At 37.0% G+C, this 72,089-nt stretch overlaps 2 protein-coding genes across 5 annotated transcripts; one reads left to right on the forward strand and one right to left on the reverse strand.

Annotated features, from left to right (window-relative positions):
• Nucleotides 1-8,142: 8,142 nt before the first annotated feature.
• Nucleotides 8,143-56,167, reverse strand: LOC131034245 (uncharacterized). Of its 4 annotated transcripts, none has more exons than XR_009103758.2 (7): nucleotides 55,768-56,167; nucleotides 55,169-55,297; nucleotides 46,405-46,569; nucleotides 16,325-16,630; nucleotides 16,027-16,218; nucleotides 15,695-15,751; nucleotides 8,143-8,409 (listed from the first exon to the last, which is right to left on the reverse strand). XR_009103758.2 is itself a non-coding variant. In XM_057965665.2 (5 exons), exons 1-5 carry the CDS (start codon nucleotides 56,026-56,028, stop codon nucleotides 16,078-16,080), a joined length of 1,002 nt encoding a protein of 333 aa, XP_057821648.2. In that variant the 5' UTR covers nucleotides 56,029-56,167; the 3' UTR covers nucleotides 15,769-16,077. The 4 variants fall into 4 exon arrangements, 1 of the variants encoding a protein (XP_057821648.2); XR_009103759.2 differs by having other exon boundaries at nucleotides 15,660-15,751; XR_009103757.2 differs by lacking the exon at nucleotides 15,695-15,751.
• On the forward strand, nucleotides 50,569-51,527 carry LOC131874595 (uncharacterized). The gene is made up of 2 exons (XM_059218163.1): nucleotides 50,569-50,772; nucleotides 50,864-51,527. The coding sequence occupies exons 1-2, from the start codon at nucleotides 50,608-50,610 to the stop codon at nucleotides 51,242-51,244; spliced, it is 546 nt and encodes a 181-aa protein (XP_059074146.1). The 5' UTR covers nucleotides 50,569-50,607; the 3' UTR covers nucleotides 51,245-51,527.
• Nucleotides 56,168-72,089: the final 15,922 nt, after the last annotated feature.

Raw genomic sequence — 72,089 nt, forward strand, 5'->3', positions numbered from 1 at the left:
CATCCTCTCCCAAGCCGTCCATGTCATGAGTACCTTGAGGGACATGTTGATCTTTGACAAAAGAGGCCTAGAGATGTTGAGGGGCCTTGTCCATGATTGTTAAGAACCATGTGCCCTTGGCAGATGCGCCCCCTGTGGACAATCAATATGATGCCTTCAGTTCCCAGGTTGGTGTTGGCATTCCAAGGTTGAGCACACACATGGTGGACTCCACCATACCTAGTGTTAGTGTTTCAATCACTCCCTTGGGCTACATAGACATGACTAGTAGTTTGACCTCTACCTCTGTCGTTGCTCAGATTTCGATGATCAACGCTGGCACTACATCTACAGGTATCTCGATTTCTCTTGGAGGATCTGGTGGAGGTAGTGGTGAACCTCCAGCCCTCCACCTCCTAATATTGTTTTGAACATCATCCTGAAAACATGGGTCAGTTGTAGTTGCAACACACTAACCTAGGTTCCGCTTCCAGTCAGTCATCCTTGCCTACGTACTATAGGAAGAGTCCCCTAGACATTACCATCCTGAATACTATCCTTTTGACTACCGCCAAGTCTCCAAAGTTCAATAGATTCAATGGTGATGGGTACCCAAATGTGCATATAGATTCCTTCATGACTATGTGTAGTGATTACCATAGTCTGGATTTCGTTTTGCTGAAGTTGTTCTCGTGTTCCCTTAAGGGGATAGCGTTAGAATGGTATAGCTCCTTACCTGACAATTCTATTTGTACCTTTGATTAGCTTATGAACCTTTTCCTCAAACAGTTTCAAGGTAACATTGATAGAAGGGTCACCATTGCTGACCTTGTTCATTGTAAGCAAAAGCCCAATGACAAGGTCATGGATTTCATTTCGAGGTATCAAGCTATCTCCACTAAGACCACCTTTGCCCTACCAAATAGTGATATGTAGAGGATGTTTATCGACAATCTGCAACCGACATTGAGGGAGAAGTTGTCGCTTAACCACTATCAAAATTTCGCAAACATGTGCTCTGCTTTCACTGACTACCAACACACTGTGTCCCAGTTCGTAGATACCTCTTCGAACCCTCACGGTGGGTCCTTTGCAAGCACGTCCACAGATAGGTCCCAGAAGAATAAAGTCATCGCTAATGTTGTGGCTATTCCTCCGATGACTGCTCAACCAACCCCACAATAAAATAGAGTCTTTACCAAGTTGAATGACTCCTACTTGAGCATAATGCAATGATTGTGCATAATGTAGTGGTTGTTGAAAGACAACCTCATTACCCTTCCGAAGATTAGACCACTATCTGATAGTTGACCTTACCGTCATTGGTTCGATGGGTCAAAATTTTGCCACTATCTGTTGACTTTTCTATTTGTCCTTGATGACAAGGCTCTTCGGTGGTAGTATGTGGGCTTTATTTGCCACATCATGTCAATCATTATTTCAGCCTATTTCACACTTTAACTCAATGATAGATCATGGTTGAGTTTGACTTGAGTCAGTTTACTTTTAACTCACGTGGCTGGCATTATGAGTTCATCTTGGATGTCAAAAGGAAATCTATTATGATTTGGGATATTCCGGACTTCAAAGAAAGCTCAGTTTATTTTGTTGATACTTTCTTTTCACTACCAAAGCCCTTGTTGTTTTGCCACTTTCAGCTGAACTTGCTTGGTGATTTAGAATTGGGAGAATGCTTTGATGGTTATGTGTTTCTACTATTTCTTGCTCCCGTCTTTGCTCTGGAAATTTATGGGTTTCTTGTCAAGGATAAAGACTTCTTCAGTTAGATCTCTACACATGCTCACTACTGGTAATCTTATCGTTGTCTCTAATCATAGGTATGCACATAGTAATTTCTTTTTGAGGAGAAATGATAAGTGTCGAAAGGAAATATGAAGCAAGTTTTTTAATGGTTCAGTTGCATATAACTATTTGTCCTTTCCTCATTTTCCGGCACTGTAGAAGCATAGTAACTGTTTTTTTGTTTAAACGATTTGACAAAAGGTTAAGGGTTTCATTTTTACAGATTCAAAGGTAGTTATTGGAATCATATTGCATATTCTTGTTAACCCTTTACGGGTTTGTTACTATGATTATATCAAGTGTTTTTGTAGGATGATTCGAGAATTTTTTAGAGATTTATCAAAGCAGTTATAAAGATTGTTTTAGTTGGTTACCCTATACGAGGGTTACTTTAGAAGATTTTATTATTCACCCTCCGGTTTTTAATCAAGGTTTTTCAGTGATATTGTGGGTACATATCAAGCATTTGTATTCTTATGAAAGGGTTCTTTTTGGATAGGATTTAATGAGAAGTTGATATTAAAATTAAACCCTACACGGGTTGTGGTCTGATCAATAAACTCAAAATTAGTTTTTTTAAAGAGCAGTGGTTAACTGTCCGGTTCAGTTAATGCTTTGGATACATTTATGTGTATGTATCAATTTCTAAAGAAGGGGATATAAATATGTAAATGTAGGTGAAGTTGAAGTGTGTGTTTTTTAGTGGAAAGAAAGAAAATCTGTATTATTTATTTTGAGATCTCTATTGTTGGCAGACTTACTGGATATCATATTTTTTGCTTTGTAATAAAGGTTCATGATAAAATAGTTGCAGAACAGATTGCAAATATATCATTATGAATCCACTCAAAAACCGTTGAAGAGGATAGGGGTTGAAGCTCCTTGCAGTAGGGCTGCTAAATTGGATGTATTGGTTGGTGTTTAAGATTAATAAAAGGATTGGAGTGTTTTTTTCCCTATGATGAAATCTAGTTGGATTTCGAGGGTTTTCACTCAGCACAAAAACTGTGTTATGGTGTTGGTTTCTTAGTTATGTTTAGTACTCTGATACACCTATTCCATTTTCTCTTATGTTCTTTTCACAGTCACATGTTGGTGCAAGTTTTTCAAATGGACTCTTAGTTTTCAGTTTTTGTGGCCATCTTAGTTTTGTTCTTATGAATTTAAAGATTTAGTGTACTCTGATTCACCCCCTCCCCCTCTCAGAGTACTCGTTACTTCCAACACTATCATCATGTGCCTGGCCACGAAACTGAGCGAAGTTATTGTCTTAGACATGTTGTCCAAGACCACATCGACAATGGAGAAATCAAAGTGGATGAGTGAAAACACAAATCAAACAATTCTGCTGACAAAACCAACAACAACTTGCAGATTTACACTAATCCATTCCCTCTGCATTCAACAAATTTCATCTTTGCACCTGAACCTTCTTCAAATGATGGTTTGTATGTGAACATGGTCACCATCACTCCCATTAGCTCACCCCCGACCCAGAAGGGGAAGGTATCTGATTTGTCATTGTCATTTACCCCTCTGGATGCCTCGTATTGCAGAGAGCTTTCTCCCCTTTACGTCCTCGCCAAGCTGAATGGTCAAACTGTCATAGGTGTGATGGTTGACCAAACGTGCAGAGTTGATGTCATCACAAAGGAGACTCTCTTTGTAAAAGGTTGGCATAGGCTGGTTTATGATGAGTGTTGCGTCACCTTGAGGATGCATGATGGGTTTTTCATTCTCCCCTTGGGCAATATCACCTTGACGGTCCTCGTAGGTCCTAAGGCGGCGTCCTCTGTTTTCGTGATCATCCTCGAGTTAGACCTCTTTCAGGCTAAGCTCATGATTCCTTGGTTGATTGCCATGGAGGTGGTCCCCCATGTAATTCATAAATGTCTCAAGTTACCCCATGAGGGCACAATGCATGTCATCTAGGACACTGGCTACCGAACCCTGATTGCCTATGGGGATTTTTTGTTAGATCATTTCTAGCCCGCTCCGGTTGGGCCCACGCTTCCCCGCGGTGACCTCTTATATCATGCCTATGATCAATAAAAGACGGGGGAGTTGACCCCTAAACTTGCGCAGCCTAGTGTTTCATTGCAACCTCCTGCATCAACTACTGCTCCATCGATTCCGGTCTTGGGGCGAGTAGTGCCTCATGTCCCCTCATCATCAGGGGCTGAGGCTAAGCTCGCTCCCTCAAATAGACCTCCACATCCGCCTAGGAACGCACATCCTCTAGTACTGTCTGATGTTCCTGCGACTGTGCCTAGCGCAGCCAAGGGAAAGACACCCATGTTGTTGAAGTCTGCGGCCCGCCCTTGCTTCGAACTCCCAATCATGGTTGACATCCCTCAACCATCTTGCTATGAGAAAGGGAAGTTCTCTTCTTGTGTTCTATTGTCTCTGCTTGCTCCTTCGTCACAACCCATGCCGACACCCTCCATTCCCCCAACTGCTCCTTGAGCGAAGCGAGGTAAGGCGCCCATTGCTGTGAATGTGGTGCCTGTCCAGGATGCACCTCTTGTTTCATCGGTTGGGCGTTCTCCCATCCCTGACACAGTTTCGGAGGCGTCTCCTATGGAGCATGATGCTCTTGAGTCCTCTTAGGCTTTGGTTGGTGGTCCCCACTTCCGTTGGAACTAATGTGTGCGTGAGCATAAACGCTTTCGACAAGCCCAAGCTCAAGAGCATGATGCTGCCTTGTAGTCTGTTGGTGTGTTTTCAACCCCCAATGTTGTCGTCTCGGTTCCTATCTCTTCGATTGCTCCTGTCTCTGCATTTGCTTCAGTTTCACTCCCTGCCGCTTCGGGGACTTTCGATGAACTCCCCCCTAAGCAGGTGCAGGTCTTCATTGCTCCTTCTTTGGAGCCTCCTCTTATCATGTCTTTGTCAGACATGCCTCCTTTGTCTCGGCCTCTTGACATGTTGCACACACATGTGGTGTCTAGCACAGCTCTGTCTGCTCCACCTGTTCTGCCTCTGCTTCAGCATCCGAGATTTCCCAGGGTCCTTCAGCCTGCTATGGTTGATAGGAGACTTGACACTCTTGTCCCGTATAAACACAAGTTTGAGCAGGACCCTATCCCAGAGTTTCAACGCCACAAATCGTTGCAGGTATGTTCTTCGTCCCTTCCTCTGCTTGTTTTAGTGCCTGCTGGTTTGCCTGTTTCTATTTGTGTGATCAAGAAGGCCCCGCCTTCTCCTGAGTTTGTCACTGCCCCTCTTCCAGAGGTAGGCAATCCTGTCTTTGTCTCATCTTCTCCAAGCGAGTCACTTGCTTCCCCCACATAAGCTTGCATGTTCGAGTCGTTGGAGGATATTCTGGCCTTGTCTTCGATCTTTACGCTATCGTTGACCCTCACCTCCTATGAGCTTGTGGACACCGATGTTGATGCAGCCTCGTCCCTCACTCTCGCTGTGGGTGAGACACCTGGTGCCGCTCTAGTTGTTGTCCCTCTTCAAGCTCTTTTACCTTCTCCCTATGACCTAGATTGGGAAGACGATGATCTCCTATGGGATGACCTTTACCTTTTTATGTCTTTATCTTCATTTGCTTTCATGTACACGTGATTGTGTTCCCCTGTGCTTGCTTTATCTGTTTGTTCCCTCCCGCGGGACCGAAGTCACTCCGTAGGTGCTTGGATACGAGAGGTTGACTATCTTTATCCATTGTTCTCTCCTACAGAACCCGAGTTACTCTATAGGTGCTTGGATACAGGGGATTTTTTGTCGTACACATTCCTCTATTTGTCCATCTACTTTTCCTATCTGTCATAGCTTGCTTTCTGACATTCTAGAACAATGCAAAGCATTGGGGGCATCCTTTTGCCTTCTTCCATGTTGACCCAAATTTTTATTTTATCTTTGTCTTCATGTGCTCTTCTTTTGATTCGAGACCTTTGGCGCTTTGATGATACACCCATCTCGCAGTGATACTATATATCCTTTGACATTGCTATGGGTTTTGATGCCAAATTATCGGATCCCCCTATCCTCTTACATTGCACCTTTTGATGTTGTGGTTTGTTTCTGTTACGTTATCTACTTATTTACCTTACCATCCATCAGGTTAGTCTATAGCTAGCGTGTTTGCGATGTACCAAGTATCAATATCCATTCTAAATCTTAGCATCATCTCGCTAGGGGCAACCTCATTTGATCAACAAAAAATTGCCTCCCTATCACTACATTCTTTGCTTTCATCCCTTTCTCTGCTTTAGCTTCTCATCCCTTGGCGGAGACATGCTTGCTAAAGTGGGGCAAAATGTAGTGTCGAAAATCTCACCCCTTTGCGATAAACGTGACAAATGGCGCCTTCTCCATGTCGTTGGAGGCCGAACTCTGCCATCTTGTCCTTTCGTCCATTTAGACCATCCTTGGCAGCTTTGGCCAAAGTATTACCAACTCCATCAACATGTCACCTTCGGGGACATAGGTGCGACATAGAGACGTCCGGGTGGCGCGCTAGCGTCTCGCGAATTTGACAGTTTGCAGGTGGCCGTTTAAGCGTTATGCCTATGCCCAAAAGGAATTGTAACACCTCTGCATGCACCCGTTGATGTCAAAATTCCTTCTCAGGCCTTTATCTTTCATGTTAGAGGCATTTGAGGGGATTCTTTTTGGCATTTTGGCATTCCTTCTTGAAGGTTGAGCTCTTGGAGATTATTTTGGAGAAAACCACCATTGTTGTAGCACTTCAAGCACTTCACACCAGCACTCCAATGATTGTTCGTGAAAGGGGAGTCTACTCAAACCTCTCTTTTTGCACTTTCCAATCTTGTATTGCATTGCATTATCTATTATCTTTATCATTTCTCTTTTCCCGTGGCTTCTTGGGTTGTCCGTGGAGGTGGAAACACTAAAACGGGGGTCCAACTTAGGCAGACTCCAAAACACAACACCAACATTTTCCTCTCTTGTATGTGTGTAGGAATATCATCGCGAGGAGGACATCAAGTTGTGGGAGGCTTGAAATCGTGAACTCATTGTAACGTTTCCTTTATTATCTGTGCACTCTCCTATTTTGATTCGTAATCTATATTTATTAATAGTTCAGTACCCTTTTGTTGTTGTAACATTTTCTGTTAGTACATCCTAGACTCTATCGACGTTCTGCGCTCTGTCTGTACAGGATGATAGCGCGCCACGCTGGTGTCCCCGCTCTACGCGCTTGTCCCAAGGACAGAGGCTTTGCAGAGTTGTCCAAAGACACCTCTCGGGCGTTTGACACTTCTTGCATAATTTTGTTATCCCCTGGCTCATCTTAGTGCTAGTTCAAGGAGGTAATGAAGGGTTAGTTTTTCCTTGAGGATTCATCATCCTTGAGATGACAAATTTTCTCCCTTACAAGTTAGTTTCATAGCATGAAATGTTGTTTGCTAAATTGTTCACTAGATGCACTGGCACCACCAAATTGATGCTTTTTGCAACATTTGACAGTTGAAGAACACTTCAAGTTGAAAAGAACCATTAGACAAATTTATAAAGAACTTGACTATCCAAATATGGGAACAAACTATTCATTCATACATGTTATAGGCTTTTTGCACTTTTCCATCAATGTTTGGATTTTTTAAAAAAATCTCTTGTATCTAAAGATTCCTCATCCAAATGATGCATCCTAGATATTTTTAGAGATGTGTATGTTGAATCCTTCTTTAAATCAACCTATCCCCCCAACCCTCGTGTTGGTGTAATAGATTTGATATCATGACACTCACTCTTTATGGAATTGGTTTTTTAAAACCCTAACACTACACTAACACTATTGGTAACATTTGATTGCTTGCCATTATGAGGAAATGTTTTTAGAGTTGGAAAGACATTCTATAGTATTTTGTTAATAAATTATTTATATAACTGTAGGAATACATGATTCATGTACACATGTGTTCTTTTATTCACCATCCTATCAAAGTTTAATATGTTTTTCATATTATGTATGTTGAAAAACCTTATCTAACCAAAACATTCAAAAGATCTAATAGGCATAGGTGCAAGAATGAAACATACTTTATTGTTTGACTACCCAAACTAACATTTAGGTGCAAATAGTTTTTTCCCACATTATTTGATGCAAAGTTGATCTCTCAATGCCCTGACATTCCTTTAACATAAATAAATATTGAATAAGTACACAATAATTTAACATAAATTAAAATGAAATAATAAATATATATTTCATACCATTGCCATTATCTTTCTTTCTAATTAATTCACACTAATTAGGGCATTCATCGAGAAATAACTCATTTGATGGACAAATGGTCATATGTTATTCTAAGACAATCTTATATCTAACTAAAACTAGCATAATGATAATGAATATTATCGTGTTCTAGGGTAGGAAACACCATATGATCTTTCTACTAAAAAAAATCTTATAAGGAATCAATCTATAACATGTTATTGTTCATCTCAACCATTCTAAAGTGATTATACATACAGTTTTTAAGTTTCGAAGTAGGAATATGTACACAACAAATAAATTATATTGTATATCAATGTAATACAAACATAGGTCCACTTGACACTATGTCACTAGTAAGTTTCAACGTCTCATGTACCCTCAAAAAGTGGCATCTTGGCGCCACAATGCTTAGTAGTTGATGGATGCAACGTTCACTACAATAACAAGTAAAACCACAAATTTGTTTAATTAGTTCAATTGTAATTGAATGAGTTAGAACTTTGAAATTAACATCTAAATCACTATAATCAACTATAAGATCTTTAAGCTGTAAATTAAAATAAAATTCAATTCAATTACTTCAACTTTTTTATGTTGTTCTAAGAATCATTTTGCAAATGATGGTCTCTTTGGATGATTACGAGTTCTAGCAAAGCATGATGGTAGAGACACCAAATTGCTCACTTTTGGATAGGCTATAATAGTAAAATAAGATCGATATAAATTAATATATACTTATTGACAAGAAAGGAAATACATACAATAAAAAGAGGTTCGATATGTAAATAAACAATCTAGACTTCTAAACAAAAACTCATCTAGTATAGAAAACACATATACCACCAATGAAACATCGTGTATTAATTGAGGACTCATCATGGATGAACTGACTAAGATTTCTTGTATGAAAAATAACAAGAATGTAATATTGTATACATACATTAATCATAATAACTTTGAAATCAACATTTCAATCACTATAATCAACTATAAGTTCTCTAATCTATCCATTCAAGTAAAATTCAATATAATTACATTGACTCTTTGTTGAGGTTTACAAAGTCATTACATGAATAATGGTCCCTTGGGCAAATCAGGATATGAATAATGGTCCCTTGGGAAAATCAGGATATTAAGTCACACTGGAAAAAGTGCCGCCTCATTTACATTTTGAATAGGATATAAAAGTAAAATAACATCAAGATATAAAATAATATATAATTACTCACAAAAAATGAAATGTGTGCAAATAAAAAAGGTTAGACATGTGAAAAAATAATATACCATCAAGTCTAGGCCAAATTGAATGACAAGAAGAAATCATGATGAACTTCAATAAGATCCTTTGCCATCAACTCTTATCCCACTTAGATACATTAGTACTAATATATTTTTTTATATTATTTCAAATGGAATACACCATGAAATAACTTTAAATTTACCTAAAAGAAAGAATCGTTTTGCTTCTCTTCTACTAGATAGCCTTTAATGTGCCAACTTATGTTCTACTTATGTTCTTGTCTCCGTTGCCTTAACTTGTGTTCTAGATTGTGCTACCTCATTTCATCAAGGTGACATATGAGGGACATCATATTTAGATGTGTTCAAGGTTGACACTAGTCTCTACAAGAGGACCTAAGCACGATTAAACATAGTGCAACAATTAGGCACACACAAAAATGTGTGGACAAGAAGGGTCCAATAATATCAATCAATCCATTATAAAAAAAATATCTTGCAATTGTGCTATTTGATAAGTTTGCATAATCTAATGACAAGTTAAAAAGTGTATAGAAAAGAGGTTTTGATTTGTTGCATTTGCAACAATGCTTGGGTGTTGAATTGAAGACCATCTTGAGGTATTCCTTAACCCACTCCTTGAAAATATCTCAAATCAAAATAGTTCACATGGTAACCTAAAATTATTGGGAGGTTTATCAAAAGCCATCCACAAACGATCCCAAAAATTATTTGTGATACTATCATGTTTGCATCATTTAATTGAAAACTTGAGCTTATGTACATCAATATGCAATATGGTTTTAGGATTAACAAAATGTTGTGCTAAACTATCTTTGGTTATATCTAAGCCTCTAAGTTGGTCATATGATAAGCCGATAGAATGTTCCTCTCTCTTGGATTCTCTCTATTGCCAAAATGAATCATGTTGGCTTGCGAGGCATTAAAAATGGGTGACAATTCCCTCTAAGGTGGATGCCAATAACGAATGCAATTGAGGGTGACAACAACAAATTTCTATAATGGTAATAAATTTATTAATATTTTTTAGACTTGTTCTTGAATTGCTAGAGGGCTTGATGGAGGAATGTTTGCTAGGGGAGAGTTTGATTTTTGAGCTTGCTTATCCATATTACCTATTTCAAATTTAAAACATATAGATTTACAATTTAAAACTAGTTCTTAGAATATTAAAATGAAATTCTAAATCATATAGATAACTTTGATTTGATTTTAAAAAAAAATAATTTTTTTTTATAGATAATTGTTGATGTAAGGAGAAATTTTGGCTCTCAAAAAATTGGTATTCGTTTTTCCTTCTCAAACATCCATTCCTTTTGTCATTTTTCTTCTCTACATTGTGTGAAATTTGTGGGTCATCACACAATATAAACATTTTTGGGAGATTTGGGAAAAGAAAAATGGATATCTATTTTTTTAATATTTGGAAATATGTTTTTTAATAACAACTATACATTTTACCAAACCAAAATAAACTTTCTATTTGAACCATAGAAAAAGTTAAACACCCATTTAATGATTTTTGCTAAGTAACAAACATTTTTTTCTTGTTGTCACTATTTGGTGCATCAAGATCCTGCAACCACCCTATATCTCTTGTCATTATTTTCATCCTAGTTTTCTTAAGATGCAAAAGAAGTCCCATAGAGTTTCTTATTGGACCCCTTTTAAAGAGTCTCTTCAAAATAGACCCCCTAGGTTCTTGTTGAGATGCATAATGCCTCTAGGTCTTACATACAATGCCTATATGTCTTATATATTCTTGTAGGTCTTCCATACAATGCTTTCACAAATAGAGGAAGGGATCTAGAGGAAGAGATACATAATGCCCATACATCAAGATTATATTTAGTCCTTTTTGGTTTTATAAGTGCTCTTAATTCTTATATATGTATGCATGTATGTATATGTATACATACACACAGACACAAACACAAACACAGACACACACACACAGACACATACACATACATGTACACGTACACAGATGATGCATGTAGTATATGTCTCAGTTCTTACATATCATGCATGTAGCATTACATGTGCCACATAATGCTCACAAGTCTTACATGTGTTGTTAGGTCTTATTTAATTTTTGTAGATCTCATGTAAAATACTTGTAGGTATTGCATGTGTCCTTGGGCCTTATTTGATGCTTGCATGTCTTTTACACAAAGTTAGCCACTAAGAGTTGTCAATTTCACGAACACTCCCCTAGATGCAATTCCTTGAGGCCTATAATTGCTGTGATATTATAGGATTTGACATTACATAGAGGTTTTTATATTGACCAATTGATAATCAATTTGTTGGAACAAGAGAGTGATTATACCATTACAAAAATTTTATTGAAAGAAGTATGTGTGAGCTTCAATGTGTTTTGTTTTTTGACCTTCGAGAATATTCACAAGAGCAAAAAAACTTTGGCTATCACATAATAGAGTGAAAGTTTCATTAGTACACATATTAATCTCATCCACTAATCACTTAAGCCATATTAATTCATTTTCTACTTCCATTACAATTTTGTTGCATGGGGATGTTTGAGTGTAACTAAATCAATGATTATTAAGTATATTTTTGCATAATATCATATCCTTGTTGTATATTCTTGTTTGACAATTTGATGGTTGTGTTCAAGAAGTTGTTACCTAAAAAGGCACTGGTCTTGAAAACTCAGACCTTCCATGTCGTTTTAAAACATAAAATTAGTCACTAGTAATATAGAAGATAGGAAAAGATGAATATATGTTGTTTATGATTCAATGTCAAGCTAGGGAAAACCTAAAGTAAACCTAGTTGTTGTATCTCATGGAATTGAGCTCCATATACCTATACCTTGCCAATATTTGTAAAAGTGTAAATGAAAGCATCACAAGGAAGCACAATAGCACAATAATATGAATATATGTTAATGCATGTGTAAAGTATCATCTCCTATATAGAGGTTATTGCAGCTAATATTTCTTGACTTAGTGACAACTATTTGTGTCAAGCATGTAGTTGGGTACAACTATTGTTTGTAATTTTGGTTGTTTATTTTGTTTGATTTGAATTCCCATTTAGGCATGCATCTAGGAACACACTCTTGACTCTAGGTTGATCTCAAAGAGTGGTAGAGATTACCCACTCTTAGATTTAGGCTTTGATGATCCTAAGTCTATTGATGATACATTCTTTCCCTTTCTTGAAGTAAAACCCCTAGCCTTGATGGTGGAGAAAGCTCTAGGATTTGGGAGAATAGTTTTCAAAATTTAACAATTTTGGCATTTTTGTTAACACATTACTCAAAAAGTCACTTTGAGAACCATATTGATACTATTAGAGAAGGTTTGCAACTATGTATATTCAAGCTCAAGTTTCTTCTAGTTAGAGTGACAAATTTATTGTAAATGGGTTGTAAATGATTGGTCATCATGAAAACCTAATCGACTAGCTTGTATAGAGGTATCGAGAAATGCGAGTCTAACTTGATGTGCAACTTGCTTTGAATGCCTAGTTGATGAATCAAAACAAGTAGGCTCAAAGTACTCAACAAATTCCTTAGGTTAGGATACACACTATCCCTAATATTCAACATTAGAATATCCCAAACTAGCAACTTGGATGCCAAAGAAATAATAATACACTCTCCATCGAGAACGAAGGCTGCAAGTATGTGATTGACTTGAGGAAGCAGGAGGTGAGTGAAGAACTGACATCCTCCGACTCAGAGTCTGAGGGTGGAGAGCTTGGTATGGACGAAGGGAGAAAAGACATGGAACCCAATGATGAAGGGGTGCTTGAATTGGAAGATTGCTTTGAAGATGAGACGAGTTCTTTGAATGGATTATTTCACTGGCAGATGGAGGATTACAAAGTCTTCCAACCCGACTGTAACATGCTACAAATTGGCGGAATTGAGGAAGTGAAAAGTTCGTACACAAGCCAAGTCTGAACATTATGTCCAGGAACAGGCTCGAGGGAATTGTATGAGGTTAGGTTGTATGAGAAGGAGAAGAGAAGTTGGAGGCCAAAAACTGTAGAAGGTGGTTGTAGGAATGAGGAAGGGATTGAAAGAATCTGTACGAAAAGAGACACGAGGATAGGAGGAGACCAAAATCCATACATGGGGGATATTTTGTACACTAGCAACCAACCCATCACTGTATAGACAAGAGATATTTTGTACACCAACAACCCAGACGTCATCACACCAAACTACAAGGGGGATATTTCGTATGGAAGTAGTAGCCACCAAGAAGCCATCATACAGATACCAAATTGCTAGGGGGAAATCCTGTATGGAAACATCAGTTACCAAGATGCTACCATAGAATTTTCGTATAGTGATCACTTAGACAAGTTGGCCGAAGGAAACATCCCGTACAGACAGGTTCGAAGGGATTCATTGAATGAAGGAAAAATTTCGTACGGAGATAATCATAAGGATTGGCTAGCTGAAGAAAAAATTTCGTATGGAGAGAATCAAAGGAATTGCTTGGCGGGTTGCCTGGTAGATTGCTTGACGGAAACTGATTGGTGCAGTCAAAGGGATTGCTCAGTGGATTTCTTGGTCGAAATCAATCTGCAATATCGAAGGGATTGCTTCACAAAAAGAGAAAATTAGTACCATTGAAGGGAATGCCTGATGAAAAGGGGAATACCGTACAAATTCGTATGAAAACAGTAGGGCATTGGTAGAGGGACGTTGCCGTACAAATCCGTATGATGGAAGCCCAATGCAGGCGGGGTAAAGTTGTTGTACATGTCCGTATAGGAGGAGAGAGACATTGGTTAGGAGTCATCGTACAAATTCGTACGGAAGTAGAACATGTCATACGAATCTGTACATAAGGCAAATGGTAGAGAAGGAGTTGTCGTACAGAATTGTCAGTTCACTAAGGAAGCCTTGCAGACAAAAATTTGTATTGAAGAAGAGGTAGTTCACACAAAAGCGACAAAAATCCATATGAAGGCAGAGGAAATTCTCCGTACGAGCAGAGAAGGAATCCATACGGGAGGGAGAGAAATCTGTACAAAGAGAAAAGGCATTCAAAATCCGTACGAGTAGAGAAATTTGTACAGCTATGCCAAGGAAGAGATTCCGTACGGACTAGGTTGGACGAAGAATTGGCAGGACCAAGTAAATCTGTACGCACAAGGAGGAAAAGGATTTTCGTACGGAGAGAACTCTAGACCCTTGAGAATTCCTGGTAGTCACAAGAACCTTATTGGCCAAATGGAGGAGGTGCCACCTTCGAGGGTAGAGGGGATGGAGGAGGTTCCACAACGAGTAATTGTAGATGTAGTTGACGTAGAGGCATTGCTGCCATCCAAGATGACACCCAAGAAAGGAGCCACCTTGACATGGTTCAACCCCACGAGAGGTATGGATGGGCAAGAAGAAACAATTGATTCATGGCTACTGGAGATAATGGGTGTTCGGGTGTAGAACATTCTAGAGCTATCATAGCTTGGCGGACATGACGAAGTTGGCAGTCTTGGCAAACATGGCGGAGTGGACTCGTCATCTGGCGGCCCTGGCAGACATAGTGGATTGGAATTTCCATCTGGCAGTCTTGGTGGAGTTGGTAGAATGGAACTGCCATCTAGCGGTCTTGGCGGAGTGGAACTGCCATTTGGCGGTCCTGGCGGAATGGAACTTCCATCTAGTGATATGAAGCCCCATGGCGGGATGCAAATTCCATCTGACAGACAAGACTTAGGGAGCACTGCAGGTACAACACGAGCCACAACAAGGTGGTGAGCGCACAACCTGGTAGAGTAGCATTGCCATCGTCTGGCTACACGGAACCCCGGGACCCCGTTGGGGGCGTTGGCCCCAAACCCCCCATTTTATTTGGTAGATTCACTACAAGTCATTGCCTACACTCTTGTCATTAGTCTTTCCAGATATTACTTGATGGTTACTTGTCATCTGGAAGACGAATTTTCTTTTGGGGGGGGGATAATGTAGTTGACATAAAATGCCTATGGTTATATTTGATAATATTTGTCATCCGACAATGTATTAATTAATTGTATTAAGTGGGTTGTCACTCTTGGGTAGTTAGGTGTCGGTTGGTTGACGGTTGTGTACCTCTCGACAACCGTCGGGTCCTTTTAACATATGTTGTGTACTGCCAAGTAAAGTAGTATGATATAGTCGGATCTATTGTAATCCTTAGCCGACCATCTTTGGTCTTCTTCTCTGCAATAATTGCATGTGCGAATAAAGATATATTTATTGCTGTCTGGTATGCATTGTCATGTACATTATTATTTTTTGTATTTAGTTTACCAGTTGTAGCGGTAAACAGTATCAAAGGGCGAAATTTGTCATCCTAGAAGTATTTTTTTAAGAATTTTACACCAAAATTCCTTAATTTTTTAAAAAATGTCAAAGCTTAGCATTTCATCATGCAGCCTCCATCTAACTTACCAATCAAAATAGAGTACACAAAACAATGCATTTACCATCCATTTCAGAAGTTGAGGGAGTTTGCATGATGCGGAACTGAAATATCAATCTACCTGAGAGAATGAGAACATAAACAATAGATATTACATATATAACTCTAAATGAGATAACAAGATAACCAAAAGGGTTTGACTTAATTCAGTCCATTTAGACAGAAACAAATGAATTTACCAAATCAAGGTAAAAAGAATACTTAAAAGCTATTTTTGTTGCCTTTTCCAAGTCCATAATCAATAAATCCTAACATTATTGGGATACATATTAAGGAATCAATTTAAAATTTATTTAAATACTGATAATGACATGACAGAATGTGGAAATTTCACACCTGTGTTGTTGGCAGAAAACTTTAATCAGTCGTAGGATAAATTGGAAAAAGTCAATATTTTATCAAGCCTAAATTTTTCAGCCATGACAACACCTCTGCTAGACCCTCCCTTAGACTTCGAGGCTGATAACCCAATTCTGTCTTTGCTTTCTCACATGAATAAGCCCATTGATGTTTCAAAACATAAACTGTCTGTAATATATAGTGCAGAATTTCTTAGTGACTTCAAAAGTACAAGAGGTAAATTCTTGAAAATTATGAAATGAAAGAATCTATATTTTACAACAATCATACGTACAGGATAGCTGATAAGAGGTAGGTTTCCAGAGATTCGAGCCCAAAAGACAGATATCCAGCCATAAGTTTCTAGAACCCATAAAGGTATATGAAACGATGGCAGTGCAGTCCCTGTTAAATTGGCAGCAAGATTGAAAACATCAGTAAAGGATGCATTTTCACCGGTGAGAAGGTACCTTTGACCTACTCTGCCTTTCTGTATTGCTGCCACATGACCATATGCAACATCCTCGACATGAGAAAAGGAATTCTTATCATTGCCATAACCAATATATCCAGGTAGCCGTCCATTAAATCTTTCCAGCATCTGCAAAAAAAAGCCATGTATTAAAACATTAAATAAGCAAGCATTCTGATCATGCAGAGAGATTATTTACTTATTGAACACAAGTGTTTTATATATCAAATTTATGGCAAAACAAGTTGCCTTTATCTCACTAAACCTTATCAGACCAATAACTCTTGTATTTTACCTACGTTATTGAATAGTTCCCTCAAGTACCCATACCTTTACCGGTACAGTTTTGGTGTCAGTACCAGTATGGGTATATTCTAGGTCCTCCTGAGATATGGCAGTTCTATATCTATGTTGTAACCAATTGCCAAATGACACTCAATTTTTTTTTTGGAAAAAACAAGATTAAAAAAATAAACACAAAGAAGACGATAAAAAGGTTAGAAGCACACATAATGAACTGCAACTAAATTAACTCACCTCTAACGCAATTCCACCTTCCCCTTTTCTCCCCCTAGCTGAACTCAACCACCTAAAAATCCTAAAACATGCTAAACAAAAAAAATTGCAAACTCACCAAGGGACAAGACGTGCCTTCAATGCTTTATCCTTTTTGACCTCCTTGGAGACATACAAAGATGGTAAAGTAGGTTCTCAGTTAAGCTGGTTATATTTGGCAATGCAATGAGTGCAACATTAAGTACAACAGATCAAGAAGTCAAATAAACCCATTTTGTGTGATCCCTAGTATTGGAATTAAAGCTTATTTTGGGCCAAGTGTTAATGGGTTGCCTAATATACTCAGATTCAGAAATATATTAATGAGCAAGAAGACAAAAACACATCGGCTGCAAGAGCCCAATCCAATTTGCATCCTTAGTTAAGGAAATTCTTGAGCAAGCCACCAAATGAACCCCAAAAGTATGTGCCTTCACATCCCTCTTTGCAGAATATGCTGTCATCGGCAGAAGATACTTGCCCTTCACACAAATGAACAAAAGATGTGGGCCCATTGGAAAGGGATTTCAATAAGCAATCAATGAGTATTTTGGCTGGCATTTATGTGAATGAGCTCCTGTTCAAATTTGTATGGTTGTCATATTGACACAAAATGGTGGGCAGCATCAATGTGGTCCCAAAGGAGTACATAATAAGGTCCCCTTATGAAAAGGTACGAAACATGTTACCTGAGGAAAAAGAAAATATGAGGAATCCCTTGCAGCCCATTAGTGGTTCTTGTCACGAAATATAAGTATCTATAATTTCAGATGGATGGATAGACACCGTTGAGTCAACGAGACCTAAGAACTTTGTCCAAGTCATAATAAAGAATGTAAAAATTGTAGAGCCACGGTTTTTTTTTTGTTGCCGAGGGTATCCCTGCGACCCAGCCCAGCGCCCATTAACGAGGTGAGCTAAGGTGAGACTAATCCCTAGGGTGTGGGTAAGGGCCCGTACATTACACACATCATATAAACACAGGGTTCGGAGAGTCGAAATCGAGACCAATGGGGAGCAAACCCACTGCCCAAGCCAACTCTCCTACCCGTCGTGGGCTAGAGCAGCAAGGTTGTTAGTGAAGGCAAATACAAGCATATCTTTTGTGCACACTGTTGTCCATTCACTCAACTTTATGCTGCATAAATTGGGAAAAATACAATGGATTGAGAAGATTTAAGGGGATGCAAGCAAGATTCAAAAGTTTGTGACTAAACATCACCGTTGCATACAATCTTGAGGTCATTCTTCAAGTTGGGGCTACTGAAGGGAAGTGAATATTTCAGTAAGTTGAATTCACACCGTCTAATTTGTTTTCTTAATCCAAAATAAAGAAAGTAGGCAATGTTATGGATTTATTTTTATTTCAAAATTTTCATTTTTTTATTGGCTTTGATTACTTTTTAATTCCAGGTTGATATGCAATTGTCTTGAGTCAACATGTGAAGGTGAAAGACGCATTGAGAAAAATGACAACCAACGACCTTTGGAGAGGGTGGAGGTTATCAAAGATACAGGGAGCCCAAATAATTGAAGGACCAGTTATAAACAATGAGCGGTGGGATGATGTGAATTAACTGCTTAATGATACTAGGCTCATCATGTATATGATCCCATTAGTTGATGCAGACCAGCAATGCTATGGTGAAACTTAAGATGGTATCAACTCCATTCTCAAAAAAAAGGGGACATTACAAAAAGAAATGAGTAAGATCCTTTCAAAATCTTTTCCAATAAAGTGGCAAGTGTTGTCATAGAAAAGTCAAACAAAAATACCAACATGCTAAATCTCCTAAATTTGGCCTTGATTCCTAAATATTACATTCCTTAGTTTCTTTCCCAAAAGAGTGGCACAATATAGGGATCGGAAAATTAGTGATGGATGAAAAAGGGATTTAATAGACTCTTCCTCAATCGAGAAACAGAAGACAACTGTTGTGAGTTTGGGGTATTCACAGCCTAAGAAGGATTGATGGGAGAACTTGATGCTCACGGCACAAATACAAGAACATTCAAAGCTTGCATGACTAGGACAACAAGAACCTGCTCATAATTGTGTTTTTTATACTCTTTCTCTTTCTTTAAATAAATCAAAACTAGAATCATAAATGAACTTTTTAACTTCCACAATTAAAATTTCTTATTAAAATTGCTGCTACAAGTCGCAAGCTCCTCTTTAGATGAGTGGAATGGGGGTACACACTCCTTAATCCACTCATGTAGATGCAACTCATTGGCAGCAAATAAGGCAGAAGAACTGATTTATGTGTACTCCAACTTGTGCCTCCTAAGATACAAATAAGCCTACTGTAAGCAAAGGGTGACGATGGGTTGGCATGTAGCCAAAGTAGCCTAATTTGGACGCTTCTATTGCCTAACTTCCATTACTTGATGAGAAGGGAGGAGGACAATCTGATAAATGGATCCAAGTAGCATGACCATGGGATTGATTGATGTCATATCCAATCAAGAAAAAGTTGCAAGACTATGCTTACCTATTTTTCATCATTTGACGATTTTGGAAGCCAATAAATCAGTTCTCATGTTAAAGGCAGCATTTGGGATTTGGAGCATCACAAGGAGGTCAAAAACACAAAAAAAATCAAGAAGACTTTGAATGGTGATGGAACTGCTGGTTTTCAACAGGGATGGTTTCATAACCACCAAAAGTCATTATGAGAGGGTTTTGTGTGATGAACTTTTCCTAAATTTTCCCTAAATACATAAAATAGCAATAATTTTAGGATTTAAGAATAGGAGCTCATTCTTTATACAAATTGACGTTTTCCCATATTATCCATCCGTAGATAATAATATGCATACCTATCAGTTATTTACTTATACCGATAATGAAATGTTAAGATTCTTTCAGTTAAGATGAACAGATTGTAAATTTGTTGTATGATTTACTTCTCATAGATTGCATGAGACTCTTCTTCCCTATTCTGCTAATCCTTACAAGATGGAAGATTTACTGTGCCAAGGGCGCATGACATAGTCTACATGCAGCTCCCTCAAGGTTTTCTACCTATCTTGAAACATTTTCGCCATGTGACCGATTTACTCTACCTTTCCCCCACACACTCCCTATCTTTGCAAGTATTAGAGAAGGAGGGAGATTCATAAATTATTATTTTACTAATCAAAACATTATTAGAATTTGAAATTTTATTTTTTTACTAATTAAAACATTATACATATATATACATAAATAAATAAAATTATATTATCAATTATTAATGTATTTACTAATTACCTGTTGTATAAATTATTAATACCACTGCTGGCTTAAAACATTAGTTATTAGTATAACTGTGACTGTAACGGCAGACAGATCTGACATGCATCAGATCTGGTCTGCCACTATACATGAAATTAAATATGACTTTCATACGTATTGCAGTCTATATTATTATTACTATTAAATTCTGCATAAAAACATTATCAGGTTTCATATATTAAGCATACCGTTGGGAGCCAGATGGAAATCGTTGGGAGCAAGGACAACATTCTTGCATGCTATCTCTGTATCCCCTTCTTCTTATCTCCGTAGCACCTTCATATTTTTCTTCCCCCTATCCACCCCTTTTGGACTGATTTCAGTCCTCATTAAATATCGTATGGTTTCACCTTTTGGGAATAGACACATCTTTTGTCAAGGATTAACTAATCTTAAGATCACAACCTCCAATTACTTATACAACTTTATATCGCTGCCTTGCATATAATAATTATAATCGCTGGTCACTAGTTTGTTTAATTCACTTATAATTAATTTATTGGACTTCCATTAGGCACCGATAATCTGTTCTTCCTCCATGTTCAATATCCTTTGATAATTGATCTTAATAATCCTTCCTCCCACGATAATGATTGATGGCCGCTGCTTTCTATCCTCTTACAAACCGTGGCTATATATATTCGTCCAAGATGAACTGTCACTGCAGAAGTAGTATCGATGAATTGAAATATCAATAAGGATGTTTTGCCTTGCTAAGGCTATGCATATATGAAGTGAATATTATGGATCATTGTCATGTATGTATTGTTCTTTGATCAAATGTTCCATCATCATTAGTTAATAAATCGCTGGCCCCCACAATAGTCTCCGATATATTGGATATGTTCATCGCTAATACCATTGTATTTGATCAACAATACCAACTACAATCTGTTCTATAAATATTATAATTTCCGATATCAAAGTACTGCGGTGTTCCTCTGATAAATATTACGACGGCATGAATGTATTTTATGTTCTGATTATTGGTTATTCATTTATTTCATCATCCGAACACGTATATCAATTTTCACTCTCTCCCAATACTAATTCTTTGCATGGTGGGAAACATGGCATCGGTAGGTTCTATTGATTGTCAACGTATTTCATTGGAGACTATATTATTGATGAAGTATAGATATGTGATGCAATATTTAATAGTTGCTTATAAGTCTCTTCCCTTGGTATATGTGATTTGGTCTTCATATTAAGAGAGATCATAAGTATTATTGTTGTGTGTAAGATTGTTAATTTGCAAGGTAAGCTCGGATGCCTGCAAGTCTTTGTGCCTTTGTAACTTTGGTCTTATTGATTAGGATCATATATCATAGATTACCCACTATTCCTTTTTCCATTATTTATAAAGATAATATAAGGAGCTTTCTCATGGGTATGTCATATTAGTTTACTTGTTTTAATATGGTGGGGACATGACATTTTGCCCAGATGAGACAGAATGTGGAGTGTAATCTCTCAGTTCAAATTTCTAACTTTCGGACTTCACTCTAGAGCCAAAGGAGAATGAGGAAGGTTAAAAGCACATGAAACACGTTGTGAAAAGATTAGCTTTCAATTTAACCTTCTTTGTGTTCAAAATTTGATAGTTGCTTGGGGCATATGGTACTAATTGAAAGTGTTCCAATTCATCCATTGGACATTGTAAACTCTAGTATTTGATTGGATATTACTGGTATGAGGAGTATAAGCTCATCCTTCTAGAGTTTTCTTCCTTTTCAAGGGTTTTTCCAAGTGAACCTTGCATGTTGAGATTCTTCCTTTCCAAGGGTTTTTTGAAAGTTGTTACTGCTGTTTTATATCAAAGCGCTATCACTTTTCTGTGAAGAGAAAAGGATATTGTCTTTCTTGAAAGAAGAAGAAAGATTGTTGTCCTATCCTATTTTATTTTCAAAGTTGTAGTTAGATAGGGGGAGCCTTCCCTTAATTAGGAGAGTTTTACTCACACGCTGTGGTTGAAACCACAATTTTGTATATTTCCCCAAGTGTACAAAGTTTTCAACCAACACACTAAAATATTAATATCTCCCTCAATATTTAGTCTTTTGATGCGTTGTCTGAAGCTGGAGTCAACACTAAATAACCCCCATGTGTCCAGGTGCCTTGACTAAAAATAGCACTACTGCTGGATTGACTTACAATAAATAGTAAGTCCCTCAACTGAGCCCCACACACTGACTGCTAAGGCCTTGGAACTGAACCCAAAACTGAATTGAAGAAGTGGAACTGCCACTGAGACTCTCTATCCAAAATGTTAGCTTATGAGAGTTCAAAATAATAGGCTAACCCATCAGTCACTGAGACTGACTAGAGTGGGGACATTACACTTGAGCTTTATATAGAGAGCTCATTACAATGAACGGCTAGGATTGATTTAAGATCAATTGTCGAGATTTTACAATGAAACCCTAATTAGGGTTTGTTACAACAAACTTTATTATGGCCAATGAAATAATTACATTCAGGTTCAATATTGAATGTAAACCAATAGAAAACGGGGGTAGGTATTTTGAAGTTTGTGCCTCCATATGATGAATTTGGTTCAATGAATCTGGACGTGCTGATGTGGAACTCCTTTGATTCGTGAGTGGTGACTAGGACGCCACCTCAACTTGCACTTGTAGACTTGGTAGATCATCATAAATGAATATTGAGCAATATCTCTTGATACTCAACATTTCAAACTTCAATAGTTATGATGATGACCTTCTAACTTTGATTAACTCTTCTGAAACTATCCTCTTGAATGTCTCAATCATGGAGGAGCAAGGAGTAGATGTTGACTTCCTCTTAGTTTTGGATCTTGTGACTGCCTTGGAATAAGCCATTGATGTCATAGGTGCTTTTTCACTCTTTTTCACTCTTTCTTTGTTATTCCCTTCATGTTGTTGGTGTTATGGATCAGGTTCTTGTGTAAGTGAACCCTTCTTGTGTAGTCACATTCCTTGATGTCCTTGTTTTTGCCGATGAAGTTTTCCTCTTGAAGACATCTTCCTTGTATCTTGATCTTGATGTTGAAATTTCCTCCTTAAGACACTTGTTCCAATCTTTCTCCAACCTGGTCCTTTTGATTTCTTTCTTCACCTCCTACAAAACAAACAAATGAGCATCAAACACACATGATATATAACCTTTATAATCTCTTAATTTGACATGATCCCCCCTTTTATGTGTTTCATGTCTAATATGTGTTTCTATAAGGGAGGTTGTTCCTTATGAGCAAATTTGTTGTCTCAAATTTGCTTCTTCCTTTGTGAATTTTGCTGTCACTATTGATTGGAGCCGCTGCTTGTGGATCAGATTTGATGTTGATGCTGACTGAATTTGCTGTTGATGTAATCAAATTCGTTTGATGATATGCTTCCTGAATCAGATTTGCTGTTGATATTGATTGGATTCCTTGCCTTGCTGATCAATTTCGCTAGTGGAGTTGATGGGGACTGCTGATCTGCAGATCAAGTTCGCTCTAGAAGAAAGGATTGCTTCAAGTCTCCTTATATAGGCGCCTTGATGAGGAGATGTGTCCTTTTAGGGTGAGGCTGACTTGATCTTGAGCAAATAAAATTGAATTTTCTCCCTAAAGAAGGCCAACTCACCACTTATTAAAAATATTGTTTTGGCGCCAAATGTGTTTTAATTGAGCAAATTCGCTCCTAAAGGGGAGCAAAGGAAGAGCTTTTCACTCCAAGAAAGGAACAATGGAACAAGAATTCGCTCCATCCTCAAGGCAATGGAGATAAAAATCGCTCCAAATTAGGAGCAATGGAAGTGGTAAGAAATCCAATTTACTTAGCAATACTTCATCACTCTTACCTTTTTTATCCCTTAAGATCATTATCTCTCCCATATGAAATGCTCAAAATTATCATCAAAATGCTTTAAGGGAGATTTTTGCTTCCAAGAAGAAGCAAAGGAAGGTAATTTCGCTCCCAATGAGGAGCAATGGAAGCATAATTTGCTCCTAGAGAGGAGCAAAGGAAATTTTTTGATACTTAACCAAATTTTCATCCTCTTTCTTCCTTCCATCAACTCAAATTCTAGGTTCCAATCATCCATAGGTGAAAATAGGTCAAAATAGCTTCAAGAGGAACCTTGGGATCAACTTCGCCCCTATTCATGAGCAACGGAAAAGCATTTCACTCTAAATGAGGAGCAAAGGAACAAGAATTCGCTCCTAACAAGGAGCAACGAAATTTTTTTGGTACCTAGCTGAATTCTTGCTCTTCACTTATCAACTCATCTCTTGAATTTAAGTCCTCATATGCAAGAGTTGTCAAATTTCCTCCACCAAATGTCTTGAAGATGATTTCGCTCTGAGATTGGAGCAATAGAAGTGAAAATCGCTCTCAATGAGGAGCAATGGAAGTGAATTTCGCTCCCACTAAGGAGCAATGGAACAAAATTTTGCTCTCAATGAGGAGCAAAGGAAATTCTCTCACACTTAATCAAATTTTGCCTTTCATTACTTCAAGTGCATCAAATCAACCTTAAGAAAGGTTCCATAGCAATTTCGCTCCTAGACTTGGGCAAAGGAAGAGGTTTTCGCTTCTGTCAAAGAGCAAAGTAGGCCTCAAACTCACCTCTTAGCTAGGTTTTATCAATTCCTTGCCTTTGCATCAACTTAGACCTTGTGATTTTGCCTTCTTAGTGTGTAGATGTGTCAAATTAGCCTTAAGGAAAGCTTTAGAGAGAATTTTGCTCCTATCTAAGGGCAAAGGAAGTGAAATTCGCTCCCACTAAGGAGAAAAGGAAATGGCCTCCAATTCGAAGCTTAACACTTTCTCATTGACTTTCCTTCGTTCTATCAACTCAAGTGTGTCAAATTACGCCCAATGTGAGGTCTAGAGGCAAATTTGCTCTCAACCAAGGGCAAAGGAATTGATTTTTGCTCTTGTGAAGGAGCAATGGAAATGATTTTCAAATTCATCCTCTAGCTTGGTCTTATCACTCCATGCCTAAGGTTTCAGTCTCTATGCACCGAAGAACCTCAATGCCTACCTTGAATGTGATTCCGCTCCACTCCAATAGCAATGGAAAGGAAATTCGCTCTAAAAGGAGGACAATGGAAGTGACCCAAATTTGTCATCTTCCTTCCATTCCTTAACCAAAATGATGATGAACTTCACCTCTTCTATGATCAAAATGGTGTCAAAGGCATTAAAAATCACTCATTTTCTTTAAATGTGCTCAGGAAAGCAATTTCGCTCCAAGGTGAGGGTAAAGGAAGTGGTTTTCACTCCTAATGAGAAGCAATGGAAATGACCTCCATGCTTAACCTCATTCAAGGTTCCTAATCAAGGATTGAATCCTTCGCTCCAACTAAGGTGTCACATGATGATTAGAGGTAGATTTAGGTGATTTGGAAAGCCTAGAGAGGGATTTTGCTCCTAAAGGAGAGCAATGGAAGCAAAATTCGCTCCTAACAAGAGGCAAAGGAAATTTTAGCATACTTAGCCAAATTTTTGCTCTTGGATCTCACCTCTCATTGAAGTACGCTCAAATCATCTAGATGATGAAGGAAATAGTACAATGTTGACTAGGCTTGATATAAAGGGCTCCTTCATCCAGCTTTCATGCTCAACTTGAACTATCTTAGTCATTCATTCCAATCATTGCCCTATGAGCAGAAGAGGAGTCATCCATTCCAAAAGCCTTGATAATTGACTATCTTCATTAAAACCTAAGGAGACAAACTTGACTTGATGAACCCTTTGGCTACTTAAGAAACTATACCCCTTCAATGCAAAGGATAATAGCAAAGGACTCTAACACTATCCTAGAAAGCGAAAAAAAAGTAAGGGTCCCTATTTGCAATGGGGCGATGTGTGAATACCTCACAACAAAACCCACTACAAAATATATATAAAAGAAATTGGAAGAGATCTATCAAGCCAAATCTGTGGTGAACAAAAATTATTTTGAGGAAGAAGCTCTATTCTTTGAAAATGGAAGATGGATGGATTTCTGACCACCTGGAAGAATTTAACATGTTGCTGATGCAATTAAGCTTTGTAGATATGAAGATGGATAAGAAGGAAAAATATAAAACTTGTTCATTCCCAAACTCATGGGACAACTTGGTCATGGACATTGGGCACACTTCTACTATTTTGAAGGTAGTGGATATTGTTGGTTGTTTGCTTTCTCAAGAGATGAAGAGGAAGGTCTCTCTAACTGCCAAAAAGACTTTGAGTGTTAAAGAAAACCAAATGAAAAAGGCAAGAAGAAGAACAAGTAGTGTAACAAATCCAAATCCAAGTCTAGGGAGATCTAAATCTCTTAGAAAGTCCAAAGCCATTTGTTGGAACTGCAATAAACCTAATCACTTTTGTAAGGGGTGCAATGATGAAAGATCCCTGATGGATCTCTTTTACCAATCTGCTGTAATTTTTATTTATTTAAATTGATTTTTCCTGCTTATTAATATTTTCTTTCAGAAATAGACAGAAGTTGCAGAAGGGTTGAATTCTTTTTGTATTTTGATGATTTTTCAACAAGTAAATAATGAAGTACAAGTACATGAACAAAGTACTGAAAATGAAGTTCATATACAGCCAAAACAAATTCGATTCAAGGCAGATTTCTGAATATAAAATCAAATATTTGACCAGATGAAGATTTCCAATAATTTCAGGAAGATTACAATCAGGAATAATTCCAACCTGGATGCTGAAAGAGTAACATAACTAGGAATGAAGTTGTGGCAAGATTCCAGCCCTCCAAGTGCTGCACGTGGGAAGGAAAGTGGCTGCCAGGTACAGCCGTACGGCTGCCAAGTACACCCAACTGGTTAGAAACCCCAATCCCCACGCTGAACTCTGTCAGAATTGCTGAACCTCCAGAAAGAATGCCGTACAATCTCCAAGATGCTAATAGCTGCAAACAAATCCAAACCACTGTATTGGGGGCTACGTCCCAAACAGGCAAGGCATTGGGGTTGGCGTCCCAGATGCTGAAAAGCTCTTCCAGAGCCAAATCTCAAATCCAAGATGTAAAATGTGTAAAAGATAATAAGAATTAGGTCTCAACTTCCTTATAACACCTTCCCACGAAGCTCAAACCCTAAAAGTGACTCAATGGGGCGTTTAGGGTTAAAATGTTATATTTCTCATTTTAAGTTGTCAAGTGCATAGAAAATGACCTTTTTTCAAATATAAAGAAATCCGTTCACCGAAAGGATCTGAGTCAAAAGAAAAAAATTTAGAAAAGTCCAAGACCTTTCCAACGAGCTATCACACCAAGGGATACGCATCCAGATGAGGCCAAAAACCCCTTATCACTCCAAAATGGCTATAAACATAGCCTTATTTAAATAATTAAACGCTAACTTAAGAAATATTTAAATATATTAAAAATATATCCCAAATAGCTGTAGAAGGCTCAAATGACTCCAAAAACCTGAAACGGAATTTGCCACTTGTCTGTGACTGAAGTCGGAAATCATGGATCAACTGGCAGTCTCATCCCTAAAATCTAGGGATGCTCCTAGAAACTAGGAAACACACCCAAATCTCCTGAAACTGAAACCATCTAAAAGGTCATGAATAACCTCACGATTGGCAACTGTCACGACCTCCTAAAATTTAGGGATACCCCCTAAAATGTAGGAACTGCTCCAAACTGGCTCCAAACTGCCTGTAAAGCCAAAATCCAATCACTATATGCACTGAATGAGTCCCAATCAACCTCTGCTAGCCTACGAGACTCCAATGATAGGCCAACTCCTCCGTCTCCGATGTCCACTCTAGAAAGGGGACATGACAAGCCTCCCCTCTCGGAGTTGCTTGCCCACAAGCAACTGAAACACCAATCCTCCACCATCCCAAATAAGATGTAAAACAAATCATTGCATGTAACTGCTGCTCATCTCTGATATAAACAACATGCAATGCCCCGGTTTGGAATGGCTCCTCAAAATGCTGAAGCACCTGTGCTGTCAAATCAACACTGTCTGGGTCCCAGAGCGAAGCATAGCTCCCGCTGAATACCTCGAGTGAGCAATGGAAAACTATATCATCTCCATAGATCAAATATCCATAAATGCCAAGACCACTAGTGTGTCTGTGATCACCAACATGCATAACATCCGTCATAATATCCAATGAATGCCAATCCATGGAAGACCCTCTGTGATCTGACCCCATCTGACACAAGTGACACACAACTGCCACACACTGCTGCTGATGTGCCGGAAGATCTAATGCCAACTCACTAGACAATATATAATACTGACTAAAATCATCACTGTCCAAGCTGGCATCTAAAAATATGTAATCACCAACTAGCAATGAAACAATCACCCTGTCTAGAGAATTAGGTGAAATTGCCACATCAACTGGCTCAAAGTACTCACTAGGAGTAACATCACATAACTCATCCACGCTAGCTATCTGATGACAATCAACCTGTGGATCTACTGTCATCCCACTCTGCTCGATAAACTGAGATGGATAGTGGGTAAACTCCAGCTCCATCCTCGTGATATTCCGAACATACCGTCCAAGTGTCAACAACCATTGTACACCCACGACTACATCTATACATCTGAAGTGAAGCAACCCATGTAGGATCCACGAAAGGAAGGTACTACACATGTCTATACCATGATCCCACACAAACCACCTGTAGGACATAAACTGCTCCTGCTGCTCTCCTCTGATATAAGTGCCATATAATCTTAATATCTGGAGCAACATACTATAATCCCTATAAGACGCTGTATCAAATGAATCAACACCTGGATCCCAAATAAAACTAAATCCACATCCATCTGTCATGAAGAGACAATGATAGTAAGAGCCATCCTCGATACCGTGTCTCTCTATAGCCACTGTGAAACCATAAATACCACCAATCTTCAATGTTGAAATGGACCCATCAATAAGACAATTTCCAACAAGCAAAGTGTGATGGAAACCTCTCCAAAACCTTTGATCAGCGGCTGCAACTTGCCCAATTTCTGCACAAGTTAGTATGTCTTCATTGGAGGATGCCAAATAAATATATTGTTTAGCCATGCACCAAATATAGTCTCTTACACGCTGATCTTCATAGCCCACTATCACATCTAAGAAAATTGAGTCACCAATTAATAAGTACATCGCTGCCCTATCATATGAAAGAGGTGACAAGTCCACAAATGAATAGTAGATGTTTTTGTTCTGCAACATGGATAAACCTTCAGTGGCTGGTCCACTATGAATGCCACCTAACAACTCATAAACTTCACACCTAGTCTTCCCAACTTGAATGTTCTCAATGCAAGGTTTCAAATTTGACTCATTAGATGAAGGAAAATTGCTGATCAAACTCAGAAAATCAAACTGATTTCTATTTCCATTCAATATATCTTCGCTGTCCTTTTCTTCCCTTGGAAGAAATAAAGATCTAATGGATGATTCTCTTTGTATCCTTGCGTCATCTAACCTATTGTGACGCTCTTTGACTCTTTGGAGGTGGTGTCTTGCTTGGGCAGCAAGCGTTTTTGCTTGGGCAGCTCTATGTAACCAATCTTCGTTCAACTTTTGGCAATGTTTTATATCAGCTGCCCCAAAGTACACAAAATCAGACTTATGGTGAGTTGTATTATTTGCATCAGCATAACCCATGCTTGTACCATAAGCACCCGCAAATGTAGAATGCAAATCTCTATTCTCTTCATGACCAAAGGCTGTCATATCTTGAGGAAGATAAGTTACGTCACTGCTGTTATGGACTTCAGAATTATGATCATACTGTGGTGACAAATCTTTGGATTCACTACACACCATTAAATTTCGACTTTCCTCATGGTCTTCCCAATTGAGAAGAGGAAGTAGTGTGACAAATGAATCCAAACTTACGCTGTCCATTTCAACCTCATGTTCTTCATCAATTGCTGATTCAAAATCAGTCTTTGGGCAATCTGAAAACTCATCAAACCTCTCATGAATGTCTTGTGTATTGCTTGAAGTTACAAACTCTTCCTTCACATCTTCCACCAAAAATGATGGGACAGCGTTGTAACCAACCAAAGAGGCACCAATTGGATCTACATGTCTCTCAAAATCTTCAAATAGTTTCCTACCAATCTCACTGGTAAACATCATAACTGCTCCTCTTCCTTTGCTTCCCTTGCTCTCAATTGACTCTTGTTTTGTTCTTGGTTGATGACGTGGACTTGAAAACATCAAGTCATCTTCAACTGGTACACCCATGAATTGTGTGAAGGAAAGGTGGTCACGTATCTTTTTAGGAAGAGAGCAATACTTATCATAGTTGTTCATAACTATATCATTGAATGTCTTGGCAGGAGACCTTCTCCTTGTACTTGTTGAAGGAGTTGTACCCTTAGACTGTCTGGAACTCCTTGAAGGTGTTTGTTCAAATTCTTTTCCTGCTTGTTTATTTCTAAACAACCTTGTCATGATGTCCAATTTGATTTTCAACCAAACTAAACTCAAATCTGAATTAGAACTCTTGATCTTCACCCAACAGGCTGGCAAGATCAAAGCTCTGATACCACTGAAAGATCCCTGATGGATCTCTTTTACCAATCTGCTGTAATTTTTATTTATTTAAATTGATTTTTCCTGCTTATTAATATTTTCTTTCAGAAATAGACAGAAGTTGCAGAAGGGTTGAATTCTTTTTGTATTTTGATGATTTTTCAACAAGTAAATAATGAAGTACAAGTACATGAACAAAGTACTGAAAATGAAGTTCATATACAGCCAAAACAAATTCGATTCAAGGCAGATTTCTGAATATAAAATCAAATATTTGACCAGATGAAGATTTCCAATAATTTCAGGAAGATTACAATCAGGAATAATTCCAACCTGGATGCTGAAAGAGTAACATAACTAGGAATGAAGTTGTGGCAAGATTCCAGCCCTCCAAGTGCTGCACGTGGGAAGGAAAGTGGCTGCCAGGTATAGCCGTACGGCTGCCAAGTACACCCAACTGGTTAGAAACCCCAAACCCCACGCTGAACTCTGTCAGAATTGCTGAACCTCCAGAAAGAATGCCGTACAATCTCCAAGATGCTAATAGCTGCAAACAAATCCAAACCACTGTATTGGGGGCTACGTCCCAAACAGGCAAGGCATTGGGGTTGGCGTCCCAGATGCTGAAAAGCTCTTCCAGAGCCAAATCTCAAATCCAAGATGTAAAATGTGTAAAAGATAATAAGAATTAGGTCTCAACTTCCTTATAACACCTTCCCACGAAGCTCAAACCCTAAAAGTGACTCAATGGGGCGTTTAGGGTTAAAATGTTATATTTCTCATTTTAAGTTGTCAAGTGCATAGAAAATGACCTTTTTTCAAATATAAAGAAATCCGTTCACCGAAAGGATCTGAGTCAAAAGAAAAAAATTTAGAAAAGTCCAAGACCTTTCCAACGAGCTATCACACCAAGGGATACGCATCCAGATGAGGCCAAAAACCCCTTATCACTCCAAAATGGCTATAAACATAGCCTTATTTAAATAATTAAACGCTAACTTAAGAAATATTTAAATATATTAAAAATATATCCCAAATAGCTGTAGAAGGCTCAAATGACTCCAAAAACCTGAAACGGAATTTGCCACCTGTCTGTGACTGAAGTTGGAAATCATGGATCAACTGGCAGTCTCATCCCTAAAATCTAGGGATGCTCCTAGAAACTAGGAAACACACCCAAATCTCCTGAAACTGAAACCATCTAAAAGGTCATGAATAACCTCACGATTGGCAACTATCACGACCTCCTAAAATTTAGGGATACCCCCTAAAATCTAGGAACTGCTCCAAACTGGCTCCAAACTGCCTGTAAAGCCAAAATCCAATCACTATATGCACTGAATGAGTCCCAATCAACCTCTGCTAGCCTACGAGACTCCAATGATAGGCCAACTCCTCCGTCTCCGATGTCCACTCTAGAAAGGGGACATGACAAATGAAGGGAAGAAAGTTGATTTTGATTTTGAGTCCAAGAAGAATGATGGTGATACATTCAGTAATGGTGTAAATCTGACCCTGCAAAAAGGATACTCTGTTCCTTTGAGAGGCAGTTTTACAACATATATTCAGATATCTCCAACTAGTTAAATTGGTGAAGATATCTAATTATAGATAAAGAAAATAAGGATTCTGATTAAGAAATTGGAAAGAGAAAACGACAAAGAATTTTCGGTCCAAATTAGAGTGTCTTGGCCAAGGACACCAACATGACACGCAGACGTCTACATGGTGTCTTGTAGTCTTGTATGGACCGAGAACAAAAATCTCTGGAAAATAGAGAAATCCCAACTCTATGTTTCAAAGATCCTGCAAAACCTAGAATCAAAAATATACCAACAAATACTATATAATAGAGATACAAAGAAGTAGAATAAAGATTTAAATAAAAGAAAAATACAGCAAACCTTTGTGCAATTGAATGCCTTCAAGAAACCTGCACACATATACAAGAGGAAAAAAGTTTGGGGCTGTTTGGGGACTTGCCTCAGTCAAATCCCTGTTTTGGTGTTTCCACCTCCACAGCAGCTGTAATATCCCTTGACGAATCTGACCTCAAGTTGCTGATTAAACCCTCAAGGAATATTGTTGAACACTTTGCATACAATGTTTGAACTTGCTGTTATGAGTTTCTGTTTGTATTGTTTCGGTCTTGTATGCTGCAATTGATGTTTGTGAATGCCTCTAACCATGAAAGATTGACTAACAATGTCATAGAAATGATATGCCAACTGATTTTGAATTTTAACATGCATATAAGTGACTAAAAATAATAACTACGGCTGCTTGACAAATCATCAAACACTTGGCATGCAAACTAGAAATTATATGGCAGCAGCATAATGAAGTCTTTTATTAATTATTTTCACAACATATAGTTACAAATATATAGCATGTAATTCCCAAAACTTATGACAGCAAAATTAGAGAACCTAGTATGTAAAATGCCTGCTGCAAATGATGGTCTCCACTCTACAATGTATATAATCTACCAATTAAACACATCCCTACTGTAGCTGTATATAATCTGCCAATTAAATGATTGATTTCCTGATGCATAATGGCAGCCAATATTAATCTCCAGGTCTGTTGTAGATATACCTTCCAATCCTTCAAACCCTAGATGAAATCTTCCACCTCTTAGCACAAATTGGACTCCTGGATGAAGCCCACAATCAAGCAATAATCTCAATTGGTATCTCACAGCCTCAAAATTGCACAAACACTGAAGAGTTTTCGTTCTCCAATGCTGGAAATGACTGAAACCCTTGTGTATTTCTACACACAACTGTCATATCAAAAAGCACAAGTTTATAATCTTCAAGAATGAAAAGCATTTTCTTTTTGAGTCCTTTTATAACCTCAATCTCCTTAAGAGCATTTAAATCCACTTTAGGGTTTGCATAATAACTTTATTTAATATCCTCATAAGTGGGCGCCCAAGACTTGAATTATTAGCTGCACATTAATATCATTTAAAATGATATTTTATATTTATCTTTTGACTTTATCAAATGCATCAATAAATAGGCCTCAAATATTAAAAATGATTAATTGCACTTTAAGTCACTTAATTGAGGATCATGGCCCCATTGCACATAAAGAGACTTTAATAACTTTATAATGTGCCTTTAATGATTAATTATTAATAAAATATTACTTTATTAATAATTAAAATAACATAATCTTCGAACATGTAGTGTCGCGGTTAAAACACTTCGTTGGTGAAGCGGCCACCAAGGTTCAAACCCTTGCTGGGCCATTGTGCTCACAGGCCTTGTTTCTTTGTAGGCCTGTTGTGCTCGCGGGTTTGAACAAGTGAAGTGTGGGGATGAGGTCCCCCAGTTGTGGCCTCACTGGTTCATAGCTCTGGGTCAAAAGCGTTTCATGTGGAGCTGGAGGGCGTGTCATGCCAGTGTCGCCAGTCACGTTTAAAAGTTTACCAGGCATTTAAAAAAATAATAATAATAATTAAAATAACATAACTCCATAAATACTCATTATTTCTCGATCCCGTTTGAACCAGGGAGTCAACCACTGCATCCACTGTGCATCCATCTGCCTTACTAAAAATAGTAAGGATCCCTCTCAATCATCCACTGACTTACTATAAATAGTGTGTAGAATTGAGTCCAACGAAGGCCAAACCTGAACTCTGGATGGGAATAAGCCTCTTGCACTGATAATTGAGTCCCTCTAACCAACTGTCTTAGTCTACGAGGGCCAAGAATAGGCTAAAACATCCAAAAGCAACAACAGGCTAAAAAGGGGACATTACAGCAGCCAGGTAGATAGATAGATAGATAAATAAAAATGTAAATAGACAAGATAAATGATTTGATAGATAAGGGATGTGATAAATCCCAAGATGCTCAAAGATGTGAGAAAGATATTACTAGATAGACCTGAGAAAGCCAAGAGAGCTAGAAAGATTATTGTGAAAGCTTGAGAGTGTTGTAACAAAATAGAGACTGGTGTAGCAAACAAGAGAGAGCAAGAGAAAGCTGAGAGAACCAAGAAAGCTTGCATGAATGAAAGAGATGGATTTAAAAGAGAGACTAGGGAGGAAAGAAGAGTTGTTAAGTCGTTCTAGAAGATTCCAAGTTGTTTCCATTGACCTAGGTAGGTGACAAGTGTCAAAATGCTCAGAACCAACATTTGAATGTTAAAATGTCATGGGACATTTCCGTGGTGCATAGACATCTATGTGGCACGCTAGTGTCCAGACAAATCACGCTAAAAAATGACGTGTGGCAAGAGAAACACGTGGTCAACACAAAACTAAAGCTCAAAGGTAGCTGTTGGAAAGGTGTTTTGAGCATCCTAAGAGAGAAAAGGTTGATGCAAGGGCTGAAATGAGCCTACTCAGATGCTAGGGGAATGGACTAAAAAGTGGCTGCAAAAATGTAGGTGAGATTGCAAAGGGGTATGCAATTTTTGTCTCTACAAATTCATTGCAACTTCAAACACTCATGTAAGTGTGAATGCATGGTTGATTGATTCAAATGTATCTTTTCTTATGACCTAAACTATGCATTGGTTTCCTAGGTATGAAGAAGAAAAGGTGTACTTAAGTAATAGTTCCTATTTAGATATTGTTGGTCATGGTAGTAATCAAATAAAATTTCTTGGTGGTGGAATTAGGAGATTTGAAGGTGGCTTGTATATCCCAAGATTAGCAAGTAATTTGTTATTCATAGAAAAATCAATAGACGCAAGTACGCGAATTGTGTTTTTTGAAGCAAGTGTTAAAATGGTAATAGGTTCTATGGTGATTGCTATAGCTTATAGATTGGGAACTTTGTTTTAGCTTGATGCATGCACTATTGAATGCAATAATACTCTGTGAAAACTAAGTCTACGACTACTTCATTGGGTATATAGATAGCACACTCTTAAATAGATGATTGTGGATTTTGTATACCTAATATGCTCTTTCTACTAAATTTTAATTACCTATAGAAAAGACTATTGTGGCACCAAAGATTAAGCCACATAGGAGAGAAGGGTCTACAAACCCTGACAAATAAAAACCTTGTTAAAGGTTTTTGTTTGACAAATTTAATCTTGAATTTAATATATGTGAGCATTCCATTTATGGAAAACAAACTGCAATGAATTTTACTCAAGTTCTCATAAATCTTGTGGTGTTTTGGATCTTATTCATTCTGATGTGTTTGGTCATATTGGTGTTCCTTTGATTGCGAAATTTACTTATTATGTTCCATTTATTGATAATTACAATAAATGGATGCAAATTTATTTATTTTTAAAGTAAAAATAAGGTTTTTAGTCATTTTACAGAATTTAAAGCAATAGTTGAGTTGTAGGCTAGAAAGAAAATTAAATGTTTGAGGATTGACAATGGCAATGAATTTTGTTCTAATGATTTTGATATATTTTGTAAAGATTGTGGCATTCAAAGACAAAAGACAATTCTATTGTCCACAACAAAATGGAGTTGCACAAAGAATAATTATGACACTAATAGGGCTAGGAGTATGCTTAATGGAGCTAGCTTGGAACAAAGGTTTTGGGTTGAAGTTGTAGCCACTAAGTAGCTACCCAATTAACAGATACTGTACATCAGCTCTAGTGGATAAAATGTTCATGGAGGCATGGTTAGGTCACAAGTTTTAATTGAAACATATTAGAGTTTTTGGACGTGAAGCATATGCACATGTATCAAGGGAAAGTGAACAAAATTAGAGAACAAAGTGGTTAAATGTATCTACATCAATTACAATCATAGTAAGAAAAGATACAAGCTTTGGGATCCAATTGCACAAAAGGTAATATACAATAGAAGTGTGATTTTTAGGGAGACTAAGCCTTCTCCTATTGTCTTGCAACCAAAAGAAACAGAAAAGAAAAATGCAATTCAACTTCCTTGTATGTCTAAGAAAGTTGAATCGAGACCCCTTGATAGACAAGAATTTGAGGAGAGCTCATCAAGCTCTGAATCTTCAATTTAGATTGTTTGAAGGTCCACATGGGGAACACAACCACCAAATAGGTATTCTCTTATTGATTGAAAATGTATTTTTGCTTTGAATACTAACATTGATGAAATAAGATCTGTGCAAGAGGTATTAGGTGTGAATAATGCAAAGTCCTAGAAAATAACCATGATAAAGAAATGGTGACACTAAAAAGGTATGTTACATGGGACCTAGTACCATTACCTTTTGCAAAACATAAACCTATTGGGTGCAAGTGGGTATTCAGAAAGAAAATTGATTTAGATGGTAGTATTGAGAAATACAAAGCGTCATTCATTGTAAAAGGCTACTTGAAGTTGAGAGGGTTGATTACAATGAAAATTTTTCTCCTTGTTGATGTTTATAGCTTTGGTCGGATTCCTTCTATGGCCGACCTAACTAATTTAAATGTCTAATTGGCCTATCGGCCTAGACATTTTTTATATAGCTTCAATTTATAGATATTGTAATGCACCGATGTGTTAATAAGTCGATTAGCTTATGTAACTATCATTTATATTAATCACAACATGGCCGACTTGAAAGTCTGCCACCTTTGCATTGGGACGTAACCTCTTGAAGGGTGCCGAATCTTGGAGAAGAGTCACCCTCGATAGGTATAAAGGAAGACAATATCTTCCTCTCTTGGCAATTAACACATCGTCCTTCAGCAGTGCTATAACCATCTAAAAGTAGATCGAATATATACAGTAGCGAATCAAGTATACACCTTCAGCAGTTCGATATCCATCTACAGCAGATCGAATACCATTCTCAGCAGTTTACATCATACACAGCAAGCAGATCGCATTACATATACACAGCACATCGCATTACATATCTTCTACAGTTCGTGGTTTGCATTGTGATCATCATTTAATACCTTCAGATCGGATTGTGTAATCAAGTGTTTGATTCTGCTTCAAGGAGTGAAGCGAATCTATTGTAAAGACATCTTGCGTATTAATAAACATAATAAGGAACTTTGTTGCTGGGTTTTCACCTTCAAGTTGGAAGGTTTTCCCAGGGTACATTCTGTGCATTTTGTGTGAATTATCTTCTATCTAATCTGATCATTAAACTTAACACTCCTAATACCAAAATGACATCCATTTGATTCTTATCATCTATTGCTACAACTTATCACTTAGAGGTCAAGCAAATAGATGAGAAAACAACATTTTTTCATAGTGATTTGGAGGAGGATATTTATATGACAGCCAAAACAATACGTGGTTAAAGATAAAAGTAATTTGGTTTGTAAATTAAGAAATCCTTGTATGGCTTAAAACAAAGTCCTAGGATGTGGTACTAAAAGTTTGATACATATGTGTTGAGTTTGGAATTTAAGCATTCTAAACTGATCATTGTGTTTATTTAAAATCTGATAGTAATCATTCCTTGGTTATTGCTTTATACGTTGATGATATGTTGTTTATTAGCAAAGGGAAAGATTTGATTTCAGAATTAAAATCTTAGCACTCAACAAAGTTTGGAATGAAAAATCTTGGTGCGGCTAAACATATTTTTGGGATGGAAATCAGAAGAGATAGAGAGAGAGCAAAACGTTATAGCTTGGATAGAGAATGTATGTCAATTCAATTTTACAAGGTTTAACACATGGGATTGTGTGATGTACCCGACGACACCCCATCCGTATGACACCTCCCCGAAGAATCTACGGTGGCAAGAAATCAATGTATGGTGCTACACCGTACCGTACGACAAACTCCTCCGCTGTGCTACTCTGTACAAAAACAGTCTGTACGGTAACTACACTTAGCAAGTCAATTTTGTACAGTGGCTACACTCCACCCGTACGGTGGTATTATGCTGCCAATACGGCATGAATGAGACCGTACGACCACTCCCTTCTACCTAGCGTACGATCTAGAGGCCATACGACATCAATCCCCTTCTCTCCGTGCAATGGATACGGATGTCGATTCACTACCAACTACTTTCCTCCACGTACGGTCATCTCCAGTATTGAGATGCGAAGGGAATCACAAAATATTATATCGTGTAGTGCAGGGTAGACAATCAGATCAACACAATTTAGCACCAGAATGAACACACCAAACATGAGAGTAGAAATTCAAATTCAATAATGTTAGCACTTCAGATTTCAATGAGTAGAATAGGGTGAGGAGTTACTCCCACCGAAATTGCGGATGCCAAGTAGGGAGGATCTTCCACCTCCGAAATGGCTGACAACTGAACTCCAACAAGAATTCGCACATACAGAGAAAACACTAAATTTGCTTAACTGCAACAATGACTAACTCGGCCATATATATGGCTTCGAGGAAACTTCCCAAAGGATTACAAAAAGAGCCGACAGAGCTAAAATGTTATTGCCAAAAGTAAAAAGGGCCCGAGATATAATAAATTTAACTTTCGGGGCCATACACACACAATTATTAAATTATTTAATAATGTTGAGGATATTACAATCCTTCCTGCCAGAGAATTGCTTGCCCTCAAGCAATTGCAGACTTGGACACTCTAAAATCTGCTCGCCTTCCCAGGTGGCATCCTTGATCGGTAGATCCTTCCATCGCACAAGGAATTCCTTGACCATGCGCGACCTCAGCATCTTCTCTCTGATGTCGATGATCTCAACCGGTTCCAGAATTAGTTTCCCTTCTTCATCAATGGGTGGCAGATCCTTCAACACTGCGACACACTGCTTGATGGCCTTTTTGAGGCATGACACATGAAAAACATTGTGAATCCGACTCCCCTCAGGAAGTTCCAACTTGTAGGCAACTTCGCCCATCCTCCAAACCACTCTATAGGGTGCATAGAAATGCTGCTTCAACTTCTCCTTACCACATATCCTTAGGGAGGATTGTCTATACGGCTAAAGCTGGAGGTATACCAGATCGCCAACCTCAAAATTCCGCTCAATCCGATGTTGGTCCGCATACATCTTCTGCTAGTTCTAAGCCCTCTGCAAGTTATCCTTGAGAGATCTCAGGATGTCCAAACTCTCTTGTAAGCAGTCCTTGGCCCTTGGTGCGCGACTGTCACCCAATGCCAAATCCACGAAAGACGAAGGTTCATAACCATACAGCGCTTTGAAATGCGTCATACCTATCGACATGTGGTAGGTGGTGTTGTAGCAGTGTTCACCCAAATGTAACCAACAGAACCATGCCTTCTGTTGTGCTGAGACAGTTCCTGAGATAACCCTCCAACCATTTGTTCACAATCTTCGTTTGTCCATCCATGGTGCACCAATCTATGAAAATCCCTTCACAAACCTTCTATAATAACTGCACAATCCAAGAAATCCACGCAGCTCCGAGAGAGTCTTGGGAGGCAGCCAATCCAAAATGGCCTGAATTTTCTCTTGATGTACTTGAACCCCACGGGCACTGATGATGTGTCCCAAGTACAATATCTCCCTCATTCAAAATTCGCATTTGGACCTCTTGGCAAACAATAATTGTGACTCCATGATTCCCAAAACTTTGTCCAAATGCCTCAGATGTTCCTCCCATGTTTTGCTGTAGATGAGTATGTCATCAAAGAACACCAACAGGAACTTGCGCAACTGCTTGTTGAAGATGTGATTCATGCACGACTGGAAAGTGGTCGGAGCATTGGTTAATCCAAACGGTATGACCAAGAACTCATAGTGTCCATAATGGCAACGAAAGGTTGTCTTCTCCACATCTTGCTCCCTCATGCAGATTTGGTGGTAGCCAAAGCGGAGATCAATTTTGGAGAAATAGACTGCGCCATGTAGTTTGTCCAGCAGCTCATCAATCTTGGGGATGGGGTATCTATTCTTGATAGGCTTTTTGTTTAATGCACGGTAATCCATGCACATCCGAAGGGATACATCCTCCTTCTTTACTAGCACTACTGACGACGCGAAGGGACTTGAGCTGGGCCTGATCCATCCTTTGTCGAGGAGTTCCTGGATCGTCTTCTCTATTTCATCCTTAAACTTCTTAGGATGGCGGTAGGGTGTGGTAATGACGGGTTTGGCTCCTTTCTCCAACTCGATGGTGTGCTCAAAGCCACGGTGTGGCGGTATGCCAGGTGGAATGTCAGCGAATACCATGCTATGATTATCCAACACCGACTGAAGTTCCTCATCCTGGTAGTGAGATTTGCCCTCTCACAGGTTTGTCGAGATCAAACAATGTGCTGCCCAAACGACTTCATCATGTCTAAAAAGGGCTTCCATTCATTTGACTGAAATCTCCCTCGGGCTGCCATTTGACATTCCTCTGAGAACCACCTTCCTACCATCCACCTCGAATGAGAACTCCATCTTTTTGAAGCTCTGCGTTTACTGGTCAAGGGTCTCCATCCATTGAATGCCCAATATGGCATCCGTGTCATCCAGATCTACTACAAAGAAATCCTCTATCACCGTGTAATTTCCCATGGTGATGCTTAGTTGCAGAACCAGGTGAGTGCATGATAGGAGATTGCCTCCCGCCGCCTTGACATCGAACCCTTCATGCTCTTTTGTACACAAACCCCTTCGGATGACGAGTGATGAGTTTATGAAGTTGAGCGAGGCCCCATTGTCGAGCATAACTAGGACTCGTTGCCCTTGAAGCGTACCACGTACCCTAAACACACTGCACCTTGGGGTACCAACCAGTGTGGCAATGACGCCTCCCCTCCGTACTAATGTGGAAATTCTCTCCGCCTATCCTATTTCTTCTATAGACTCTTCTTTTGGTGGCTCACTTTCTTCCTGTTCCTCCTCGCCATCGGACATGACCTCACTATAATTAATCTTTCCTTTGTCCAAGCATCGGTGCCCTGGCTCCCATGGCTCTTTGCAAGTGAAACAGAGCTTCTTCCTTCTGAGCTCCTATTTTGTGGCCTCATCCAATGATGACTTCTTCGGAAAGGTTTTGATATCCTTCTCCTTCGGGGCAAAGGGTGGTTTGGCATGTGGACAGTTTCTGGAGGAAAAAGATGTCCCCATGTCACGCGCTTTCTTAATTGCTTCCGTGAGAGTGTTGGGGTTGAACCCTTTCACCCAACCCTTCAGTGGTTCCATCAACCCGTCCATTAATAAGACCACCAATCTCCTCTCCGAGATATCTATCACTAACACGGACAATATCTGGAATTTTGTAATGTAACTATCCACCGATCCAGATTGCTTCAGTTGAGCCAGCTCTTTGAAGTTGAGTTTTGGATCTCTTCTGTTAAAACAGTCAACGAGCCTCTTCGTGAATTCAGCATATGAAGTTATCTGATCGTGGTCGAGGGTGACCATTCCATGATGCCACCATTCATGAGCGACTCCTTCCAGGTGAAGTGCAACAAATTTGATAGCTTCATCTTCAAGCATCGGGTTAAGTTGGAAATAGGTATTTGCTTTTTGTACCCAAGCTCGTGCCGAAGTTGCTCCGGTCCCATCAAAGGGTGACAAATTAATCTTGCCAACCTTTGGTTTGATATCATCATTATAGTAGCCACGACTTCTACTACCCAAGTATTTCATTCACAGCTCGACATAATCCTTGAAGGATATGTCTCCCTCAAGGTTTGCATACCTCCAATCTTGATTCAACTGTGCTTGCAACTCCTGGAAAGTGGGCTCTTGCTCCCATGCGGTGCCTCTGTTTTTGGGGGAAAAGTTGGCATCAACGGTCGGTAATTTGAGTGATGTGGGTTTGACCTTCCAGTGATCGAATTATCACTCTGTCCATTATGATCTCCATTCGTTTTTCCCAAAGCCAATTGTCATAATGTATCTTCCATGAGTTTTTGTCTTTGCTCCCCTCTGACCATGGTGTTGTTAAGCTGTGCTTGGCTTCTGGTTAGCTCCCTTAACAGTGCCATGACTTCATTGGCAGGATCTTGTGGTTCCCCCATTCGGTCGGCAGAACGATACCTCCTTCTGGTGTACACCTGCATCCACTACTCGACAAGCTAACAAGATCACTAGCTCTGATACCACTATGATGTACCCGACGACACCCTAGCCGTACGACACCTCCCTCGAAGGCTCTCACACCTGTACGGTGGCAAGAAATCAATGTATGGTGCTACACCGTACCGTACGACAAACTCCTCCATTGTGCGAATCCATACGAAAACAGTCCATACGGTAACTACACTCAACAAGTCAATTTTGTATGTTGGCTACCCTCCACCCGTACAGTGGTATTATGCTGCTTGTACGGCAAGAATGAGACCATACGGCCACTCCCTTCTACCCAGCATACGGTCTAGATGTCGTACGACATCAATCCCCTTCTCTCCGTGCAATGGATACGGATGCCGATTCACTACCAACTACTTTCCTCCGCGTACGGTCAACTTCAGTATTGAGATGCAAAGGGAATCACAAAATATTACGTCGTGTAGTGCAAGGTAGACAATCATATCAACACAATTTAGCACCAGAATGAACACACCAGACATGAGAGTAGAAATTCAGATTCAATAATGTTAGCACTTCAGATTTCAATGAGCAGAATAGGGTGAGGAGTTACTCCCACCGAAACTGCGGATGCCAAGTAGGGAGGATCTTCCACCTCCGAAATGGTGGACAACTGAACTCCAACAGGAATTCGCACATACAAAGAAAACACTAAATTCGCATACCTACAACAATGACTAACTCGGCCATATATATGGCTTCGAGGAAACTTCCCGAAGGATTAAAAAAGAGCCAACACGGCCAAAATGTTACCACCAAAAGTAAAAAGGACTTGAGATATATCAAATTTAACTTTCGGGGCCATACACACAATTATTAAATTATTTAATAATGTTGGGGACATTACAGATTGTAGAATATTGTGTGTTTCTATTACAAATCGAAACAAAGTTATATATTACACATTGTCTTACATCCCCTTTGGAGATGGAAGACATGAGTAGAGTGCCTTGCCAAAGTGTAGTTGGAGGCTTAATGTATGCTATGGTTTGTATTAAACTAGACATTGCCCAAGCAATGGAAGTACTTAGATGATATATGTCTAATCTTGAAAGAGTTCATTGGGATGCAATAGAAAGGGACTTCAAATATTTGTGGGGTAACTCAGAGTATTCTTTGTGTTTTCATGGTATAGGAGATAGGTGTTCCTTGGATATTCATGGTTAAGTGTAACTATATTCCAATTGGGCAAGTGATGTCGATAGCAAACGATCCACCAATGCACATGTTTTTACTTTATTCGGTGGTACTATAAGTTGAATGAGTAAGCAAAACACTATTGTCACTTTGTCCACTATAGAGACATGGTATATGATAGGGAATATGCTTGTAAATAAGTCAGTTGGCTTAAAAATTTGTGTTCAAACATTAGGTTAAAATAAGGAGCATCTACAATTAATTGTAATAGTTGAAGTGCTATCTTCTTGGCAAAGAACCCAGCTTTACATGCCAAGATCAAGCATTTAGATGTTCAGTATCATTTTGTAAGAGATATGGTTGAGGATGGTAGGGTGAAGCTAAAAAAGGTAGATTTTGATGAATATTGCAAATGCATTGACCAAACCCAAGAACACAAACAAGTTCAAACAGTGTTTGAAGTCAATGGGCCTCTTCACTCCTAGCAATTGATTCCACAATGGTATGTTACCCCTTGGCTCTTGCAAAGTATTTAACAAGTGGGAGAATGTTGGGAATTAAGCTGTCTCAACCTTCGCAAGTGTCCAATTTAATTTATTTATTATTTGGCATTTTCCCATAATTATATGACATATTTAATATCGTGTTTTAATTAATATTTGTGCTCCACCTCAAATGGAGCTTTGGAATTTGCGTAAGGCATTTGATGCCATGTGTTGGTACTTTGTTACACAAATTGTAAGTCATCATAAGGACATATTTAGAAGATTTTGAGCACTCCTTTTTAGTGGGATTCTATGACAATTTATGATAGTATCTTAGACACATAAGAGCCAAGTATAAGGGGAGTTATTTTGGAATCTTGGCCAGCTATGACAATCTTTTTTATTTGTCAGATGGTGTCTACTTTGAAATAAGAAATTATGACAAGTTAGGCACACATGTTGAGCAAGTCAAATTAGAGGTTACAAGTGAATTATTTAATTTACTATCTTTAACGGGTAACAGGGAATCTTCAAGGTTGGCATTGGAAATTGTGCCCATGTTGGCACCATCTTTTGGGATTTTTGAAACACGGTTTTGAAAACCATTTGTGGTTTTCAACTTATTCATTTGTCTGTAAATTGGTACTCAAGGAAGTAGTTTCATATGAGAATTTGCAAGTACATAGGTGTTTTGAAACTTGAATTGCTATCAAAATTATTCCAAGTTTATTGCTGGTGAAATACTCTTGAAATATTTGCATTGCTAGTCTGTTGTAATCTTGTTTTAAATTTGATAATACGTTGTAGGTCTTGGAGTGGGAAGTTTTTCTCTTGAAAAGATTTTCCCCACGTAAATCTTTGTTTTATGCTATTATCATTCATATGCTTATGAATGTGTTTCTCTACTTTCTATAATCTATTTTCTATAACAAGTTTGGATCAGATTTTAAGTTTTCTATACATCACTCCCTTCAAGATTAGCAAGGGAAGCTATTTCTACACAACTTGCTTTTTCACATTTTGAAGAATGAATTCTAACTTCTTTCTGGTGCTTTAAAAGCTTATTCCAAAATGCCAAATTGAGGTTCCTTACAGTTTCTAATTTAAATTACATTTTACCCCCAAAAAATCAGGAAGACTGACAAAAAAATTTACCGATTCAAAAGAACCGTTGTATCATAACTTGTTATGAATTTAGGAGTTTGCCATTCGTACTCATTCACCTATGACAAGACCAGAAGCATTCTATTTATGCATCATTGATGAAGCAAAAGGTTCCCTTAGCAAAGAGAACTTAGAAACTAGATGCCTTACGCATGCTGAGTTTTTAGCTCGGATAGGAACTTCACACAGGTTCAGTGTGAACATGTTGGAAAGTGCTTCAAGTAGTTTAAGTTATTGTATTTTACATTTCATCTTTAAAGATTAAAGTGGAAGTCTTTTATTTGGTGAATTAAGTCTAATAAAGTGTAGATATACATTAATGATTAGACTTGTCTTCCAACTCATCTCTTGGAAGAGATAAGGATGCTACTTGGAAGATTAGATTTTTAATTTAATAGTATAGAGAAAGGAGCAAGATAGAAGAAAGTAATATACAGTGAATTTCTGTGCAGCTATTAGACGAACAATTTGTAGAGGTTTCCTTGTAAGTTAATCAAAGGAATAAAAGATTGATTTGAGGTATAAATTTTCTCTGTGTTAGTTTTATCCTTCCGCATTATAAGATTCAACAGTTGTGTGATTGATGCAAAGTGAGAGGAACAATTTTGTTTATTAAACATTAGGACTTCAGGCATCTTGCTTGAAACTTTACCCTGCATTTGCTTGCTGTGTTGATTATGTTCACTGAAAAATAGATCTTTGAAAAATGTGCTTTGGAATATGTAAATATTTAAAAGAGACACGTGATTCTCATGGACCAATTATTGACATAAACAAATACAAACTCGCTAGTTAAACATACCCTGAAAATGAGATCTTCTGAATTATGATGACAACCCATAGTCAAAATTTATAGGATAAGAAAATTACCAAGCTAGCAACTATGTTCCCAGAAGTCATTTTTCCAGGTCCATATATGACACCAGGATAAAGAAGAACCACAGGCAAACCCTCATCTGCAGCTTGACGTGCAATTTCATCTGCCACAACCTTAGACTTCTCATATTCTGTGCAGTAAGATTTTCCTGCATGTATCTACAACATGAAAAATGAAAAGAAACGATATTAACATATTGATATGCTGACCTTACACATAATATAAAAGAAATACAAAGTTGAGCATTCCTTACAAGATCTATATGCAATTCTAAAATAAAATGATAACGAAGAGAAATGTCTAAGATACACAATGTCACAATCCTGCATGTGCAATCTTTAGATGCCTTCAAAGACAAATATTGACACTATGTTTACTTCGTTTTAAAATGCAAGAACAACAGAAAGGAAAAGTCATTCAATAGAACTAGATGAATATGGCTGTTTAACAAATATAACATTCAAATCTTAGCTTAAGTGTGCAGTTTGCCTCATGAATATTTTCTCATTTTGGGTTTGAATAGAACTTTAGCCCTTCAGAAAGTTGAAGAATCTTTTATTTAGGGTTTATATTTTGTATGTGATTCCAGGGTATTTGGATAACCCAATTCTGATGGGCTCAACAGGTGAATGGTACAAGGGGAGAACAGTAAAATATAACAAATAGCATAAAAGGATATCAATCAAAATTTTAAGCTTTCACTTAGTGGTAGATCAAAGAATATCGGAAAATATATAAATAAATTTGTATCCAGCTCAGGGTAGAAGACAGCCTAATGCAGGGCATTGCTCTGGAAATTGAAGAGAATGAATGCAGCTGAAAGTTGGTTATGGAAGTAATCCTTTAATATGTCATTAGCATTACAACTGCATTTTCCCCCATTAATGGTGCAATTGATAAACTTTCTAAGAATCAAGCTGTGTTGTGGAAGCCACATCATGAAGGTTTTCTCAAATTGAGTTTCAATGGCTCTCTAAAAGCAAACTGAGCATGGCTGGTGCAGGTTGTGGTGCACTCTTCTTCAGGCCTATCTGGGGGGATCCTTTTTGGGGATCCAAATCAAATAATGAAGCAGAAGCTTTGTTAGTATTGGAAGGTCTCAACTTGGCCATTTCATTGGGCTGTATGAAGGGGACTCCCAAATAAGTATCTGATATCAATGGGTTGGTTAATAACTCCTTGAAAGATTGGAGATTGAGAAACATCATCGAGGAGTGCAACTGATTGGGCATAATTTTGAAATTATTTTCTTTGCCCATTGTTGCAGGGAATGCAATTGGGTGGCAAATCGCCTTGCAAACTTATCTACAAAAATCTAAGTTACCGGTACTTCCCATTTTCCCCACGAATCCGGATGCGGTGCGTATCGGATTCGGATTCGCCCCGGAATCCCTGTGGATTCAGATAGGGTACTGATTTTTTCCCCCTGAAACGTATCCGATATTTGACTCACGAATCCTGACGCATCCGGTGTAGACGTGGCGATTCCATACGGTTTTTTTGACGAATCCGCATCATTCGCAAATTTCGAGGGTTTTTTTCCACGGGTCGAATATGTCGTTTAACATTTAAAATCCTAAAGCAAAGGCAAAAATAAAAAATCGTGAAACCATTCCACGCCACGCATGGTGAAAAAGGAAAACCGAAAAAACGCGAAAGTTTGAAACCATTAACGCGCGACGGCACAGGGGTTTGAGGAGGCGCGACGGCGGGAGGCGCGCGACGGCACAGAGGTGAAAGGAGGCACGCAAACACAGAGGAGGCGCCACGGCAGGAGGGCGACGACACAGAGGAGGCGCGCGACGACGGCGGGAGGTGCCACGGCAGGAGGGCGATGGCACAGAGGAGGCGCGCGACGACGGCGGGAGGCGCGCGACGACGGCGGGAGGCGCCACGGCAGGAGGGCTTCGGTATCAGGTTTGAATCGTTTGATATTAATTTTTTTTATTATAGTTTGCTAAAGTTTATTAAATTTTATTATAGTTAAAAAAATTTATTAGTTTATTAAATTTTAATATTTATTATAGTTTGTTTTTTTTGTTTAATTGTTTGCTAATTAAATTGTTTGTTAAATGAAACAAACAATCTAATAAAAATATAATTTTTCATTAGATTGTTTGTTTTCATTTAACAAACAATTTACAAACTATTAAATAAAGTTAAACTATAATAATTTTTTTAAAAAACTACTCATATTTAAAATATTAAAAATAATAATAATTTAATAATAGGTATATTTTTTAAAAACCTAATAACTTTCATAATTATAATGATTTCACTTTTATTTTAAATAAATTATTAAATTTAATTTTATATATTTAACATTTATAATCTATTGTTTAATATTAAATATTAATATTTTTTTTTTTAATTTGTTGTAGAAATCATAATGGCAACGACTACTAGCTCTACTCCTCAAAGCTCTACTCCTCAACGGACTTTCAAAACTGACCCAAATTCACCTTTATGGAAATATGTCAAAATAATAGACCAAGTAAAAGGTGGTGGAACATTTTTATGGATATGCAACTTCTGTAGTACGAAAAAAACTAGCTCCTACAGTCGTGTCAAAGCCCATTTTTGTGCCATTCCCCAACAAGGAATCAAACCATGTCTAGGAAAGAATGGAAATGGGATGTCACCTCAAGAAATAGCAGGATATATTAGAGAGCAAGAGGAAGCAGATGCAAGAGTTGGTCGTGCCTCAAACCATCCTTTGTTGACAGGAAGAGGAAGTAAATCAAAGAGGCCCCCTACTTCTCCATCTTATAGCGATTTTCCTGATATCGTGGTAGAGAGCCACCCATTCTTGGACCCAATTAGCGAAGAACCTGTTATTGTGAAGAGAAGCAGGGGACCATTAGAGAGAGCATTTAAGAATGATGCTAGAGAGATTGCAGATCAATCCATTGGAAGATGTCTATATGCAAACGGTTTGTCATTTAATGTGGTACGATCACCATATTGGCAGGATATGTTGAAAAAGGTAAATGAGGCTCCACAAGGGTACACAGGGCCAGGTTATGAGAAGGTGCGTAGCACCTTACTAGCAAAGGAGGTAAAAAACATAGACAATGCATTGGCTCCCATTAGAAATTCATGGAAACAAACAGGGGTGTCCATCATTTCAGATGGATGGAAGGATACCAAAAATCGGCCATTAATTAATGTAATTGCAGTGTGCCCTAAAGGGGCAATGTTTCTGAAAGCTGTGGATTGTGAGGGACAGGTGAAGGATGCACAATTTATTGCTAACATCCTTATACAATGCATTCAGGATGTGGGACCTCAAAGTGTTGTCCAAGTAATAACGGACAATGCAAAGAATTGTAGAGCTGCAAGTATGTTGATTGAGACACGGTTTGAACACATATTTTGGACACCTTGTGCTGTCCACTCTCTCAACCTCATGCTACAAAAGATAGGCAGGAAAATAGATTGGATCAAACAAATTTATGTTGAGGCTGAAGAGATCCAAATGTTCATCACAAACCATAACATGTCACAGGCCATTTTCAGATCATTTTCACAGTTGGAGTTGCTAAAGGTAATTGAAACACTTCAATTTTTAAAATCTACATTTCACTTTGATGGTTACTTAATTTTTATTTTTTTATCATGTCTTCTTTGTATTCTAATTTTTATTTTTAATTTTTGAATAGGTTGCCAAGACCCGATTTGCATCCAACACAATCGTCTTGAGGCGACTTGTGAAGGTGCGACAGCCACTTGCTAGCATGGTAATTAGTCAAAGTTGGTCCCTATGGAGGCAATCCAATACTGAAAGGGCAGCAAATGTAAAGCGCATGATCCTAGAAGACACTTGGTGGGATCGAGTGGAATATCTTTTGAGTTTCACTGAGCCCATCATGAATATGATCCGTTATACTGACATGGATCACCCATGTTTGGGAGAGGTATATGATGGCATTGACTCGATGATTGAGAAAATGAAAGCCATCATCAATGCAAAAGAGCAAGATCCCGAAGAAACTTTCTTCAAAGAGGTTCAATCAATTTGTGTTGAGCGGTGGAACAAAATGACCACCCCACTACATCTTCTTGCATTTGCATTGACTCCCAAATTTTATAGTGATGAAATGCTTGCTAAGCCATCAAGGGTACCACCATATAGAGATTCAGAAGTCAGTGAAGGGTGTAGGACAGCACTTACTAAACTCTTCCCAGATTCTGAAATGGAGGATTTAATGACAAGTGAGTTTGCTGATTTTGTAGCCTCCAATGGTCAAAGTGTTTCCGCTCTCCGTGACAAGTATAAAAAGGATTCTCATGCTTGGTGGTACCTCAATGGCCATACATCACCAAACCTTCAAACTCTTGCAATCAAAGTTTTATCGCAAGTAAGTTTCTTAATTTTTATTGCTCTCTAAATTTAGATTTTTTACTATTTTATAATTGTCACCCTCTCACTTTGTGTCAATTATTCAATAGGTTGCTAGTTCCTCTTCATTTGAGCGAAATTGGAGCACATACTCCTTTATCCACTCAGTGAAACGCAACCGACTGGCAGCAAGTAAAGCAGAAGAGCTCGTTTATGTGCATTCAAACTTGCGCCTTCTTACTCATAAACAAAATGAGTATAAGGATGGGAGCACAAAGTTTTGGGATGTAGATCCAGAGCGAACTGATTTGGATTTTTCAGCTGCCACACAATCTTTACTTTCTGGGGAGTCTGATAGCCAATGTGCTGCTAGTGCAAGTGGCAGTGAGGCTGCATGTGGTTCCAGTACTCTACCTACATCATCTAATGTCAATGATGATGTTGATCTTGATCTTCCTAGTGACCCATATGATGCTATTGCTGATTATTAGTTGTGTTATTTTATTGTTGAACGGTTGAGCCAGTGAACAATGAATTCGATATCTATCATAACATTCAAAGTTTGTAATTTTGTTATAGACTTATAGTTATATCAATATGAATCATATATGATAGTTCCAAGTTTTGTTTAGCATATGGATGATATGTGGGATTCTAAATTTAATTTTTGTTTCTACTTATTAGAGTGTATATATGTATATATTTATGATTTTTACATTTTTTTGTACGGACGTACCCATACGTACCCAGGCCCCCCCTAAAAAAAATGCCGTACCAGCGTACCGTACCCGTGTACCCGTACCCGTACCGGCAACTTAGACAAAAATTAGTTCTCTCCAAGAGAACCTGGATCTTTTGTCTCTGCTTAAAGCCAACTTTCCTCCTGTCAAAAAAAATGACCGTTCCTACATTACATTCTCCCCCACTCTATTAAATGGGTTACATTAATGTTTGGTCTGCTTGTATTTTAGTGTATCAGATATCTTGAGTGGAAACCTCCCACATGCCTTCATAATGCTTTGCGTAGGCCAGCTGGCATTTAGCTGTTTTTATTCCCATTGTGTTTTATTTGGAAACTTTTGCAGGCTATTTCTCTGCTTTATTAGCAGTTTGTGAACATGAATTGCAGCGTTTCTTCAAGGCCTGTCCCTTCAGTGGCACTGTCTCTGACTTAAGTCTTCATAGAACTTTCTGGATCCCTGATGTTGCAACATTTAAATTTGTCAGAGAGATTTTGGGGAAGGATGGGCTGGAGAATACAGGGGTTTTTTGAAACAGGTTCTCCATTTATGGTGGATTTCATCAACAAGCTAAGCTCCAAATCACCTGACTCTGAAACCAAGGAATGCATCTTCAGTTGTATCATGCCCAACAAAAATAATGTCCTGTTTTGTGACCACTCTGAGGAAGGATTGCATGAGGTTGAGGCAGCCTTGATCACTCACTGCACGAGGATAAGTTTCCTGAGCTCCAAAGAACAACTCATCCTCTTTTTAAAATGCATGCTGAATTGACTATTAAAATTATATTGTCATATTTGGCATGTAATGGTCACTTAGTTGTTTTTAGTAAGTTTCTTTTATTTGTTCTAGTTCTCGATCGTTTCCATTATGGAAAGATCTCTAAGTAATTACCTCTTTATAAGGAATATTCCTCTCCTTGATTATTAAATCAATTACCATTTCATGGTATCAGAGCTCAAGAGGTTTTTGGTGATTCTTTTATTATAAAAAATCCTGGTTTATTTCCTGGAAATTTCTTCCAAAAGTTTTGAATGGTTTTTTTAAAAATCATGGGTTTTTTTTGTTTAAAAAAAATTGCGAGCTGGAACTTGTCAAAAATCGAAATTTTTTTGTTGAAAACAAGCGTGAAGATTCTCTTTGAGAATCAAAAGTTTTTTTGTCTAACAAAATCACAGATTTGTTTCTGTGGAAATCACAGCTTCAATTCATAAAGGAAAATTGTGGGCTTGAAATTGTGGGTTGATTCTTCTAAAAAATGTGCATTTTTCCAAATGAAAATCGTGTGGGCTTGAAATTGTGGGTTGATTCTTCTAAAAAATGTGCATTTTTCCAAATGAAAATCGTGTGGGCTGTTAATATGTCTACCTGCAACCAGATCCACATAGGTATTTGGCATTTTTTACTAAAATCGCGGCAGTAAAGCGTTTCTGCCTGCGTTGAGGGTTGTCTGGTTTTGTTTTTGCACAATTTTCTAAAAACTCGTGGGTTTCAACAACATGTTTCTGCAAGACGACCCAGGGTTTCTGCTTGACCTAGGGTTTTCAGATCTTTTATGACGATTTTTTTTTTAAAATAAAAAATAGTGGTTTTGTTACACTTATATTTTGTGGTTCTTCTGCTGTGGCTAGGGTTTCAGATTTTTAGCTGATTTTTTTTACAAAAAAAGTGTGTAATTTCTAGTAGTGCCTTTTTTGACGGATTTTTGACAAATCAAGGCTTTTCATCTATGCCTAGGGATTCTCGTAGAGAGAAGGCATAGACTATGAGGAGACTTTTGCTCCTACAACAGAGATAAGCACCATCCGGCTGGTTCTAGTCATTGCAGCCCAATATGGCTGGAAAGTCCATCAAATGGATATGAAGAGTGCTTTCCTCAATGGTGATTTGGAGTTAGAGGTATACAAGATGCAACCTCAAGGTTTCAAGGTTGTAGGTAAAGAGCACCAGGTATGCAGGCTGGTGAAGCTCTTTATGGCCTAATGCAATTCCCCAAGGCCTAGTACATCGAGATTGACAAGTATTTGGATGCACAGGGCTTTCAGAGAAGTCCTTCAAATCCCAACTTGTATGTCAAGGGCACTGGTAGTGACATCATTCTTCTTGTCATCAATGTGGATGATATCATCATTACTAGTAGTGGGACACATTTGCTTGATAAGATCAAAATGAATTTGTGTCAGGCTTTTGATATGACTGATTTGAGTCTTCTGCATTATTGTCTTAGTGTAGAGGTTTGGCAGACAGGTGGTAGTATTTTCATTTCTCTGTCAAAGTATGCCAAGAGTTTGTTGGACAAGTTCAAGATGACAGATTGTAAAGTCTCATCTACACCTATGGAGAAAGGGTCGAAACTATCAGCTAAATCAAACTCAAAGGTGATCAATGCATCAGCATTCAAGCAACTAGTTGACAACCTCATTTATCTTACAGCCACTAGACCTGATTTAAGTTATGATGCGAGTTACATCTCTTGCTTCATGACAGCCCCTAAGGCATCAAGCATTCTTATTCAAGTTCTGTTAAAAAGCATCCTTATTCATAGTCTCTCTGGCAACAGATTCGAACTCATCTGTACCTTTCTACTTTGCTAGAATGATATCCACTGCTTCTCCTAGCGCCATTTACATTGCTCCAGGGGGGAACTCTCATGAAATATACTTTAAAGCTCTTTAGAACAGATTGGTTTGTACAACCTATCCAAGTATAGAGAATCTAGACATATTAATTTAATTCCTAGATTTGTTGCTTAAGTCATTGTTGGAGTGATTCTCATTGTCCTTAGCCTTCCAATCTTCATAAGTGCGTCATAAGAAGCACCTTTAATGGGAAGTACAATTTCAAAACTACAACATTATGATAACAAAATGATAAACATCAACAAAGTTTGAGAGAAAAAATGCTTATCATTCTTTAGGCCAAACTTGATTTGTAATTGTTGGTGTTGGAAATAAGCCACACCCGGACCGATGATGGACTGGTCCAAGAGGGGCCAGTAGCTCAGTGGTAGAGCACTCCAGCAGCATATGGAAGGTCCTAGGTTCGAGTCCTAGCTGGTCCATGTCTCAACATGGTATCAGAGCCAGGTCTAGGCTAGGAGCCCCAAGCACACGAGAAGTGTGGCTTAAGGGGGGTGTTGGTGTTGGAAATAAGCCACACCTGGACCGACGATGGACTGGTCCAAGAGGGGCCAGTAGCTCAGTGATAGAGCACTCCAGCAGTGTATGGAAGGTCCTAGGTTCGAGTCCTAGCTGGTCCATGTCTCAACAGTAATGTCTAATAAGGCTATGTGTCTTGACTCTTAACAGTTCTTTCTATGAGTGTTTAGATTTATACTTAAATCTCCAATATTTGTGAAAACTCTTTTGGTTTAGGGTTTCACAAACTTACTTATAATTGCAAATATTTGTGTAGTTGTGTAGATGGGGCATTGCCATGGCTACTAAATTGTTGGTTGTACTACTTGATGATGTTCTATTGAGTCTCAAGTGATGTATGATACGTGCTTCAAAAATGCTTCTATGAACTTGTCGATAAGATATTTAATGGACTGCCTGATAAAATTATCCCAAATAAAGAGTAAACAGAAAATTGTAAACCAAGAGAAAACCAGATTTTTGTCACTCTTTACTGAACAACATCTATTAAAAGAGCATATAAGGGAGGACATTCAACCTGCCTTTCATCTGCAATGTAGCCATCCGTTGGTCCAAGAGCAAAGAAGGATGAAGTGTATATCAATTTTTGTATAGAAGATGTCTGCTTCACAGCTTCTATAACATTTTTCAAACCGCCCACATTGACCTAAAAAAAGACATAATCATGGGGAAAAAAATAATCTTCAAAACTTCATTCGAGCCTTCACTTTTAGAGATAATCATAACATTTTCACATAAAAAAGTTTAAATGTATGAATCCTAATAGAATTAAAATTTTTGATATTTTTCACATTCTTTATAAATATTTCTTTCTGATGAAAATGTGAAATGGAAATATCATCAAAGATTATAAGTTAAGCCTTAACCAAATATTAAGGTGAGATATTTTTATTGTTTCATAAAAGATTTTACGCTCATATAATTGGCTTCGCAATGTCTTCAAGCCCTTCTAAGAACAACTAGGCACCCAAACAATGTCTAATTTTTACTTTTACTTTTTTGGCAAAAAGAAAATATAAATTAATTGAATTTGGGCACGTCTAATTATGCAAAATTTTAATCGACAAACAAGCATGTGCAGAAAGCTACAAAATTAGATGTAGGGAATCGACTTACAGTTATAAAATTGGACGGATCAGGAAGCCAAGGGTATACAAGGGCTGCTGCGTGGATTAGGATGTCACAGCCATTGCAGGCCTCCAACAGAGAAGGCAGGTTTGTTACATCTCCATAAACAATTTCCACTTCCTCTTGATGTAGATTGTCTAATACGCTGCTTCGCCTTACCAACGCTCTCACTGCATACCCTTCCTTTGCAACTGCATGGCAAATATGTCCGCCTAAGTATCCCGAGGCGCCTGTCACTAACACCTTCATAATTTCCACTTCCAGTACTTCCCAAAACCTTGCAGCCAGAGCCCAACCTGTAAATAAGAAGCGTTGACATCCTTCAATACTGGTGGGGCCCTCTTACAGTCATCAAGGGATATGAAATTGTTGGGGCCCTCTTACAGTCATCAAGGGATATGAAATTGTTGGGGCCCTCTTACAGTCATCAAATTGTATGAATTTGTTTCGTTCAATGCCCTCCTAGTTCATCTAAATCAAAGTTCAAAGGATGGAAGAATTAACAGATATGCATGTAAAATGTGGAGTTTTTAATGGAAATCCTATTTATTTGAGACAACGTTAATTGAAATTACAATTGTGTTGGATAAAAATGTGGAAGCATAGATAGGTATATATATTGTTTGACAAAAGGCAATGAACAATGATTTTTGTCAAATCAAAATAACTTTCAATATTTTATATAAAAAATAGAATAATAAAACAAAAAAATTTGTCATGAAACAATATATGCTTTTAATAATATAATTTTATTATGAAATGGTTGCTCAAATCTTATCAAATAATTATTTTTTTAAGAATATGATTCTCTTAATCTTATCCTTTTTAACTTAAAAAAGATTTGTAGATTTCTAAAAAGAAACAAACTTGCTTCAACAAAAAGATCTATTTTTTAATAGTGATACATCAAGTAGAGACCTCGCTATCTCTTGGGCATGATACAAGTTGGTTTTTAATATAATGCCAGTCTCCCATTCTAAGTACTAAATTTTTTGACATAAGAATTGTTGTATTCAATTTAGATCACTTATTAATGTCCCTTTTACTAATATCACATAAAAAAACATGTTTAAAGATTGTGATATTTAAATTTTTTTAATAAAGATCATCTTGAAAGAAAGTAGCATGGTAAGCGTCTCCTTGGTGTAGTGAAAATGATACCATTGAACTTAATAGAGTCATATTGATTATTTTTTATATTCTACTCTTGTTTCATGAGTAGCCATGTGACATCAATCTAAATATTGAGTATCTTATTTCTTAAAAATGATAAGTGAAAAGAAACTTGTAGCAATAATGACTCATTGCACCCACCTAACCCTAAGCCATAGAAATGTGCAAACAGTTATTCAAAATCCATAATGCAAAAAAATAGATAAACATACCATTAAGATGGCATGAGATGAGCCCTAGGAAAACCTTGGAAAGGAAAAAAAAAATCAACCTCCAAAAGCACTTACACTCTTAATGTATAATCTCATGAATGGAAATTATAATACACCTACAGAGCCTCCATGCAGAGATCTTAAAACACCAAGCTCCCTAATTGCACTTAATGTGAACAAGCAAATGAGAATTGTGTAACCACACATCCCAATTTATGCTGCCCCTCCTCACATATACAACCTAAAAGAGATGCTCAATCAACCTCATCCAACAAGATAAAGGTTACGATAGCCAATCTCAAATACCACTCATGTGCTTTCTTTTATAACAAGTTTGCACAAAACCACCAAGTGGTATTACATAAACCATGTTCCTCTAAAATCATATCCTCTTCATTTGATTTTTGGAACTAAGTTTTTTTTTTTGATGAGCTAATTTTTCGTAGTTGATATTAATATTTTTCAATATTAAATATTTTCTTAGTGCAAAAACCACATTAAATGTGTATCCTAATGTTACTACACCTAAGTGGCTTCAATAGTATCTAACAAATGTAGTATATGTATCTCGAAGATGCACCATAGTTAAATACTATATTATAAGCATCGTGTAAGGTATACAACATACATTTCCCAGCATTCTCCCATTTCTTGTATACATTGCATTAGGGGTAACAAGTAAACCCGATTATTAAGGGAACAACCACTATATCAAATATGTACCATCAAACATCCAAGTATTCCATGTACTCCTCAAAGTACGTACAACAACCAAGGTAACTACCATCTATAATAAAAACCCTTTCATCCTCAATCATGTAAATACACAAAAGATAAGATTCAATCCAAAGAGATATCACACTAACTATCACATAAAAACATGAATCTTACTTCAACTTGATATAAAAACAAGAAAAAAATAGGCCTAAGTAGCTACCAAGAAATAATCACCATAAATATAACGCTAACAAATAGGCCTAAGTAGCTACCAAGAAATAATCACCATAACTAGAATAAAAACCACGTTTACCTTATAACACATCCAATAACTGCACATCCAATTCAAGGTATACCCATCAAAATAGGTAGAATTTACACTATCAACGTGTCCAACTAATCCATAATGATCACAAGTCCATGTATACACACCATCCTACATACAAAAATGTGAAGACCCTTTACTATTCCCTATTTCAATAAAAATCCATGATGGTCGAAAAGCAGATTTCTAATTTCATGTGGGGTCGAGGGAAATGAATTTATAGATTATTTAAGTTTGTTGTGAGCACCCAAGTTATGGGGTTGCGAATCTTATGTAATAAAGTTTATAATTTTAAAGGGGTGTTGACAAAAAGGTGTGTGTGCGGGTTTATTGTGCAGTGAAAATGAAAGAATTTAAAATTTACCTATTTAGTCAAAGCCTAGGATCAAGAGTGGTATGCTTGTTTATCCATTATTTAAGTTTGTTGTGAGCACCCAAGTTATGGGGTTGCGAATCTTATGTAATAAAGTTTATAATTTTAAAGGGGTGTTGACAAAAAGGTGTGTGTGCGGGTTTATTGTGTAGTGAAAATGAAAGAATTTAAAATTTACCTATTTAGTCAAAGCCTAGGATCAAGAGTGGTATGCTTGTTTATCCATTAATTTTACTAAAATAGATGGGATGCCCTATTTGACTATCATTGGAGATTGGTGGATGGAAACCCCTTTTTTATAGTTAGTTAGTGGATGAAAACCCTTAAACCAATCATAAGAAATTCTACATAGGGATTGTAATTAAGCTTCACTAAATTGATTTCACTAAATTGATGTTTAGGTGGCTCCTATAGTGCTTATTTTTCTATGTTTTAGCCATCACTTATTTCTTAGGAATTGTAATTTTGAGGTGACTCTCGTAACACTATTGGTCGTAGATTCATCATATTTTTCTATAATGATATTGTTGGTGTCATTCCCAAAATTTGGGTAGACTAAATTGACTATAATTGCAATTTATGTTGTAATAAGAGTATTAATCATTTATTTCCAATTATTGTGTTTATTATTAATTTTGTAATATTTTATAATTTATTTTTATATATTCTATTAATCATATTACCTTTTCCAGCAGGTCTTATTTGAATTAAGATTCAATCATTAGTGCTATATGGAGTTAAACCTGTTAGGCGGAAAAGTGGAATAATACTTTTTGTTATGTTTTGTTATAACTGGCTAAAGGGGTTCCGTAGGGGTAGTTGGCAGTTGCGGCGGTTGGTACCTCTGCCAACTGCCAAGTCGTATAAATGTGGTTGTAAGGAACCCTGACAGTAGTATTGATTGTACATCATTTTGACTAAATGCAATAAAATACCTATCATTCTAGCCTATTTGATTCTATGATGTTTTGTTAATTACTTTATGAATATTGTTTCTATATTTCTATTGTGTTGCTCTATAATTCAAACTAACACTTAAGGAGCAAACAAACCAATAGAAATATACAATATCCTTAATCAAGTGCATTACAGTGGTATCAAAGCCATGATATTTCCATCCTATAGGAAAAAAGATCAAAACTTTATTATTGTCAACCAATAGTAGGAATTCAAGGGGAGAAGCTATGGTTCATTCACTTGAATTGATGAAGCAATTGGACAAGATAATATAAAATTGGAATAACACACAATATCTATTTAAGCAAATACAAAGGAATAAAAAGAGTTGATAGAGAAAGAGGATAGAGAAAGAGGAAAGGACAAAAACTCAAAAGATTGTCACAAGGGAGATTAAGGAGTAAAATTTGAAAGAATCATTCAAGAAGGGAGGAGAGAATTCAAAAGAAAATTCACAAAATACTATCTAGGAGAAAGAAACCTAGATAACTTTCTTGAAGGAAAACAAAAAAAATTGAACCAAGGATCACCAAGAGAACTTTTTACTAGAGTTGTTTATACTACTAATCAAAATGCATTTTAAAGCACCTCTTTCAAGCCCACAAGAGAAGAATTTTCCTATCACTAGAAAGGAAGATGAAAGCAATAATAAACTCTAAAGAAATTAAATTTTCTTCTAGTGCTAAGAACCTTAAAAGCACAATCACATGTGTTAAAATAAAAGAAAAATTCATGTTGTGGAGTTAATGTTAGATAAAGAGTAAATAAAATAGATGAAAAGACAAAGGAGATCTTGGAACTATCGACCACCCACCAAGTATTTCCTTAATTTGACCAATACATACATGATGCCCAAAATTTCCTTATTATACTTGAAGACATTTCTTTCCATGTCTATTTGATATTTTGAGTCTCAAAGGAAATTCGGTGCTTATTTTGCACAAGCATGGCCCTAATCCCTTCTCTTGATGCATTGCATTCCAATGTTAAAAAAGGGTGAGATCCAAGATTTCTAAACAAAAAACATGACCTCATTACCTCTTTGAGTATGTCAAATACTCATTGTACATTCTCAGTCTATGTGAAAGATCCCTTCTTTGTTGAGTAAATTAAGGGTGTGGCTAGTTGGGAGAAACCCTTAACAAATCACCTATAGTAGTTACAAAGGTTGAAGAATCCTTGCAATTGTGTCCTAGTCTTTGAGGGATGCTAGTCTCAAATTGCTTTGATCTTCTTCAAGTCTACGTGCACTTCCTCTGTACTAATGATATGACCTAAATACAAGATCTCAATTCTCAATATGAATCCTTAGCAAATAATATTTGTTCTTCCAAGATTCCAACGCTTCATCAATGTGCCCCATGTGTTTCTCCCACATTTTTCTATAGATCAAAATGTCATCAAGGAGTACAAGGACAAACTTCCTCAATTGCTATGGAAATTTTGGTTCAAATAAGAATGGAAGGTTGTTGGAGTGTTTGTTAGACCAAATGACATAATTAGACATTCATATTATCTATAATGAAAAAAGAAAGGTCATCTTATGAATATTTTCCTCTCAAACTTTGATCTAATTGTAGCTCAATTGAGATCTCTCTCTGAAAAATAAACAATTCCATTGACCTCATTCGTCAACTCATCAATCTTAGGGATTAGGTACGGATTTTTGATAGCATTCTTATTCAATGTTTTGTAGTTGATGCATATTCTCGTTATACCATCTTTATTTTTCAAAAGGCAGAGAAAAAGGAGGACATTCCAATAGAAATACAATAGCTTGTGGAGGAATATGCAAAAATAATGATGGAGTTACCTAATGGAGTTACAAGGCACTATGTAGAATGAAGAAATAAAGGGATGATCGGGAGAGCTTTAGTTTGTGTGCAATACCTGTTGTAATAACACCAAAGAAAGATCGAGAGTGGAGAATACACACAAAATTTAGAGTAATAAATAAAATCACCATTAAACATAGATTTTTGTTGTGCAGAATGGATGATTTGATGGATTGTTTAAGTAGAGCAAGACACTTCACAAAAAATGATTTGAAGAGTGGGTGCCATAAGATAAGAATTCGTGAGGATGATGAATGGAAAAAAACCTTAAGACAAAATATGGATTATGGAAATGGTTGATGATGCCATTTGATTTGACGAATTCACCAAATATGTTCACGAGATCGATGAACCAAGTGTTGAAGCCCTATCATTGTAAGCTTTTTTATTGTATATCTAGATGATTTTTTGGTTTTTAGTAAACAAGGGATTAACATTTGCAACACATTAGGGCATTCTTGTAGAGGTTGAAAGAAGAAAAACTGATGGTAAACCTAAGAAGTGTAGTTTTATGAAGAAATGGTATATTTAGGCTATGTGGTTTTTTAAGAAGGGTTGGAGATGGACCCTGAAAAGGTTAAGGCCATTGAAAAGGTTAAGACCATTGTTGATTGGCCTTCCCCAAGAAGTATATTTGAAGGAAGAAGTTTTCATGGATTGACAAGCTTCTATAGGAAGTTCATTTGAAATTTCAGTAGGATTTGTGCTTCCGGTACAAACACAATGAAAGAGAGTAGAAAAGAGCTTATATGGAAAATTGCAACAAAGAAGAGTCTTCAATTGTCGAAGAGTAAGGTGACTGCATGCCTAGTACTCACACTTCCTTTAAAAAAATCTTCCAAATTGATTGTGATGCAAGTGGAATGAATGACTATAATAGGTATATCAAGCCAAGAAGGTAGACCCATAACATATTTTAGTGAGAAGTTGAATGAAGCCAAACAAAAATACTTAGTTTTTGATCAAGATTTTTATGTAATTGTACAAGCATTGAAAAAATGGAGACATTATTTGCCACCCAAATAATTTGTGTTGTACATAGATCATCATGCACTTTAGTTTATCAATAGTCAAGGTAAGCCTAATCAAAGACACTTGAAATAGGTTTAATTTTTGGAAAGCTATACATTTGTGTTAAAACATAGAAGTGGATAGTCAAATAGGGTAGTAGATGCATTGAGTCAAAGATGTTTGTTGATGAATGAAATGTGTATGCATGTTGTTGGTTTTGAGGAAAGGAAAGAGTTGTATGAAGAGGATACCAAATTTGAATAGGCTTGAAAAGAATTTTAGAGTCCGATAAAGAAGGATAGGACTTTGCGGCTAGATTTGTTTTTGTCTAGGAAGGGCTATTATTCAAGGGAAAGAAGTTATACATACCTCGAGGTTTTGTGAGGAAGAATTTGATTTGAGAGAAATGGAATGGAAGTCTAAGTGGACATTTTGGAGCTAACAAGACAAAAACTTTGTTGAATGGAGGATATTATTGTCTAGACATGGTTATAGATCTCAAAAGGATGGTACAAAGGTGCAAAATATGTATGTATGCTAAAAGAAATAAGCAAAACACTAGGTTATATTGACATTTGCCAATAGGAGAGGCCTTGAGAACCCATCAATATAGACTTTGTTTCGAGACTACACAAGATGCAAAGAGGTAATGATTCTTTGTTGTTGATAGGCTCTAAAAAACAACATATTTTTCCTTGTAAAAAGAGTATTGATGCATCCCATGTAGCCACATTATTTTTCAAATAGATAGTTAATTGCATAGCCTACCAAAAAATTTAGTTTCAGACAGAGACACAAAGTTTCTAGGTCATTTTTATGCACTTTATGGAAGAAATTGGGAACACAACTTGGTTTGACTTCGGCCTACCATCCATAGATTGATGGTCAAATACATGTTATAAATAGAAGTTTGGGTAACTTGTTGAGGTGTATGATAAGGAAGACACCTACTCAATGGGATTTAATATTTCCCTAGACAAAATTTGCCTATGGTAACTCTATAAATATGAGAGTGGGAAAGAGTCCATTTAGTGTGTTATATGCATATATTTCCAAGGGTATAGATGAAATTTGGCACAAAGAAGACTTGATAAGAAAGAGTGTTGTAACTGGAGATTTTACTAAATACATAAGGGATTTAGATAAAGAAGTGCAAGGACAATTGGAGAAAAGTACTATCCAATATAATAATTATGATGTTCGAAAGAGAGTAAGAATTATAGGTTGGGAATTTTGTCCTGGTTCATTTGAAGAAGGAAAGGTTTCCATGTGGAACCTATAATAAATTAAAATAGAAGAAGATATGCCCTTGCAAGGTCTTAAGAAAGTTTTTAGATAATTCCTATGAGGTTGACCTTCCAAAGGAGATTGGCATCTCTCCAATTTCCAATATTATTAATCTTCACAAGTATTATGAAGGAGAGACAAGTGCACATGAGAATCTACCAACAAACATGCCATAATAATCTGAATGGATTAACCAACATCCAAGAAAGAAATCTAAGTAAGGTGATCAAGTAATTGGCTCTTGGGTTGCAAAGAAAAGAATACATGGAATTCTTGGTCCGTTTGATAGATAAACCAATAAATGATGCATCATAATTGAAAACCTTAGAATTGGTTAAGTATGGAATTTCCATCCCGATTGGACAAAATGTTCATGAGCTCCAAACTCATGAAACATTTCCCTTACCCAACATGTTTGATGGAGGACTGTCCCGATGCACATATGATCCTCATCACCCCAAAACATATTTTTCTTTCTCTGATTCGCTTTTCCGCTTAATTCATTCTATTTTGTTAGTTGTTTCTTGCTTAATTCAAGAGTTGGACTTATTTTCACTTAGTAGGCTTCTTTTGACAAACTTTTTGGTTCTCCAACTTCTTAAGGACTCTTTGGTCCAATATTGCCCAAAAGGTTTGGCTACTTCTTAATTTTGCGAACTCTTATAAGTTCGCCAAACTTTCGTTTTGTTGAAGAACAAGTATCACCAAGGAGAAGAGAAACAAGGAAGTACGTGTTTTGATGGATTTGAAAGTCATATTTCTCATCAAAATGCTTTAACGGGAAAGCATAATCGACAAGTTCGTAAGTTTTGAAACTTGCCAAATCGCCAAAAAGGAATGGTTCGTGAAAGCCACTTTTCGTTGAGACTTTGACGCTTTCTTTCTTCCGCAACTTTGGTAGTTTTGAAATCGTCAGAACATGAGTTTGGCAAACTCATCTTTCACTAAAACTCAATTTAGAAGTTGATCAATTTGTTCAGTCAATCAACAAAACATAAGTTGATAAAACTTCAGAACTACCAAAACAAAAATGACGCTGGTTTGTGAAGAGGAGACTCTACCAAAGAAGGTGAACATGAACGAACGAACAATGTGATGACGTTTAAAATTCTCAATCAAGGGACGCGAATCAGTTCTTGGGAAACAAAAATTCGTTTAATGAAATGTTCATATTTAGTTTTTTTAAGGTTATAATCAACCGAGGCTAGTATTTTTAAGAGGATAGAAAAAGAGAAGGTGAGATGGGACAAGGTTTTGGCCTAGGGGATTGGGAAGATAAAATTAATCAGAACTTGTAAACCAAATATTTGTAACGTAGGATAGTTGTTGTGATTGTGGATGATGTTCTTTAATTTGAACTAGTTCAATAATGAACATTGTTTTTGGTATTGATAATATTATTGTGCGTCTTGGCTCAAAGATTAAGCAATTTGGTGTGTATTCCTTTCTCTTGATTGTGTCATGAAGTTTGCATAAGAGTCAATATTTCCAGATAGAGCGATAAGAATGGTTGAAGAAGCAATGTTCCTCAAGCTAGAGAACATTATTGTTAGACTATCTCAATCAATGGAGTCTAGAATACACCAAATGGAAATTCTCATCAAGAAAAATGATTATTAGAGATCAAGGAGACAATCCACTTTGAATAAAATATTACTTTCAAGGCAAACATAATCTTCCAAGTACTGGCTCAAGATGAAGGCAAGTCAAGAATTAAGATTTAGTACATTGAAGTACATGGGGTTCTATTAGACTAATGACAAGATGAATTGGAGGTGTGTTTTAGTTTTCTTTTCTATGTCAAGTTACCACTAGAAAGTAATTCTTTGAATTGGTTTAGATGTCTCTCAATTTCTATTAAGGTAAAATAAAAATAACCTTCTTGACATCGTGGCCTGTGGTAAAGATGTTAATGAACCATCCTAGTTTTAAGGTTTAAGTTTTCTTGTACTACTACTAAACATAATTCTTCTCCATATTCAAATTAGATGGATTGTTGGAAATGGAGGTGTACCAGGTTTTGGTTCATGTTTGTTTTGTGGTGGAAGTTCATATGGAATGTGTCATCTTTATTTGAGTTCACCACTTTTGGAGACCAAAATCTCCCCAATTAGGGTTGTGCAATATGAAAATAGACTTGTTTTTACTCAATGAAATTAATTCTAGATAGTGGTTGTTTTCTTATGTGCACCTTTGTTGCAAGACTAAAACATCTTTTGGTAAAAATGTGATAAAAAATGACTTTTGATATTCGAGAATTATAATGCTTCATCATCATCTTCTTTGTGAAGGAATTTTAATCTTCTAAACATATTAGGGATTGACATATATTGTGTGAATACTGATATGTATTAATTGAAAGTTGATTTAATCTTAATGCTCAAGTATTGGGAGCATTTACGAGTGCTTAAGTTCTCTAAAATACTCTTCCTCCATCTATATAATCAAATTTGATATGGTGGCTTTAGTTAGTGAACTAGGTTATATCATGTGCATTCATGACATACTAAAGAATCCCCCAATTTTCAAAAAATGTTGCCCTAAACTCCCTTTTTGTCACCCCCCCCCCAATACACATCCTGAACTAAAAACCCCCTATTTTCATTAGATGTTGCATTTTTTCATATCCCGAATTAAAAACCCCCCTATTTTCACCAGATAAGAAATATATTGATCTTATTTTTTAGAATATTAAACCCCTCGATGTGAATGCACGTTATATAATATTGCCTAACTAGTGAAGCCCCTGTGAAATTTGACTGACAATCTCTTGCTAAATCACAAGGTCACACCCATGTGTGACTAAACCATTGTGCTCCCAATTTGATAAGAAACAACTTCCAAATGTAATGTGGAAAACTAGATGTCATCTTCTTGCATCATAATGTTGAGTATGGATTTGTCTACAACTTTTGGTACTAAGTTCAATAAAATATCATATTGCTTCCATCAAAGGTAAGTACATTTAGTTTGTTCACCTTCTACTTCAATTGCTCCTTTGGCCTCCTTTGTGCTAGAAAATCTTCCCCAGCATCTCCAAAAAATTTATGAAAGATACAATAGATTTGAATTTTTTAAATTTCTTATGATATTCTTAAATGAAATTGTCAAGCTTTTTTGCAAAAGTAGTTTCAAGTTTCTATCTTTCTTCTTTCTATAGAAATATGGATCTTACAAGTTTTGGGATGGAACTAATTTTTGGTTGGTTATTTCAAAATTATCTTTCTCCTATTTGTGATGGTTTGATATGATCTTGATTATGGAAAGGAATGACAATAGATATTTTTCTCGAATGTGTAGTAGCCATGTCAGTAATTTGGTCATTATTTCTTGTTCTATTATAAACAAATTTATCATTTTCTCTTGGATCATCTATATCCCTATTGTGATATCCTAAAACAAATCTACTCCTTCATTCTATGTTAGAGGTCTTTTATTACTCCAATGATTCATATACTATTATAAAGTTAGCTTTGATACCACTCTAATGGCCTCAACAAATTTTAATATAGCACTTAACACTTTTTGATGACTAGGTCCCATGAGGGAAAGTTAAGAGAATATAGTTATGGTGTATCAATCAGTTATTCTATTATAAGAAATGTTGATTCACGATATAATGATAGTGTGTTTAATTATTGATGTGATCTTATGGTGTACATCTAGTTGTATAAACACTTTGTGGATATATGTTATTGAAAACAAGACATATATGTTGTGAAGAAATGCAATAACAACTTGGGTAAAAAATGATATATTATGTTTGTTTATCAAAGGATGTAATAATTTGTTGATCTAAATTGATTCAATGTAGGTAAATAATACAATAAGTTGATATGAAAAAAATGTGTTTATGTTAGAAATGTATTTTAAAGGTATCTATGATGGGCATTAAACATATCAATTCTTACAAATTTCATGCAACTTGTTTCCTCATACTTACCAATACCTATATTGTGTTTTTCTTTCTATGAATATTATGAGTGTTTAGATACCAACTTTGATTTCTTCAATAGGAGAAACCTCTTTAACCATGATGACATATTCTTTTAGTACCCTTTGATGAATCTGATTGGTTATAGAGGCACTCTTTCTACTAGTCTTATTATTGATGAGAAATTCAGAGTATCTAATGTATTTTTCAAGAAGCATCATAGTTATGTGTGATAGTTCTGATACTTAATATAAGTACAGATCCGATAGCCAACAAGATGAGAGGGGGGAGGGGTGAATCATACAAACTTAATCATCAATGAAAACACCAGATTCAACCTCGGTAACATATATCAGTCATAGAATAAAAGCTGTCAAACATGCAAACTCAAAAGCATATGAACAATATAAACCTCATAACACCAGATTTAACATGGAAACCCAAATAGGGAAAAACCACTATGGGATTTCGGACCCACTAAGAAATATACTCTTCTAGAGTATGCTCGGTTAAAAGCCAGTCCTGTTAAAGATTACAAAACACATTGCTAGATGTGACCCGGTTAAGGGATTTCCCTCAGATTTGTTAGGATCTTCACTTTGTTAGAAGTGACCTTGTCAAAGGATTTCAAACACTCATTTAGAATGTCACCTTGTTAGAGGATTTACTTATAAGACTATTAAGTCCACTCGGTTAAGAGATTTTCTGTTACTTTCACAAGCTAACAGTAATACAATCTATCTGCAACTTTACATCTAAAATGCTAAAGCAAATTCTTATTTGTTCAACACAATCTAGACATAGAACTATTCTTGTCTATCTGTTGGGCATCAATACTCTGTTATTCCAACATGTCTTCAAGCTTCTGTGCTCAGTGATCACTATGTAGCATCCCTGTGCATACTCTTGCCCGCATCCATTGTTTATCAACAGTTCCTTATTTATAAATAATCATCTAACCGCTTAATCTCCTTGATCACATTTCCCATGATCAATCATAGCCATCAGATCTTCAATCTTGTCCAAGTTCATTGTATCTTACAATCTGAAAAATGTTTTACCCTGCCTCGGAACTTGCACAATCATCTTGGAACTTGTGTTAGGGTAATGCGGTTCAATCTGAGCTGTAGATCTTCTTGCCGACTTTCCATTGCCTTAGATTTGTTAACAAACTTCTTCCACGGCTTGCTAATCATTGATCCGCTCCAGCTCATCAGCTTCTTTCATTAAATATCACATGCAAATATTTAATGCATTATGTTATAGCTCAGTTACAACTCGGTGAATACTAAACTTTACTCGGTAGACATTTTGTCTTCATTAACCGACTACGATAACCTTAGGGTTTATCGACTAGGTTCCTAAGGGTTTACCGACTAGGTTCTTTGCCTGATAACATAGTGTAGTATTAACCTTTACATTTTACAACATATGTATGATGTTAAAACAATCTAAAACATCAAGATCTCATCATTATCTGACTCGGTAGAGTTGCCCATTGAATAACTTATCCCTTTATTCATCATATTCTTTCCTGTGTCTTTACCGACTTCTTTATAATCTTCATATCATATTTCTTAAGATATGGCAACATCATACTGAATTAGAAAATCAATTTCTTGACATCAATGACAAAATAATAATATCAAGACAGTAAAACATCTTTAATCAGTTATGTCCATAATCATCAACAACCTTCTCAATATCCTTGTTATATTGCCAACAATGTGATTGTCACTTCACTCAATAACATGTACACCTCCTACAATGATCTAAGATGCACTTGAAACAAAATAAGCTTGATTTACTACATAATTTTTTATTGTGACTTGAGATGGAATGCAATACCTTTCTTCAAACCTTTTTTGGTATGCATCTACATTTACAATATTGATCTCTAGGGTGTGCATATTATTGCAAAAAAGTAACTTTGAAATTAGCAACCAAAGGACTTGCAATATTATTTTGTAGTGTTCCCTCTTCTTCATTTCTTCCTTGTGCATATAGGGGCAATGATCATGTTTAGAACTTGATTATAAATTTATTTATTTGTTGAGATCCTTTGTTTAACTATAATCCCAGGAACAAGCGGCTAAACACCATGTTATAATCATTTAAAAAATATCAAAATGATGTTTACCTTTCTCATTGCCTTCTAGTATAAAGCCTCCAACTATCTCATATTCCTAGTTCTTATGATGCTTATTTGTAATTGTGTTTGTTCCCATTAAATCATGGACTATTTCAAATGACATCACTTTAGCTCCCAAAGTAGTGTGTATCTTTACAAACTATAAGCATTGAACTCTTATAACCTTATCAACATTCACAATATGTAATTCATATTATTCCCACCTTATATTTAATTCCTATGTACATAAAAAGACGAGTCTATCCCTTAAATTGAAAATTTATCAAACACTTTTCCTTCCTCTTGTTTGAAAATGTCTCTAGATTCCCATATTAGAATGTATAAGTAGTTTTGGATAAAAGGATCTATGTACCTCTTAAAAAAATTCAATATTAATATGTTTCTCATTTGAGCATTTATTTTTATAAGCATGTGCAACATTATACCAATGAACTTTTAGCTCGTCAACTTCTTGATCCGTTGGTTGAAAATTTTGTACACCCGAGAGGATGTGCAAAATTGTGGTTTCAACCACAGTGTGTGAGTATAAACGCTCCTAATTTAAGGAAGGCTCCTCCTTTTCTACTAACTAATTAAAACTAACTTAATCTAATATGGGTAGGACAAAAACCTTTCCTCTTTTTTTAGGAAAGACTATACTCTTTTCTCTTCACAAAAAAGTAATAACAGTTGTAAAATAATGATAACAACAACTTTTAAAATAAAATTAAGAGAGGAAATTAAGTTTCTTGAAAGCACAAAAACTTCCATCACCTCCTCCGGGACAAGAAAACAACAAATAAGAACAAAGTCTTGATTTTCTAAATTCCTATCTACCCTTTTCAACATGATAAAATAAGAACAATGTACAACATATGGCAGCGCAAAGTCTACAAGTATGTTGCACCTTCAAGTCACTTTAGATGGGAATTACTAAAAGTACAAAGTCTTGCAACTCTTCTCAACTTCTAATAACAAATTAAATTAATTCCACCTTCGATATCTGCAACACAAAGTCTGCAAATATTTAGAGTGAAGCTCTTCTTAACAATTTTTCACAAATTCAAGCAAGTACAAAGGAATGTTCCAATATGACATAAGAACACAAAGTATGGCTTCAACACAAATTCTGAAATTCCAACTCTTTGATATTACTTGAGAGAAAACTTCAAAGCTCAAAGTCTTTATGAGTGCAAAATTCTACAGAGTTTTCTTGCTTGCCAAAAGGATAAAGATTACAATAGATCCTCTCAAGTATATATAGGAGAGGAGCCTTGAGAAAAAGGTGGGAGGATCCCAACTAACTTGAGAAATTATCTCAACCACCATGACTTATTCTAACTACAGTTCTAATGTAACTCAACTTGTAGTTGCTTTACATGTAATTACATTGTACAAAAATGCAAGTGAAAGTGACACTTGCAATTACAAAACTTGTTTTTACATGTAACTTGTCGAAACAAAATTATAAATACATAATTGAAATTATTCTATGTGTTCGAAGACACGAATCTAACTACATCATCCTCTGTCTAGAAGGTCTTCATGCTGCTATAAGAAGTTGACATTTAAAGTATTCAAGATGGGTGAAGGTATCAACTTGCATCATTTGATCATGAAAGGTAGCGATAGTGAAAGCTGCTACAAAGCATTCCTCTACTGCATTACTCCTTCATCTGTCAAGTCCTCTCTATGCATATGACTGTCACAAACACTTTATCAATTCACATGTCCATTCACATGTTCATCTTTCTAGCAGATATAAGGCTTCTTACATTGCTATTATAGTAGCTTGGACTTTTCTACCACCATTAAGGCACTATCATTTACCACCAAACTGTGTGTGCCTTATTTATTCTCTACCTTTTCATTTCTATGATGGACTGTATTGTCATGTCGCTCACATGGCATGATTTCATTTCATTTTGCTCTGTATTCATGAATAGCTACTACATTCATTTTGTGTAACAAGCTTCTCACTGTTTTAATTGTTGTAGCTACTTTATGACTATTAAGAGATTGTACCCTCCTTCTTTTGTCATTCTATTCCCCGCATTTATTATGTCTTCTCTTAGATCCATGGTCTACCTTTCAATGATAGGGCTCTACTAATCAACTTTTGCTTTATTGACATTGTGACTGTAATACTGCCTCCTTGATACGTTCTCTATTTTTTGTGACACATTGTTGCACCTTTTTCACACCATTAAAAATTGAATGCATGGTATTGACAAACAATATTGCTACTCTTTCCCTCATTGCTTTTGTGGGACTATCCTTCACTAGTTTATAGGGCTGATATGTTGCCTTTGACTATGAAAACAACCATTGAAACCTCTTGCAATCGGGTCTTAG

This window comes from Cryptomeria japonica, chromosome 3 (genome assembly GCF_030272615.1).
Source record: "Cryptomeria japonica chromosome 3, Sugi_1.0, whole genome shotgun sequence".
Lineage (NCBI taxonomy): Eukaryota > Viridiplantae > Streptophyta > Pinopsida > Cupressales > Cupressaceae > Cryptomeria > Cryptomeria japonica.

Coding starts and splice junctions, on each gene's coding strand:
- LOC131874595 (XM_059218163.1), top strand. CDS start 50,608: ATGGAGGATTTAATGACAAGTGAGTTTGCTGATTTTGTAGCCTCCAAT. Junction 50,773..50,863: donor CAATCAAAGTTTTATCGCAA/GTAAGTTTCTTA, acceptor ATTATTCAATAG/GTTGCTAGTTCCTCTTCATT.
- LOC131034245 (XM_057965665.2), bottom strand. CDS start 56,028: ATGAAGGTGTTAGTGACAGGCGCCTCGGGATACTTAGGCGGACATATT. Junction 55,298..55,767: donor ATCCGTCCAATTTTATAACT/GTAAGTCGATTC, acceptor GTCTTTTTTTAG/GTCAATGTGGGCGGTTTGAA. Junction 46,570..55,168: donor ACATTGCAGATGAAAGGCAG/GTTGAATGTCCT, acceptor TTCATGTTGTAG/ATACATGCAGGAAAATCTTA.